At 45.0% G+C, this 52231-nt stretch overlaps 1 pseudogene; it reads right to left on the bottom strand.

The window, feature by feature from the left end:
* Positions 1–9624: 9624 nt before the first annotated feature.
* LOC118621321 lies at positions 9625–13256 on the bottom strand (annotated as a pseudogene).
* Positions 13257–52231: the final 38975 nt, after the last annotated feature.

Here is a 52231-nt window from a genome sequence, read left to right as displayed (position 1 = left end):
TTCTGGGGAGGACATAAAGGAGAGAGAGGCTGAGACTGGGGACTTTGGGTTTAATTGGGCTCTTGTAGGAGGGGCTGGGTTCTTGACCGCCTCTTAAAGGAGTTTAACTTTAACCCAATAAGGAAGAGGGGGTCACTGATGGTGCATGAAAAGGTAAGTGATATGATGGAGTTGTGTGCTACCAAGGCCCCACTTAGGGTGGATGAGGGTGTGAAGGAACTGGGGGAAGGCACAGAGTCAACAGGCTTGGAGGTTTAGGAGAGGGGGACTGGGAGGGGGAGAGTAGTGAGATTGTAGCGGGAAGGCTGTGGGAATGGGTCCTCTAGCCTGTTACACCCTTGGAGCTGCTTCTCAGACTTGGACTGATATTTTTGGCCTCTGTGACTTGTAAAATTTGAACCACTTAGATCACTGTACCTGGGAACACTACATATCCCAGAAGGCCATGGGCTACATATCCTTGCCCTCCCCCATGCTGCATGCTGGGATTTGTAGTTTCTGAGTGGTCAGGGCAGGTATCAGGTGGAGATGAGATAGGGAAAGGAGAGGGTCAAAGCAAGGCTCCACATGCCTCAGAAGGAAGTTCCTGTGTAGTAGGGGTGGTGACCCAGTTTTGTGGTTGTGTTGCCCTATTCCTGCAAGTTTAGTGTGGTCAACAGGGAGTGTCAGGGCCAAATCCTAGCTTCTTCCTGGCCAGTTGTGCAGTACACAGGCCACGATCATGTTTCCCATGCAAACCCGCTAGAGTGAGCAGTCACCTCCGGTGCTTGCACTTAGCTTTCTGTGGTCTTTTTTCTCATCTCCAGGGTAGTTTCATGGGAACTGGCACTGCCAGCAGAGGGGGCTCAGTAGGGAAGACCTGTCCTGGCTGGCCCTTGAATAAAGACCAGAGACTTCCTTAGGGGTCCCTCCTTTAGGGCTACCCCCAAACAGCCGGATGAATCAGACTCAGGGAGAGCCAGCCCACCACACTTTCCCTCAACTGGCCCCACCGTGGCAATCCATTCTGTTTACTTGTCTGGTCTCTTTCTATTAGTAACATCTTGCTTCCAAGCTGAGGTCTTTTATTCCCAAGAAATAGACGACTGGCTTTCCGAAGCATAACAGGTAAAAGCCACGTTGGATACTGTGGCAGCTGGAGCAGATGTTATGTTCCAGATCTCGCCACTTCATCAGTGAGAGCTGGGTTCCACAGAGACTCGGGCCAAAGTATGTGGGTCATGACTCTACATTCCTGCTGTGTGCACGTCTCCACAGGGCTGTGTTACTGGATCAGGTAGTGCGTTCATTCTTCTCACTAAATAGGGCATTTACTTAGATTAATCGAAATAGCCACATGCAGTGGCTTCTGTATTAGCACAGCTCTGAGGCATCTTGCTGTTTAGGGACCCATGGGAATTCGGATCCATTTTTAGTTATTGGATGAAAAGGCCCAAGGTTAGTACAATCTTCAGAGTTCAAACATACCAATTAATTTTTCTTTTTCTTTTTTGAGTCAGGAGTTTCAAAGGTAAAGGCTTTTGCCTGATCTTGGGCAGAATTTTTCTCCCCAAAAACTTACTGAAATTTTTGCACTTTTACGGTCTATTCCCTTTTAATCATAAAAATCAGTAAGGGAAGACAGTTCTGGTGCAACTGCTTTTAAAGAAATCAGGTATGCTGATTAGCTGTATAATTCTATGAGTTTCGACAAACAAACTCACCACAATCATGATAAAGGATATTTCACCCCTCCCCCCAATTTCTTCACGGGACAATTGTTTTCAAGTCACCCCTGGTTAATGTGTCATTAATGTAACGAACAGTTTTAATACTGGAGTTGGATTTAGGTCACCTGTTCAAATCCTGCTTTACTGAATCGTCGCTCAGGGTGGGAGAATTGACTGTGGTGGATGGTAAATGAGACTTGCTGGGGCAGTCAGTGCAAGCAAACCGCTGAGGGTGAACACACTTTATTGACATTGACAAGAATACACCAGTCAGATGGATGCATGCGTGTGTATCAAAGGCTGCTTTTGCAAGATCTTTTACTAAGGAAATGGTATCAGGTACAGTGCTAACCACATTTATTTTTTGTAATTAGATGAGTTAAATACATGTAAAGAACTTAGAACAGTCCCTGGTATTTTGTAAGTCCTACAAGAGCTCTGTTGGTAGGATGAAGTATCTGAAGTTCCTCCAACTAGTTTATCACAATTATTACTTTAAATACTGTCCCAGAGACTTGGCACATGGAAACACGGTAGGTAAGTGACCCACTACTTTCTTTCCTTTTTTTTTTTACTGGACAACTGTGGAAAATTAAAACTGTGAGGTGCTTTTAATTCTTGTGAGAAGTGCTCTAAGGTTTTGAGGGAAAAGCCAGATTACCCATTGCTAAGAACCCAAATTTAAAATGGTGTTCTTTAAAACTGGAGAATATTATCCTGGCCAGTTTGGAATTCCAGAGGTTCAGAGTGAAATCTTTTCAATTTCTCAGAATTACAGTAGCAAATTCAAATAACATACCCAAGGCAAGTGAAATGGCCATAGAAGCTGTTTTGGTTTTCCGGAACCTCGGTAATGTTATCACAATCTATCTCCCAATATTCAAAATAACCTCTTTTATTAGATTAGGTTTTTATAATTACAAGTTGCTTTTGATCCAAATTTCCTAGAATTCTTCAATATCGCCATTGTCCAAGGTGTTTTAATGGAGACTGGAGTGTCCCCAGGCAGGTCTGGAGGGAAGGACATGGGGCTACTGTGTCGTCCTGTGGCAGGACCCGGCTTGATCTCGGGGGCAAAGCTCTTTACACTCAGAGGGTGAATCGGAGGACGAGGCTATTGAAGTGACCCCTTTCTGCAGGTACCGACAGAAATGTGTTCTTCACATTTATAAGCTCCTTGGTGATTTCCTTGGACTTGGTTTAAAACTACATGAGTTGAGGGTTTGCCCAGGTTATTTCTATGGCTGTAGCTGCTGTTATCTGCTAGAACTGGACTATTCTGTATGCTTCCTTAACCTCTTTTGTAATTCTGTTAACTTGCTCGTAGGCCTATTGTGTTTTTCCGGTGTCCCCAGATCTTATGAGCCGTGATCAGGCAAGACACTGTATCTCCATCCTCCCCGGCTTCTCAGTTCCTGCTCATTTTCAGTTCTCTAGCAATTCCTCCTGCAGATGGTTCTGCCTCCATTAGAAGCTACCAAGAGGGCTCTGGCTGATGCGGCACGGTTGGTTAAATGTCTCCCCTGCACCGAAAGGTCACCAGTTCAATTCCCAGTCAGGACACATTGCTGGGTTGCAGGTTCGATCCTGGCGTGGGAGTCAATTGGTTGATGTTTCTTTTGAAACTTTCTCTCCCTTTCCTTCCTCTTTCTCTAAAATCAATAAAAAGCATATTAAAACAAAGCTACCAAGAGGGCCTACACTTTTTCAGAGAAAGATTGTAAACTCCACTCTGCCTGTCTACTATGGTAGGCACTAGTCACATGTGGCTATATTAATTTATTATTTAAAAAAATATTTTTAGTTTTATTTTTTTAATCCTCACCAGAGGATACTTTTCCATTGAGTTTTTTAAGGAGAGTGGAAGGGAAGGAGCGAGGGAGGGAGAGAGAGAGCGAGCAAAAGAGAAACATCAATGCAAGAGAGACACATCGATTGGTTGCCTCCCACAGGACCCTGACAGGGGCCAGGGATCAAGCCTGCACCCTAGGTAGGTGCCCTTGACCGGAATCGAACCTGAGACCCTTCAGTCCATAGGCCGATGCTCTAACTGCTGAGCCAAACCAGCCAGGGCGGCTATAACAATTTAAACAACTTAAAATCAAATGAAGATTTCAGCCCTTAGTTGCACTAGCCACTAGCATTTTCAGTGCTCAAGAGTCGGTCCGGCCAGTGGCGGCTCAGCGGGAGGCTCAGCCGGGGGCATGGGCACCCCGCAGAGGTGGGGCAGCCCCTCCAGGTGCTCTCCGAGCGCTCTCCTTACACACTGGGACTCTGCTAATGTAGACCTTCTTGTCAAAGACAGTAATGTAGACCTTCATCTTCCGAGGCTGACAAGGTAGGCTTTCTTTATATTCAATTATTTAAAAATATAATTAGGGTTTGTTTGGCCACAAAGCAATGATTAGCATATTTTCACGGTTGCTATTAAAGGCATAGCCAAAGCACAGAAACATGGGTTCCCCCAAAGCCTCCGCATTCGCCCCCATTTACTTTGACCCATGTCTTTGTGTATGCCTAACTTTTACTCCAACCTTTTCATTAAGAATGTGGGAGTATTCCCAAGTTGTAGACAAATTCCCTTTTCTTGTTTCAAGTCTAGATTCCACTGTTGGCCTCTAGGTGGAGATAAGATCCTATTTACTATTTTCCAGTCTTTATTTTTTTTAGTTTTGTGTCTTTATTGATTTTTTTAGAGAGAGGAAAGAGACATAGAAACATCGATGGGAGAGAAACATTGGTTGGATGCTTCCTGCTCGAACCCACAAGCTGGGCATGTGCCCTGACTGGGCATCTCAGTCCATGGGATGAAGCTCAATCCACTGAGCCACACTGGCCGCGGGCTAATATTCTCCACTTTTAAAGGACACCATTTTAAATTTGGGTTCTCTGCAATGGGTAATCTGGCTTTCCCCTCAAAGCCTTAGAACACTTCTCACGAGAATTAAAAGCACCCCACAGTTTTAATTCTCCACAGTTGTCCAGTAAAAAAAGGAAAGAGCCGGGCTGGTGTGGCTCAGTGGATTGAGCATTGCCCTGTGGACTGAGAGGTCCCGGCTCGATTCCAAGTCAGGGCGCATGCCCCGGTTTCGGACTTGATCCCCAGTGTGGGACATGTAGGTGGCAGCTGATCACTGTTTCCCTCTCACATCGATGTTTCTGTCTCTCTCTCCGTTCCTCTCTCTCTAAAAAAATCAATAAAAGCATATATATATATAAAGAAAGAAAGAAGTGGTAGGTCATTTACTTACCATGTTTCTGTGTGCCAACCCCCTCCTCTCAAGAGGGCAAGCTTTGAGGCCTGCGTCTGTGGTTTGACTTCAGAGTTAACACACAGCGAATGACTGTGCTCTGGTGACACCCGGGCGGGAGGAATTCTTGACCGAAGAGGAAGCCAGGGAGACCTCCTTCTTCTTATCAAACCTAAGTTAACCTGTTGGTTCTGATTTATAAGCAGAGGGTGAACTGTTTAAGATTCTAAGATAACAGTCACATGGTTTTTAAACTAAGTCCCATTTGATTATTATTCAAGATGATATTAAATAGACTACCATGCTTTATAAACACTGGTTTTTCAGTCCTCTGCTGATAAGGTTGGTTTCTTTCTTCCTTCTCAAAATTCCAAACGCGGAAGCCTGTCTTGTCCTAGGCGCGCAGGGGGAGCCTCAAGCACCGTCCAGGTCGCGGGTGCGAAGCTCTTCGGGCACACGGAGGCCTGCCTCTCTCTGCGGAGGCGCTTGACAGTGGATATCAAATTACAGCTTCTCTTTTTTGTTTGGGGCACTGGGAGGTTGGCTCCTTCTAATCTCCACTAGAAATATCACAGACTAGGAAGCATGTGCAGTTTCTCATGGCTGTGAGCAAATAAGGAGTTCTTACAATGGAATACTTCCATCTGCATCCTTGGTTTGTAACTTCAGGCTTTTCAAAAACTGCTTAAATCTAACAGGATTCATAAAACACTTGTAATCATAATTTCACATAATCATAGCAATGACAAATAATTATATGAATTCAGCTCTGCCTTCTGCGATAATCAATGTTTCCAGAAAACTAGGATGTAAGAGTGCTTTCTGTATCAATATATGACTTTCTTTGATAAAAATGGAATCTCACATTATCCGAAAGTTGTTAACAAAGCGGATGGTTTGCCCTGTGGGGCCAGCACCCTGTGCCTTCTCCCTTTGCTGACTGCGCCTTGTCTCCTTTTGCTCTAATAACTCCCAGCCCCAAGTGCAAACAAGCACGTGATGGGACTGAGTCCTAGTGGGTCCTCTGATCCGGTGGCCTTGGAGACCCCCCGCTTAGCCCCTTATTTGGAACTGGTATCTGAGAACATTTAAAATCACCCAAAACCAACCTCTAGCCACAGTTTATGAACACATTTCATTAGAATGATTTCATGAGCACTGGAAGAAGGCCTTGCTGGTTTTGACAGTCGATCTTAATCTATGAGTACCATAGGGACAAAAGTCTTCTGGTCCCTGTTACGTCGAGTCTGAACTCAGGTGGCACACGAAGTGACTGAAGCAAATATGGCTTCTGTCTTGATCTTAAACATTAATTAAAATGATTTACAAAAATCACAATGGACTGTATTCTAAACCAGGCCTGTCTGAAAAATGGATATACACATATCTCTGACCCCTTTGAAACTGGAGGTGTACTTCCCACCAAGTGACTCGAAGGGCTGGAGGTCAGTGTGGTCTGATGAACACAGAGCTATGGCACGTCTGCCTCTGTAAGGATGCAAACAACAACATAAAAAAGAACCATAATAAGTTATGCCCGTTAATTATAATGCTGAGCTTATGTTGACTGAAATACTTGGGAAGCATACAATCATGCTTAGTAGTTGGCATGCTTTGTCAGTGGCAAAATCAGGCTCAGCCCTGGCCGGTGTGGCTCAGTTGGTTGAGCGTCGTCTGGTGCACTGAAAGGTCCCTGGTTTGATTTGTAGTCAGGGCACATGCCCAGGCTGTGGGTTTGATCCCTGGGTGTATATGGGAGGCAACCAATTGATGTATCTCTCTCACATCAATATTTCTCTCTCTCTCTCCCTCCCATCCTCTCTCTCTAAAAAAATCAATGAAAACATATTTTAAAAAGTATTCAGGCTTGTGGGGAAAAAGGAGAAACATCTATAACAAACATAAATTAATAGCCACTGTAATCAAAACAGCGTGGTACTGGCACAAGAACAGGCACATAAATCAATGGAACAGAATAGAGAACCCAGAAATTGACCCAAGATAATATGCTCAATTAATATTTGACAAAAGTGGCAAGAACATACAGTGGAATCCAGACAGACTCTTCAATAAATGGTGTTGGGAAAATTGGACAGCTACATGCAGAAAAATTAAGCTAGACCACCAACTTACACCAAACACAAGAATAAACTCAAAATGGAAAAAAGACTTAAATGTGATTTGTGAATCCATAAAAATCCTAGAAGAAATGCATGCAACAAAATTTCAGACCTCATATGCAGCAGAATTTTCACTGATACATCACCTAAGGCAATAGAAACAAAGGAGAAAATGAACACATGGGACTACATCAAACTCAAAAGCTTCTGCACAGCAAAAGATACAGTCATCAAGATGGAAAGGAAACTCACTACATGGGAGAGCATAGTTGCCAATGATACATCAGATAAGGGGTTAATTTCCAAAATATATAGAGTACTCACACAACTCAACAAAAGGAAGACAAAGAACCCAATTAAAAAATGGGCAGAGGACCTAAATAGACACCCCCCCAAACAGGACATACAAATGGCCAAGAGACATATGAAGAAATGCTCAATGTCACTAATCATCAGAGAGATGCAAATTAAAACAACAATGAGGTATCACCTCACACCTGTCAGAATGGCCGCCATCAACAAATCATCAAACAACAAGTGCCGGCGAGGGTGTAGAGAAAAGGGGACTCTAATACACTGCTGGTGGGAATGCAGACTGGTGCAGCCACTATGCAAAACACCATGGTGTTACCTCAAAAAATTAAAAATTGAACTTCCATTTGACCCAGTGATCCCACTTCTAGGAATATACCCTAAGAAGCCTGAAACACCAATCAGAAAGAATATATGTACCCCTATGTTCATAGCAGCACTATTTACAATAGCTAAGATCTGGAAACAGCCCAAGTGTCCATCAGTAGACGAGTAGATAAAAAAAGCTGTGGTACATATACACAATGGAGTACTATGCAGCTGTAAGAAAGAAAGATCTCTTATCCTTTGAGATGACATGGAGGGACCTGGAAAGTATTATCCTAAGCAAAACTAGCCAAGGAGAGAAAGACAGATATCACATGATCTCACTTATTTCTGGAATATAATGAACTAAACAAACTGATTAACAAAATAGACCCAGAGCCATAGAAGTAGGGTACAGACTGATAATCCTCAGAAGAGGGGTTTGGGGGAGAGATAAACCACAGAACTCATATGCATGTATGCATAACTGACGGACATGGACAACAAAGCTGGGGACGGGGTGGGGGGGATGGGAAGAAGGGTGTCAATAGGGGAAAAAAGGAGAAACATTTGTAACAAAAATAAATTAATAAAAAAATATTTAGGCTCAGTATTGATTCCACCTGAGTTGACTAGGAGTAATGGTTCCATACCCCACTGGTAAGAGTAGAGTGTGAACTTGGGCATCTACAAGGAAATTAAGCACATTTTAGGAGGTATGCTATCAGTTGGCCTCCTGTTCAATAAGAATGATTGATCATCATTAAGGAATTTACTTCTCCATGCCAGGGTAAAATAACAGTGACATCCCCAGGCTCTTCACTGGACCCACAGGTCACCAAGTCCTTCAGGTATAAGCATGGCTACGTGACCATGTCCTTTTGGTCAAGAACAAGGGAGGACCATAATGTTGGATTTAGGTGGTTTATGTTCACCAGGAAAGGGTGCTCTATAGACTGGAGAACTTGAGAAAGAGGTACATTGAACTAAAAGCAGAGACTCAAAAACTGGTGTCAGGGGCGCGATTCTGTCATAATGTCCTTTGTGGAGGTGGGAGGTTTCTGGGCAACAGAAGTATCAGAATTCCTTGTTCCAAGGCTACAGGTGATGTTTGAGATCAACTTGTGAAGTTCATCCTTCTTCAGCCCTGTGAAGAAGGATGGAAGACAACCAAGGTCAGAGCTACAGTTCCTTCCCTCTGGAGTCCCGGGGCAGGAACATGTTATAGAGGGAGGCTGAGTGTCGGCCTGATGAACAATGGAAGAGTTTCTAGTGTTTCCTTCAGCAATGGGGCAAAGCTCGTTGCTTCTACCCACCCAAAGGTGAACATGGACTAAGAGTTGGGGGCAGTCAGCTCAAACTGAGAAGGAGGGACAGCCTCTGAGGTTTTCTCCCTGTCCCCAGGGCACTTCCTGTGACGCGTCCTGAACACAGAGTACCATTAAATGTTCCCAAACTCATGTTGCAATGAAATAAACTGCACCCTAAAAAGGAATAAGGGGGCCCAAATATTACCTATTGGCTGAGGTCCTTGTTGTCCTAAAATGAAAGTGAAAGGGAAGTTGAATTTAGTAATTGAGAGAGCAAAGAACAACGACATTTTTTAAAGTTATACAAACATTTGCATCCCACACCCACAACACTGGGAATGAACGCAGGGCCCAGTTTGTAGACGTAAGCTGGCCCCAGGCTTGAGAGAACACCCTGCAGCCTAGGGAACTGACCAGCAGCCTCGGGCATGTTGCCGGGCCAAGATCGCAGTCTAGGCAAATTCCTTCCCACCTGGCTGTCACCGTCTGATCAGACTCTGATCTCAGTGGCTTCACTTGCTCTGCCATTTTGCCTTTCTGTTCAACCTCATCACTGAATGAGACAGCGTAAAGGCAGTATCAGCCGCCTTCCAGAGGCTTCTTACCTTGCTGGCCTCTAGAGTGGAGAATGGAGCTCAGCACGAGGGCGGTGAGCACAAGGCCCGACTCCAGCCAGCATCCTGCTCTGGGCACACTCTGACTGAGCCTCTGGGAAGTCTGACCCCAGGGTCAGTCTCACCTGCACCTGCTGCAGTGCCCGGCCCGACCTGGAGTCCGATCTGGTGCACAATGGAGGGCAAGGGAGAGGACAGTGCAAGCTTGGAACCACTGTGGGGACGGAGTGGATGTGGAAAGCACCCCAAAGTTCTGGGTCTCAGGCTGGTGACGTCCACAGGAGGCAAATGCTGGTTTTCGGTCAACCCATTCAATCCAAGCATAGGGATTGAAGGGAGATGGAGGGAGAGGCCGGGTCCCAGTCTGAGGGCCAGTCATGAAGGTAATTGCTCTCCCGACAGGAGAGATTCTTTAGGACCCCCCACGCAGGGGTAAATGCACACCAGAATCACCAGATCCCTGCTGCTCCCAGCCTAGATCACAGTTAGGGGGCCGGTGAGGACACATGGGGTGGTGTGACCCGATGGGTAGTGAGTGGATCCCAGAGCCTGGAGCCCAGAGGGTCATCAGGGAGTAACTCACTCCAGTCTACAGTGACAGGACTGTCCAAACTGGGGTGCTCCACGTGGCAGGTGTAGATGTCTCCTTGCTGGGGGGTCACTTCCAGCACCACCAGGCTCTGGAAGGCCCAGTCTCCATTACGGATCGGGTTGGTGGACACAGCCCTGCTGTTTCCTCCTGTTCGTTCCGGAATCAGCGGACTTGGATGTTGCCTGGGCAGAAATCTGTCACGTGGCAGACAGGCAAGCTGGGGTGCTGCAGGGGCCCCTTCTTGGAGGGAACATGTCCACTTTGGGCTGGACTGGGAGTGGAAAAGAATCTTGTTACGGCCACTGAGACAGTGCGATGCATCCAGCAACCTTTGTGCCAAATTCACTTCTAGACGTTAAAGGTGAACACGTCATCTATAAGTTTTTTGGAGGCAGAAGATGGGGAAGCGCCAGAAAAACAGAACAAAACGTTCCGATGTTCCAGGAACGCCCTAGTCATCCATAATAAAGGAAGCACAGAGGTCCGGAGAGCAGGAATTTGGTACTCCAAGGCACTTTCGCCAGAATCGTAGGAAATGCTGACCAGCTATGCAACTACCCAAATTTACATTTTCCTCTCTTGTTCAAAAGGATGCATAATCCTTCCAAACATTACCTTGGAATCAGAATGTATTCAGTCAATGGCATTCTTTTGATCTATCAATCAGTCTGACAGTCTCATTAAAAAGATGTGAGGAAATGAAGTACCTTGATTCATTCTTCATTGACCTGTATGTCTCCTGGCCATCTCAGCCCAAATGTTTCTAGCAGGATCCACAAACCCAACGTTCTCAGCCCTTCCGTGTTGGATTAACAGGGAGTCTGGCCCTTCCCCCGTGGTCTGGCCTCTAGCCGCTGAAGCTCTGTGGGTTAAGGCCATCCAGCCTGGGATGCACTGGGGCTTGGAGATGGGCGACTTCTCTCCTCTGCTGGCCAAGCCCCCTACTTCCAGGGTCTTTTCTTTCCCACCCGGCCCCCACCTCTGCGCTTCCTGCTGAAACCCTGGTCCAGCTGGTAGTTGGTCTGCACACCGTGTCCACGGCGCACTTCCTCGGCTCCAGGAATTCCCTGTGGAGGTTCCAGTTCCTCGCAGAGACGCGCCCGAGCTCAGCCACAGCCACAGCCACAAACGCCGCCAGGGCGCTGTCAAACTGGACGTACACGGCTCTGTTGTAAATGTATCGCTCCAAGAAGCGGTGCGTCCCGTTGAACTTAGCAGGCGCTCCTCCGCTGGTGCATGCTGGTGCACACTGGTACACGCTGGTGCACGCTGATGCACGCTGGTACACGCTGGTGCACACTGGTACACGCTGGTGCACGCTGATGCACGATGGTTCACGCTGGTACACGCTGGTGCACGCTGATGCACGCTGGTACACGCTGGTGCACGCTGATGCACAATGGTTCACGCTGGTACACGCTGGTGCACGCTGGTGCACACTGGTACACGTAACCTCTGTTAGTGTGAAAGGCAGTGCAACCTGAGCCTGGAGGCCCTGCGCCCCAAGACACACCGCCCGCTGCCCCGTGTGGGCCCTTCACTGTTGAGTGGCCGCAACCAGGGTCACATGTTTCCTGGCTTTGCCTTTTTTCCTGGGTCCCCCTTTTCCTTCCAGCAGAGTGTGCAACTCAGCGGGGTCACTGTGCCCTTGGCACGCCGGCCTAGAGCACGGGGGGTGGGGGGTGGGATGAACACTTTGCACCACTTCTGTGTCTTCTCTTCTTCACTTTGCCTCCAACCTCGTTGTCACTCTCAGTAAATCAACAAGTCAGTGCGGTATGATTTACTACTGTTGTGTAAAGGCATTTTCTGTATTCCTTCCAGGGTGAAATGAGAAAATACACCTTTTCTTACACCCAATCATATGATTTTGGACAAATCATATAATCTCCTTGGCCCAAAGTTTCCTTACCTGATAAATGGGGGATTTAACTAAAGAATCTCTGAAGTCCTTTCCAGCACGAATAATACAGAGCCTTGCCTTAGAGGGACAGTGTGGCCAAAGTGACAGGTGGGTTCTGGGAGGGATGGAGCTGGGCCAGGAGCGCAGGAGCTGTCTGCAGGCTGCCGAGCTGCAGAGGGAGATGTGTAGGGAGCCATGTTCAGGTGGGGTGTAAGAGGAGCAGAGGGGAGAGCGCTCTGGCAGAGATGCCCGGAGACCAGAGGAGCCGCAGGAAACCTGAAGGTGAGTGGCTGGGTGACAGACAGGACAGGCGGGTCGTGGTGCTGCTAGCTGTCTGTGCCGGGGAGTTCAGGGATTTTTCCTGCAGGGAACAGGTGTCATCCGGTCTGTGCAGTAGGAAGATGGTCCTGGAGGGAGTGCGGGCAGTGGAGTGGATGTGTGTACACAGGCATGAAGGGCTGAAGGCGTAGACTGGACTGAAGACAGAGAGACTAGGAAGCAAAGTCTCCGGGGAATAGGGAGAGGAAGAGCTGCCTCCCCCCATACACAGCGCCGAGAGCAGCAAGCGTGATGTTTAAGGTCATGGGCTCTGGGGAGAGCGGGCCTTGCTCCTCTTCTCCCTCAATGACCCCAGTGAGATACAGTGTCCTTGTACTGAAATGGGGACAATGGTGTTTCCCTGACAACACTGTGTTAACTGAGATCGAGACGGTATGCTATCACATCGGCCTCCGACAAAGTGAAGGTTCAGTCGACAGTGGCCGTGATCACATCCAGGCTTCTATTCGCGAGGCTGCAGTAAGGACACAGCATGATGACATTCTTCCAACACCACGTTTGTGCCTGCTGCCGCCCATCACTCACTTTTGTTCACTTTCAAGCCATCTGCCAGGTCCACTTCTTCCCTAATCTTTCCCTCCCCAAACTCACACAATCTAAAGTGTGCACTCCCACCCTCACTGTTCCTGACAAGGGCCGGTGTCTCCTGCCTCTCACGATCCGCCCACAGTCCCCTCAAGTGTTGGTGTGTCCTCACGCTGCGTTCCTGACACACTGGTCATTCTCAGCGAGGGTTATTTCACTCGTATCCTTTCCTAACTATCAGCCATGATACGTAGCTCACATGGGTACACTTCCATCCTGTCCTCTTTTCTGAGTTCTGCACGTCTGTCCACACGCCACCAGGTGTCTCCCCTGGACATCCCACAGGAGCCGCTATACCAGCCCCTGCAGATGAAACCCACGCTCCCTCCCTCACACCTGCTTTTCCTCCCAAGTTCCTGGTGAATGGTGGTGTTAGTCATTCATCCTCTAGCTAAGAATTTTCAGGGTCTGGAGCTCATTCTCTTTCTCACTCACCACTTCTGATCAGATAACAAGACTGTTATTTTGCCTCTTGTCCCTCCTGTCCACTGTGATAGTTAACTCAGATGGTTGTCACTGCCAACCTGATTAATCCAGTGGACACTCAGCCCTTCCCCAGGCCTCAGTGCCTCAGTTTTGCCTCCTCCAGTTTGTCCTTTGATTCAAGTCACACATTACCTCCGTGTGCCGCCCAGTCTTCCAGCACGATGAGCAAGGTGCTGTGTGACCTGAGCCCGCCACCTAACCAGTGCCCTCTGCTGCCCCGCCACCCTTCTATTCAATCCCTCTTATGGTTCTAGCTTTGTGATTTCCCTGCCTTTTTGTGTTGATTATTTCACATTGCATAATATTTGCATTTTAGCCAAATAAAAATACAAAATAAATAATACATTTTGGTTCTAATGCTCAAAGTAAAAATATCTAATTCCACCTTATCCTTCGATATTGAACTGGCTATCAACTTATCTGAGAGATTTTCAATTTTTTCTGCTCCCCACCCATGTCAATGCCTCGTGTGCATGTAACTGTTCTGTGTACCCCCACACCGTGCTTCCCACTCTGTTTACAGACCAAATTCATAATCTGTACTCTCCCCATCGCGCTCGCTCTGTTCAGCGATCCCGGCTGAGTGAACACCACCATCCACCGGCGTCAGCAAACCAGAAATGTGGGAGTTAACTTGAACTCCGTTTCTTTTCCTGGGCGTTCCTATGCCATGACGCCTCCTCCGATATGACCTCTTAGAAAGCCTACATCACAAAATCAGTGGAGTATTGGCACAAAACTTACCAAGAATGAAGTGGAACAGACTGGAGAGCCCAGAGTTTATGAATCTTTGGGATTTAATGCTCAACAAAAGGAGTCCCAGCAGACTTTGAGAGAAGGTTATTTAGGAGCTGGCGTTGGGAAAACTGGCTTAGATAAGGGGGGGAATTCAGATCTGTACCTAACATAAAAACTTGGACCCCAGAAGGATTAAGAACCTAAATATGAATAGTAAACTATAAGGTAAATGTACAAATGTACAGCAGAATATAATTATGAACATGGGGGTGAGGAAACATTTCTTTTTTTTTTTTTTTGGTACATGCCTCTAGTGGGAACCGAACCCAGGTCTCTCTGGTCCACAGGCCAATGCTCCAACCGCTGAGCCAAACTGGCCAGGGCTAGGAAACATTTCTTAAGCAAATATAAGAACACAAGCCAAAAATACAATAAAATGGGTTACATTAAAATTTAATACTTTTGTTAAGCAAAGGGTGGTACTAATAAGTTAGGAGACAGGGAATAGAAATAGACTCACAATATCTAAAATGGATACAAAATTGACATCTAAAATATATGAGCAACTCTTTAATAAACAAGCAAGATAAAGGACTGGAATAGAAAAGCGGATCAAGTGTGGGAATGGGAGTAGGAGAGGAAACTTGCAAGGCCAATTTCAATTCATCTGTGGAAAGAAAACTGCAAATTAAAACAGAAATGAGACTGAGCCCTAGCCAGTTTGCTCAGTGGTTAGAACATCAGCCTGTGGACCAAATGGTCACAGGTTCGATTCCTGGTCAAGGGCACATACCTGGGTTGTAAGTTAGATCCCTGACCCTGGTCAGAGTCATGCAGGAGGCAACCAATCGATATGTCTTTCTCACATTGATGCGTCTCTCACACATCAATGTTTCTCTTTCTCGCTCTCTCCCTCCTTCCCTCCCTTCCACTCTATCTAAAAATCAATGGAAAAAAGATCCTCAGGTGAGGATTAAAACAACAAAACAACAAAACAACAACAACAACAACAACAACAGAAATGAGACTGAGATCTATCAGACTTTGAAAAGTTAGAGAGCTGGGTCATTCCAAGTGCTGGTGGATGAGGGTATGGAGAAACCTCCACATATTGCTGGTGGACCACTGCAGATGGTCAGAGTAGCATGCAGGGGACACCTGGTCAAATTGAGTAGTTGTGTGCTGTGTGACCCAGCACCTCCACAATTTGTTATACATCAGAAATTTTCACGCAGGTCCGTAAAGGGGCAGGTAGGGGATGCTGCTGGCTGTGGCATTATTTTAGAAACTAAAGAGTTGGCAATGATCAATTGATTTGATCACCACTGGGACAGTAAATAGCTAAACTGTTGTTGTTGTGCACAATGGACTATTACACAGCCATTAGGAGAAACCAAATGATTGTGCTCTTTACTACTTGGTCAGATCTTAAAAACATTATCCTGAGAGGGAAAAAAGGGAAAACAACATACTTTACAACATTATGTAGTTACATTAAAAATGCAGGCAAATTAAAAATACATACTTTGAAAAAAATCTTAAAAAATATGTTTTTATTGATTTTTTAGAGAGAGGAAGGGAGAGAGAGATAAAAACACTGATGTAAGAAACATCCATTGGCTGTCTCCTGCATGGCCCCCTACCGGGGGTGGGGCCCACAACCCAGGCATGTGCCCTGGCCAGGAATCAACTGGGACTCTCAGTTCATGGCATGATGCTCAATCCACTGAGCATAGCTCTGGACCGTAGTCCCCAGCTTTAATAGATGTTCCCCCATAGTCACCTGGACTCGTGTTGTGAAATTTTTCCCGCACAAAGTTAAGAACCCACACACTACCAGCGGGTCCTAGGCAGACCTGCCAAGGGCCAGGCCCCCTCTCCAGTACCACAGGGCCGTGTAGGTTGTGTTTCCGTGTTGGCTGTGTGGATAATGTGGGAACGAGCGTGGAAGTGCAGATATCTCTTCAGGATCCCGATTTCCTTTCCTTTGGACATATGCTCAGAAATGGGATTGCTGGATTAGATTGCAGCTCTATTTTTAATTTTTTGAGGAATCTCCATTCTGTTTTCCATAATGGCCTTTCTAATATACATCCCAACAGCATACAAGGGTTCCCTTTCCCCTACATTCTCACCAACCTTTGTTATCGTCTGTCTTTTGACAGTAGCCATTTTAACACGTGTGAAGTGATATCTTATTGTAGTTTTGAATTGCATTTCCATGGTAACTAGTAAAGTTGAGCACCTTTTCATGTACCTGTTGGTCATTTATATTTCTTTGGAAAATGTCTATTTAGGTCCTTTGCCAATTTTTAATCAAAAAAAGAGTTGTATGAAGTCCTTATGTATTTTGGATGTTGTTAACCTTTTATCAGATACATGGTTTGCAAGTATTTTCTCCCGTTCCATAGGTTTTCTTTTCACTATGTTGATGTGTGTGTGTGTGTGTGTGTGTGTGTGTGTGTATGTGTGTGTGCAGAAGCTTTCTAATTTGATGCAATTTCATTTGTCTATTTTTGTTTTTGTTGTCTGTGCTTTTGGTGTCATATCCAAAAAAAAAATCATTGCCCAGTTCAATGTCGAGAAGCTTTTCCTCTATGTTTTCTTCTAGGAGTTTTATGATTTCAGATCTTACATTTAAGTCTTTAATCCATTTTGAGTTGATTTTTGTATATAGTGTGAGATAAGGGTATTATTTCATATTTTTCTGCAGGTAGAGATAGAGACTATCCTTTTCCCATTGTATGTTCTTGGCACTCTTGTTGCATATCAGCTGAGTGTAGATGTGTAGATTATTTATAGGTTCTCTATTTCTTTCTATTGGTCTACATGTCTGCTTTAATGCCTGTACCATACTGTTTTGATTACTGCAGCTTTGTAATATATTTTGAAACCAGGAAGTGTGATACCTCCATCTTTGTTCTTTTTCCTCAAGATGATAGTAGGAGAGACTTGATTATAAATGACTGGCTGCCTGCAATCTAATTGGGCCTGGTCTATTGAAGGAGTCTTAAGTTGCAGCTTCTATATATGACTTAAAAAGTATCATAAGTCGTACTGACCTCTTCCCACAACCACATCAAAACTAAAACTAAACTACAAAACAATCACCATTCAGAACCACCTGAAATTAAGCTGAATGGAAGTCCTACTACTATGAAATTAAGAACCCACATCAAGACCAGTAGGAGGGGTGGAGGGGCAGAGGTGCAAATGGGCTGGGCCCAGATGCACCTGTGGAGGGTAAAAATCAGGAGATACCTTGGCTGTGAAGGTCCTCCCTGACGAGTGAGGGGTCCCTGCACCACACCAGGTGCCCAGCTCAGGGTTTCAGTGCCAGGAAGAGAATCCCCAGAACTTCTGGCTATAAAAAAACAGCAGGAACTGAGGCAGAGGAAGGATGAGGCTTCTGGAGCCCCAGGCAGTTCCTCTTAAATGCTCGTGCATGGACTTACTCGGACTCACTCCCTCTGGGTTCCTGCATGGTGGAGGTAGCTTGAAAGGCACCAGAGACATATGGGGAAGAACTGAGTTGTTTGGTATTAGGGCAAGAGCTGGAGAGGGAGCTTTCTCTCAGACAGACATGCTGGTGGAGGCTGTTGTTCCTTTGGTGAGCCCTTCCCCCACAGGGCAGGCAGACAGAGGGCCGCCATATCTGGGACTCCAGCAACCTGGCTCACACTGTTTGCTCAGCCCTGGTGATTCCTTGAGGCTCTGCTCCACCCAACTTTCGGGCCCACCCAAGCTGTTTCCAGTGATTTTACCATAGGATTGGCCTGTCTTGTCTCCTTCAGATTTTCCTAAATTATCTCAAACAAGTAGCATCTGGCCTCAGCGAGCCCCATACCTCTTGCTAAGTGGTCCCAGGCCTGGCACCAGAAGCAGCCAGCCTTGGTTCACAGCTTGGCTTTGCTTGGGCACCTCCAAGCCCAGTACAAGAAGCAGCCATCTGCAGATCACTTTGTAGCTTATGCCTAGTGGCCCCGGATAGAACACAGACAGTACTTGACCTTGCCTCAGAGCCAGCATGTCCAGTGAACAGCTTCAGACCACATCGAACCACCACCACCCAACCACCTCCACAAGTGACACACTCAAGGAGAGGACTCAGAGGGTACCAGAGCCCTGCTGAAGTAAGTCTTACTCTGTGTTGTGGGCCTCTGCACAGCTGATCCTCCAGGGTAGTCAGAGGTGAGTGGTCATTGGCATAGGCAGTCCCTGCAGCTGATCAGCCTGAGTAAATCCCTCCCATTGACATGCCAACAACAATCAAGACTCAATTACAACAGAATGGTGTAAAGTCCACATCAGGGATGCACCTCAAGAGCCCAGCTGAGGTGATCAGGGAGGCTGTGCCACTGGACCCTGCAGAACACCTACTATAACAGGCAACCCTACCTAGCCAAGGAGACATAGCAGCTCTACCTAACACATATAAACAAACACAGGGAGGCAGCCAAAAGGAGGAGACAAAGAAACGTGTTCCAAATGGAACAGAACAAAACACTAGGAAAAGAACTAAACAAAACAGAGATAAGCAATCAATCAGATGCAGAGTTCCAAACACTAGTTATAAGGTTGCTCAAGGAACTTAGTGAAAACCTCAACAGCATAAAAAAGGACTAGTCAGAAATTAAGAACACACTAATTGAAATAAAGAATAATTTACAGGGAATTAATAGTAGAGTGGGTAAAGCCAAGAAGCAAACCATTGCTTTGGAATATAAGGAAGCAAAAAACACCCAATTAGAACAGCAAGAAGGAAAAATAATTTAAAAAATGAGGATACTGTAAGGAGACTCTGGGGCAACTTTAAGTGTATCAGCATTCACATCATGGGGGTGCCAGAAGGAGAAGAGAGAGAACAAGAGATTGAAAACCTATTTGAAAAATAATAATATAAAACTTCCCTAACTTGGTAAAGGAAACAGACATACAAGTCCAGGAAGCACAGAGAGTCCCAAACAAGATGAACCCAAAGAGGCCCACACCAAGACACATCATCAAAATGCAAAAGGCTAAAGACAAAGAGAAAATCTTAAAAGCAACAAGAGAAAAGCAGTTAGTTACCTACAAGGGAACTCCCATACGACTGTCAGCTGACTTCTCAAAAAGAAACTTTGCAGGCCAGAAGGGTGTGGCAAAAAATATTCAAAGTGATGAAAAGCAAGGACCTCAATTAATGTTACTCTATTCTCCAAAGCTATCATTTAGAATCGATGGGCATATGAAAAGTTTCCCAGACAAGAAAAAGCTAAAGGAGTTCATCACCACCAAAACAGTATTATATGAAATGTTGCAGGGTCTTCTTGAAGAAGAGAAGATAAAAAATATGAACAATAAAATGGCAATAAATACATATCTTTCAAATAAATTGAGCAAGCAGAACAGAAACAGACTTATACAGAGCACTTTTTGTTGGTTGCCAGAGGGGAGGAGGGTTGGGGGAATGGGTGAAAAAGTTGAAGGGATTAAGAAGTACAAATTGGTTGTTAGGCTGAGGAACCTCAAAGGGAAGTGGGGAGGGTGTGCAGGAAGAGATAAACCAAAGAACTTGTATGTATCTATGCAGAACCAATGGACACAGACAATGTTGTGGAGAAGGTAGGAGGGGGACAGGAGCAGGGAGGAGCAGTCAATGGGGGAAACAATGGGGGACATCTGTAATACTTTCAACAATAAAGATAAGTTAAAAAAAAACAATTTACTTTTTCCTCTCTAATGAAATCTTATTTTCAAAGCCGATAAATGTCACACAAGAGTCTCTCAAAACTGCTTTTTTGCGTGCATGTGAAAAACATTACAGAGTTTGTGAAACTCTTGAAAACAACCCAGCTTTCTAGAATAAAGCTTGACAACATCTTCTGTAAAGTAAATCATCTTTCCAGAACGGATCATAATAAGAATATATAACAGTATATAAGGAAGGCAATGTGGGCAGCACAATAAGGATGTCCATAGACCAGCTGTGAGACTTGGGACAAATAAAGTAACCTCTTGAAGTCTCAACCTTTTCACCTATGAAAAAGGAATGAGATGAGTGTATGCATGTGTGCATGTACATATAATTTTGAAGGAGTACAGTTAAAATTAAATAACACGATATAAATAAAAGCTAGAACATAGTGTTTGTCCCACTCACTGGAGGTTAGAGCCCTTCCCCTTGTTGAGCTGTGGTGGGTTAGATTACGCAGAGACAAAGAGAAACCCAGAGGTCAGAGCCCTGGTTGGTTCAGAATGACTCCAAAGGAGCTGTCCTTGGGGCACAGCCTTACTGCTCACAAAGGAAATTTTATTAACTTAATGCTGATAGTTTCTTTGTTTCACCTCTTCTTTTACTGCTCAGATGGAAGTTGAAGAAACCCTGAGGAGTAGGAGGAAAAAGGAAATGGAGGAATCTGTCCAGCCCATTGGAGCCAGAGCCTGGACCCCACATTTCACTCAGCAGTGCGTCCTTTGGGTCTAGACAGCAGAGAGCTCTGGACCCCGCCCCCTCCCCAGCAGACTCGCTCACACGATGAACACTCATCTCAGTCCTCTTACTAATCTGGACCCACTGGCCTCTCTCACCTCCACCCACCACGCTGCTCACTACTTCCCCAAAGAGGCTCCACGCCCTGATTTCAACGAACTCATATCGACACCCACCACTGTCCTGGCTCCCGGAAGAGCTTCTCCTGTACTCCTCTGCAGCACCTCTCCTCTTGCCTCCTGTTGGCCACTGTCGCATCTCACCAGCCGCTCTCATAGTCTGTCTGCTCTCGAGACTCAAGCTCCTCTATTGCTTCCCTCACCTGCAGGCACCAGCCTCACCGCTGAGCTGGCCTGGTCCAGTGCTCTGCCCACCTGATGAGTGTCAGAAAATCTTCTCCTTCCCTCTCCATGAGACCTGGGTAAAATGGGATGGAGTTTGAGCAGGTGAACTTGGGAGTTTTACATGCTATTAATCTGGAAATTGGGAAAAACACCTAAGGGAACCTGATTCTCAGAAAGAGGTGGGGCTGGCTTTACAGGTGGAGGTGGAGAGGCTGGGGATTTTAACATCAACTACTTCACTCTTCTATCGTGCATGGGCTTGGTGGTAAACTGGAACTAAAAGAGGCCATTTCCTGCTTCTCACTTCCGCTCTGGCCCTATCCTGCTATCTCTGACCTGGTCCCTGACGCGGTAGTGTCAGCTGCAGCGGCTGTCCTGTGGGCCTTGCCCCTGCCAGTCCTCACTGCCCTCTGCTCCTCTGGCCGCCACTGGTTCTGGGGAAGGGCCTCCGCCCGGAGCACTGTTGTACGGCATGACCCTGGGATCCAGGCCACTTCAGAGTAACCATGTTTCCCTTTCCAATCTGATGTTGACATGTCATCTTGACCCCTCTGTGAGGCCATGTCGCTCACTCAGGGGGCCTCCCTCCTAAAATATTAGAGTTGATGAGCCAGAACAGCCCCCTACATCCCCTGGGTGTGGCCAGTTTCCAAAAAAGGAACCAATTGGTAGGAATTGTCACTCTCCAGGCAGAGGGGTGGCACAAAGATCCTTCAAGGTGTGAGATTCGCTGAAGACAGTACACGAAAAGAAGTCCTTGTTTGAGTAACTGGGCGAGTCACGGTTACGTTTTCTTTGCTCTGGTGCAGATACCAGGCATGCCATTGCTGCTCCAGGGTGAATGCCATTGCCCTGCAGGACGTGTGCTGGCCCCAAGCAGTGTGCTACAGACCAGGGGGCTGCGCTGTGCCCCACGGAGCTGTGACGTAGTCCTGGGCTGTGCATCCGTCTGTGGGCTCCCCTCAGAGGTTCTATCTGATCTCACAGGTATAAAGACGCAGAATGAGGGGCTCCGCACTTGGTACTGCAGCAGGCATGGAAGTAGGTGTACAACTTTGGGCAGAGTTCTTGTCCTCCTGGGCCACAGTTTCTTAGCTTCAGAGGGGACGGTAGCCCCGCCTTCTCCGCGCTCTGTGAGGATGAAGCGAGAGCACACATATGAACTGCCACACATACGTGAAGATCCGGGAGTTTCCCAATAGACCAATGAAGTTAGCAAGGACCATCCTTTGTTTTGTACCTCAATATATTTTGGGGGGGTAACTTTTTAATGTCAAATAATCCCCAACAAACCAATTTACAGATAGTTCCAGAAATGAGGTAAATAGACTCCCCCTGAACACAAACTTGAGAGAAAATGACAAAAGCATATAATTTCTAACAAGTTTATGAAGTACCTAAATAAAATGTTGGTGCACTGAATAAAAGCATATACAATTATTGAACTTAGGAACAGGATATGATCTAATGACGTGGTCAGACTCAGGGTTAGAGGGAAACTTCCTGGCTGTGAGCCCCGTTTTGCCACTTCCTGGCTTTCTGACCATGGACAAGTTATGAACCGTCTGTGACTTGGTGTCCTCTCATGCTGAATGGACATTACTGTGGAGCCTCTGTCACTGGTCTATTGGGAGGATCAATTGGGATAATCTCTAAAACAGAGGCTTGCATATCGTCAGGTATCAAGAAATGTTAATTATTATAATGCAAAGCTAGTTCAGATCACCAAAAAAACTCTTTATTCAATACATACAACACATTATTTAATCCAATAATAGAAGTCCTATTACTTTAACAATAAATACCAGAGGGACTTCCGGTAGTTTCACTCCCCTTTGCTAGTTTCAAACCTCTCTGCCATAAAACAGAGAATATAAAGGAAAGATACACCATTAGACTTAACTTGAAATGATTAGAGAAATGGTCCTTAAAAATAAGATTTCAAAAAGGTGACTTATACCACCACATTATTGTATGAAGAAGAAATAAAAATAGTAATAATTAGAAATTAAATAATGAAATATTTTTCTTCTCTTTATATGTCTGGAATAATCAAAGAATTCTTCTAAAATTATCAAAGGTATAAAAGAATAAAAATAATAACATTTGATAGCAATCAAACTCATTTCTATATGATACTAAGATTCGACATGAAGTTCTGAAGAAAAATTGTCCATTCAGAAAAGCAAATAAAAAATACTCAAGGCTCAACTTCAACGACACATTTCCAGGCATCCCCCTTGAAGGGACGGCGATCACGTCTCCTTTGGCGTTCCTCCTCTTACCCCCAATCCCACAGGGGCCCTGACAGCTGTGCCCCATCTCCCAGCGGGCCGGCACCTTCTTTCCCACAGAGACGCCCCTTCTGGCCGGCCCACCCTTCTCCCTCCGAGGGGGAGCCCAGTCAGTGCAGGAGGCAGCTGCCCCCTGCCTGCGCTGCCTGGGTCCTCCTCAGTCTGGCTCCTGTGGCCACTGCAGGTGCACCTGAACACAGACAGAGGAGCCAGACCAGAGCCACGATCCTGCTGCCAGCCATCGCCCTGGCTGCCCTGCTGAGTCCCCGTGGACTGGGGCGGCCCGGGGGGGGGGGGGGGGCTACAGGGGTTTTGTGCCCTCAGGCGCTGTTTTCACCCCAGTCTCTTCTCTTTCCTCTTGTCTCTTGCTCTTCTTCCAACAACAGTAAAAGTCTCCATTTATTGAGCACCTACCAATGCCAAGTCCATTTCATTTTCACAACCTTTTTTTTATTTTTTACATTTATCTTCAGATAGAGCGTGAAGGAGAGGGAGGAAGACAGAGAGAAACACCAACGTGAGAGAGACACATCGAGTGGTCGCCACCCACACGACCCCACCTCGGGCCGGGGACGAACTACAACCAATGTACGTGCCTTAGCGGGAATCGAACCCAGGACTCTCCGGTCCGCAGGCCGATGCTCTAACCGCTGAGCCAAACCGGCCAGGGCCATTTCCACAACCTTTTCAGGAAGGCAGTTATTATAGTCATTTTAGCAAGACAGAGGTTCAAAGAGAATAATACAGGTCTCATGAGCCCCATGTCTCGGCACTGACCACCCAAGAGCCACAGCTCTGCACCCTCCTCAGGACAGTCTGTCTGTCTGTCTCTGTCTCTCTCTGACAGTTCCAAGGCAAACTTCTTGAAATAGGAGTCTGCAATGTCTGTTTTTTGCTTTCTCCTGTTTCATTCAGTCCTGAACCCGCTGCACTGTCCCTTTGCCTCCCCGTCGCTGGTGGCCTCTAAGCAAGAAAACCAGTGGTCCCTTCTCTGTGCGTCTTACCTGTGTGATTAGTCATATTTGCAGTGTGACCACTTCCTCCTTCCTGGAACTATTTTCTTGTTCCTTGTCTTATATGAACACACTTCCTCCTTGTTTTCTTCCTACTCTTTTTTCCCCCCAAAGACCCCAAAAAGCTTACTTTGGGAGATTTTATTTTATCTTTTTTTTTTTTTTTTTTGGTACGTGCCCCTAGTGGGAACCGAACCCGGGACTCTCTGGTCTGCAGGCTGACGCCTCCAACCGGCCAGGGCTTTCTTCCTACTCTTGAAGCCTGTCCTCTTTAACCTTTTAAAAAATGTCCACATTTGCCAGGACACAGGACCACACACTCAGACCCTGACTTTCTATACTTTTCTTGAGTGACCCAATCCCAACCTGTAACTGCACCTGCCAGGAGGACTCCTAGCCTGTGTCCCTAGCCCAGTGTAGCCCAAGACACACCCACTTACTTCAGCCACCCTCAAACCCACCATGTTGGTCCCAGGAAATTCAAACTCAGCACGTCCCACACAGAGCATTTTCTCTTCTCTCAGGCACTTCCTTATCCTTCATGATCTGTCCAGATGCCACAATTCTGCTCGTGCCTGGTTCTTCTGGACCATCATAGCCCATAATTTACTGATCCCCATGGCTTGTCATCTCTCTACTGCCATTCGGACGCACCTGCTCTTCTCCTTACCCAGTGTTCCTGCCGCACCTACACCGCATCACTCTCACCTGCCCAAGAGACTGGTCTCGCTTTCACTCTGGCCTCCCCGAGTCCATCTTCCCTCCTGCTGCCGCCTCCCAGGACATCTCGGAGCATGTCGCTCTCTTGATTGACAGCACACGGGGCAGGTCACTGTGCAGCCCCACCCAGGTCTGTCACACTGACCTGGCCCTCCCCAGGCGCTCTCACAGGTCACTCCGGGACAGTCTCAGGCCGGCAACGCCACCCCCTTTCTGTGCTTCCCTGCCCGCTGCCCGCAGGTGGACACAGCTCTGGGAAGCCTCCCTCAGATCTCATTTCGATGTTCTGCTCTCCTTTTGCTCCTAGGAAGCATCTGTGCACCTTGTGACTGCTCAGCAGTGGTCAGACCGTAGTGTGCATAGTGGTTGTTTTCTTTGTCTTTCTCACTCTGGATTCCAAGCAGCTTGAGGACAAGGACCGTCTTCTGAGTTATCTCCCTAGTCCCTGGAGAGCAAAGCTTCACAATAAATGTTGTGTGTGTGTGTGTGTTTTTTTTTTTGACTGAATGAAAATGAACATTTTTGCTTCAAAATGCACAGACCTTCAGTTTTAAGAAATTGTGAAAACAATAAACATGAAATACTCTAAGGTGAGCAAACTACATCCACATTGCTAAGTCTGTACCGTTGCTCTCTCTTCTCTCTTCCAGCTTCTTCTCTGTAGGTGGGTGATTGTCCAGCCACTACATTCATTGAACCCACTCATACCAGTGAATCCTACCGTTACAAGAGTCTAAGGAGAGAACTGTTTTCCATGTGTTGGGGCTGTGAGTGGGAATCTTTAATTAGGGAGTCAGACCATTGAACCCTGCAGTGTCATTTCTCGAGTCTCTCTCCTTTCTCAGCCCCAAACTTTGTCACTTTTATGGGTTTACTGTGATACAAATAGATTTTTTCATTGCCAGCCTTTTGCTGCTTCTTACACATCAGTTAAAACTAAGATACTATCCCATAGGTGTTTTAGAAAAATATGTTTTTATTGATTGTTTAGAGAGAGAGGAAGGGAGAGAGAGATAGAAACATTGATGTGAGAGGAAACATTGATCTGCCACCGCCTCCCGCATGCCCCCCACTGGGGATCAAGCCCACAACCTGGGCATGTGCCCTGTCTGGGAATTAAACCGGGACCTCTCAGTCTATAGAGTGATGCTCGATCCACTGAGTCACACCAGCTGGGCAATGGAAAATACACTTAAAAACATAAATTCAACAAGAAAATTTGTGAATGTTGTGTTAATATTAATACTTTTACATTTAATATGCCTAAAATAAAGGTGTTATTGTTACCGAACAGGGCCCCGGGCAGGTCTGCCGCAGGCTGGCCTGTAGTGTGTGGGTTCTCGACTTTGTAAGAAAGATTTCACCGTGAGGGCACGTTCGTTCAAGCTGGGGCCAGTAAGACAAAGGGAGGACTTAGGGTGGAAGAAACAACAGGGGAGAGGCTGGGCGGGCTCTGCTTTGGCTCCTGGAAACGTCATAGGAAAGCCGTGGCCAGGGCCGGCTGGGTTAGCTCGCGGGGAGTCAGAGAAAAGGGGGCCTTGGAGACAGGATCAGGGAGTCAGCCTGGGACGAGCTGCCACTGCCCGCTGCTCCCCTGGTTGCAAGGCTCATGGGGACCCTTAGGGTTTAGGAGAAAGAAAGCAAGAAGTTCATTCCCGGGAAGGGGCGTGGCATGCTCTAGAGAGCCCCGTCTGCGCTGCCTCGTTTCTCCTGTCTGGCTCCTCTGGCCGCCGCAGGTGCACCTTGAATGGATAAGGAAGAGAAGACAATCATGCCCTGGTCCCAGTGGTGAGGATCGAATGAAGCCAGGCATGTGCTGGTCACAAGAGCCATGGCTGATTTGCCACCTCCCCTGGACGCCCTCACTGTATCACTCCATCCTTTGTACCGACTCCGCTGTACTTACTTCTGGGTCAGTGACACCCCATAGGCACCTTCAGCCTCCATCTCCCTGGCAATGGGGGGAGCGGGTTCCTGAGGCCAGGCATGATTTGGGAGGGGAGCAGGCACTGGGAACTGAGGGGGTGGGGGTGGGAGGAGCTTGGAGAGAGGTCTCAGCTTCCCCCTTGGGAGGTAACACTCTAAAACAGCTATTTTCAACCTTTTTCATCTCATGGCACACATAAACTAATTACTAAAATTCTGCAGCACACCTAAAAATATGTTGTTATTATTATTTTTTTTGCTGATCTGACAAAAATAGGTATAATTTTGATTCATTCACATTGAAGGGCTATTGTGTTGGCTATTGTCATTTTTTTATTTGACAATCTAAGGAAAAAGAGGTCAGTGCCCCTGACTAGATAGGTATTGCGTGTTTTAAAAATCTGGTGGCACCGCGGCTGAAAATCGCCGTCTCAGAAAACTGCTGGACCTGGCCAGGCCCCAGCAACCGCTCCAGCCGGCTCCTGGTCCAAGGTGCTCCCAGTGCCCATGTCTTCAGGGGGGAGGCTCCACACCCAGCCCCCCTCTTCCCCCAGTTCCTTTCAGCCAGGCATTTCTTAGAAAGATTCCCGAGTTGTTTTGCATACTGAGTTCAATCTGTTCTTTCCTTTACACATTTGATATATTTCTCAAGAACATCAGTTCCCTGCCACATGTTTTTCTAAGTTGTCAGCTTGATCCCAGAGTTTGGTGGCCCAGCTCACAGTACAGGGGGCAGAAAGATCCTCCTTCCCGGCAATCGCTTTGCCCCCTCTGCACCTGCCCCCAGCCCCCCCAATCCTCACCCGGGTGTCCTCGCTGCTCCCCCTCCCACCCACTCCTCAGCAAAATGGCCCAAAGAAGCAGCAGCCACAATGTCCACTTAACATTTGAAAATGTAGATTTTCCTTGCTGTTGATTTTTTATCTTACTTTGGGTTTGGGCAGTGAGCGCCCTAGAATCACCTGTAGATTTAGGTCAGTGAGTACAGGTGTGGTTCTCCGTCAAGTACCGCCAACACCATCTTAGATGGTACCAGCCCGACAGTCACCCCTCTCTCCCATCTGGGAACAGCCCTCGGCAACAGCAGGCAGGGGGCCTTCCAGCGGGGCGTGCCCGTTACCCACACAGCAGACACAGATCTTTTCACGGTGAAGTAGGTGTATCCGCACCACCGCCCCACACAACACCGCAGCGTCTCCCTCCTTAGGCAGAACGGCTCCCAGCCCCTCCACTGCCCGCCGGCCCTCAGCGCGGGCCCCTCTGGCCCCCTGGCCTCTGCCCACCACTCTCAGCCCCGCCCACTTCTCTCCGCACGCCGGCCTCTGGACACCCCGCCCCGACTCCCGCCTGCCCCTGCTGTGACTCCCCAGGGCGCCTCCCCCCAGGGACCCACACGGCTGCTCCTCACACCGTTCAGATCTGTGCTCAATGTCCAGTGGCAACTCCTCAGAACCGCCCTGTCCAACAGACCGAGAGACATGCTCTGCCACCCCCACCACCAATCTGCTGGCCAGACTGTTCTCTCCACAGCAATGAATACATTTGGTTTATTGTCAGTGACTATCATTGAAATGTATGCTCCATGAGCAAGGGGTCTTGTCTGTTTCTTCCCCAATGTATCCTCAGCGTTGTCACCAGCTCAGGGTAGGGACTCAATAAATATCTGTTAATGAATGAATGTATCAGCACAGTGATTTAGAGAAGCAATTTGATCATATGCATGAAGAGGAGTAAAAATATTTAAACTCTTTGACCTTATATTGACCATCTGAGTAGTCTATCAATTTTAAAAATCCCTAGAATAGCCCTGGCCGGTTTGGCTCAGCAGTTAGAGCATCGGCCTGCAGTCCAGAGAGACTGGGGTTCAGTTCCCGTTAAGGGCACGTACCTTGGTTGCAGTTTGTCCCCGGCCCTGGTTGGTCGTATGGGTGGCAGCCACTCGATGTGTCCCTTTCACATCGATGTTTCTCTCTCTCTCTCCCACTCTACCTGAACAAAAAATGGAAAAATGTCCTCCAGTGAGGATAAAAACAAAACAAAACCCAAGTACAGAAGAATCTCTATGTACAATGATACTTATCAAATCATTATTTACAAGAAGAGATGAAAGCAGATGGATAGAAATGGGTTTGATTGTGTCCAGTTGTTTTAAATGGTCTGCAGATCCTTTAGGGAGAGTTGTGTGGGACCAATGGATAAATAGCAAAAAGATCTTAATGAGGCGAGAATTAAGACTATTCGGCCAGATACTGAGGGTCCAGCCGACTCTATTTAGCCATAATTTCTATTATTTAAAAGTAGTAAAGCAGTCCCTTTCACCTGTTCTAAAGCAGGTTGTGTACATAGAAAAGGTAACAGGAGAGAGGTTTCAAGAAGGCTTCTCACCCCGGCCAGTGTGGCTCAGTTGGTTGGGCATCAGCCCATACACTGAAAGGTCACTCGTTCAGTCCCAGAACGCGGCCCATGTCCAGGCTGCAGGCTCAATTTCCAGTAGGGGGCGAGCAGGAGGCAGTGGATGGATGTTTCTCTCTCTCCCTCTCCCTTCCTCTCTCTCTAAAATCAATAAAAACATATTTTTTAAAAAGTTCTCTATCTATGAGTCTGTGTGTTCATTTGGTTTGTAAATTCAATTGTTGGTAGATATGTATTTATTGCTGTTTATTGTTCATATTTTTTCCTCCTCTGCCTCCTCCTCTTCCTTCTTCTTCAGGAAGATCCTTTAACAGTTCATATAATAATGGTTTGGTGATGATGGACTCCTTTAACTTTTTCTTGTCTGGGAAACTGATGGCTTTGCAGGATAGAGTAATCTTGGTTGTAGGTCCTTGCTTTTCCATCACTTTGGATATTTCTTGCCACTCTCTTCTGGCCTGAAAAGCTTCTTTTGAAAAATCAGCTGACAGTCTGATGGGCCTTTCCTTGTAGGTGACTAACTGCTATTCTTTTGCTGCTTTTAAGATTCTCTCTTTGTCTTGAACCTTTTGCATTTTCATTATGATGTGTCTTGTTGTGGGCCTCTTTGGGTTCGTCTTGTTTGGGACTCTCTGTGCTTCTTGGACTTGTATGTCTGTTTCCTTCACCAAGTTAGGGAAGTTTTCTGTCATTATTGTTTCAAACAGGTTTCAAATTTCTTGATCTCTCTTTTCTCCTTCTGGCACGTCCATGATGTGAATGTTGGCTCATGAAGTTGTCCCAGAGTCTCCTTACACTATCCTTACTTTTTTGGATTTTTTTCCCCCTCTTTTGCTGTTCTGACTGGGTGTTTTTTACTTCCTTATATTCTGAATCGATGGTTTGCTTCTCAGCTTCACCTACTCTACTATTGATTCCCTGTAAATAATTCTTGATTTCAGTTAGCACATCCTTTATTCAGACTGCTCCTTTATTATGCTGTTGAGGCCCTCACTAAGTTCCTTGGGCATCCTTATAACCAGTGTTTGGAACTCTGTATCTGTTGAATTGCTTACCTCTGTTTTGTTCAGTTCTTTCCTGGAGTTTTGTTCTGTTCTTTATTTGGGACATGTTTCTTTGTCGCCTCATTTTGGCTGCTTTCCTTTGTTTGTTTCTATGTATTACATAGAGCTGCTATGTCTCCTAGGCTTGGTAGGGTGGCCTATTGTAGTAGGTATCCTGTAGGGTCCAATGGCACAGCCTCTCTGATCACCCCAGCTGGACACTTGAAATGCATCCTTTGTGTGAACTGTACACCTTCCTGTTATAATTGAGTCTTGATTGCTGTTAGCACATCAATGGGAGGGATTTACTGAGGCTGATTAGATGTAAGGACTGGCTGTGCCCACTGACCACTGACCTCTGATGACCTTGAATAATCAGCTGTGCAGGGCCCATCACACAGAGCAAGACTTAATTCAGCAGGGCTCTGGTACCTACTGAGTCCACCCCTTGAGTGTGTTGCTTATGGAGGTGGTTGGGTGGTGGTGCTTTAACGAGGTCTGAAGCTGTCCACTGGGTGTGCTGGCTCTGGGGCAAGGTCAGCCACTGCCTGTGTTCTTCCTGGGGCCACCAGGCATAAGCTACAAAGTGATCTGCAGATGGTGCTTCTTGTGTTGAGCTTGAAGGTGTCCAGGCAAGACCAAGCTGTGAACCAAGGCTGGCTGCTTCTAGTGCCAAGCCTGAGGCCACTTAGTGAGAGGTATGGGGCTCACTGAGGCCAGATTCTGCTTTTTTGAGAGATTTTAGGAAAATTCAGGGCATGAGCCCAGAAGGCTTTTGCTATGGTAAAGGCACTGGAAACAACTTGGTGAAACCAAGAGTTGGGTGGGGCAGGGCCTCAGGGAATCACCAGGGTGGGGCAAACAGTTGTGAGCCAGGTTGCTGGAGTCCCAGATATTGTGCCTGTCTGCTGGCCCCATGGGGAAGGGCTCACCAAACGAATAATGGCCTCCATCAACTTGTCTGTCTGGGAGATAGCTGCCTCTTCAGCCCTCACCCCATGCCAAACAACTCAATTCTTCCCTGTATGTATCTGGTGCCTTTCAAGCTGCTTCCCTGTGCTGAAGCCCAGAGGGAGCAAGTCCAAGTAAGTCCCTGTGTGGGCCCTTTAAGAGGAGCTGCCTGGGACTCTAGAAACTTCAGCATCCCTTAGTTCCAGATGGTTTTTACAGCCAGAAGTTATGGGGAATTTTCTTCTTGGCACGAGATCCCTAAGCTGGGGGACTCGGTGTGGGACTGGGAACCATTGCTCCCCATGGAGGACCTTCATTGCCGAGGGGTCTTCCTGATTTTTATCCATCACATGTGGGTGTGAAACCAGCTCTTCCACATCTCCAACCCTCCCACCAGTCTTGATGTGGCTTCTTTAATTTCATAGTTGCAAGACTTCTATCCAACTCAATTTCAGGTGGTTCTGAATGATGGTGTTCTGTATGTAGTTTAATTGTAATTTTGATGTGATTGTGATAGGAGGCAAGTACCGTGTTTCCCTGCACTGCCATCTTGACCAGAAGTATACCACAGCTTTTTTATCCACACATTTACTGATGGACACCGAGGCTGTTTCCAAATCTTAGCTATTGTAAATAGTGCTGCTGTGAACATAGGGGTGCATGTGTTCTTTCTGATTGGTGTTTCAGGATTCTAGGATATATTCCTAGAAGTGGATTCACTGGGTCAAATGGCAGTTTCATTTTTAATTTTTTGAGGAAACATCATACTGTTTTTCATATTGGCTGTACTAGTCTGCATTCCCACCAGCAGTGTACTAGAGTAACCTCCACATCCTCACCAGCATTTCTTATTTGTTGATGGTAGCCATATGGCAGGTGTAATGTGATAACTCATAGTCATTTTAATTTGCATCTCTCAGATGATTAGTAATGTTGAGCATTTTTTTTCATATGTCGCTTGGCCATTTGTATGTTCTCTTTGGAGAAGTGTCTATTCAGGTCCTCTGCCCATTTTTGAATTGGATTGTCTTTCTTTTGTTGAGTTGTATATATTTTGGAAATTAACCCCTTATCTGATGTATCATTGGCAAATATGTATTCCCATACAATGGATTCCTTTTCATTTTGAAGGTGGTTTCTTTTGCTGTGCAGAAGCTTTTTAGTTTGATGTAGTCTCATATTTTTTCCCTTTATTTATTTTGCCTTAGGAGATGTACTGGTAAAAATTCTGCTATGTGAGATGCTTGAGATTTTGCTGCCTACATTTTCTTCTAGAATCTTTGTGGTTTCATGACTTACATTTAAGTCTTTTATTCATTTTTAGTTTATTCTTGTGTATAGTGTAAGCTGGTGGTCTAGTTTCATTTTTTTTTCACGTGTCTGTTCACCTTTCCCAATACCACTTATTTATTTATTTATTTATTTTTTTATCCTCACCCGAGGACATTTTTCCATTTTTTGTTCAGACAGAGTGGGAGGGAGAGAGAGGAAGAGAGAGAGAGAGAAACATCAACACGAAAGGGACACATCGAGTGGCTGCCACCTGCATGACCAACCAGGACCGGGGACAACCCACAACCGAGGTACATGCCCTTAGCAGGAACCGAACCCGGGTCTCTCTGGACTGCAGGCCGACTCTCTAACCGCTGAGACAAACTGGCCAGGGCCCAACATCATTTATTGAAGAGACTGTCTTTGCTCCATTATATGCTCTTGCCTTCTTTGTCAAGTATTAATTGAGAATAATGGCTTGGGTTGATTTCTGGTTTCTCCACTATGTTCCATTGATCTACATGACTGTTCTTGTGCCAGTGCCAGGCCACTCTGATTACACTGGCATTTTAGTATAACTTGATAGTCAGTATTGTTCTCTTTTCAAGATAGCTGAGGCTATTTGGCGTCTTTTTTGGTTCCATATAAACTTTTGGAGTATTTATTCTAGATTTGTGAAATATGTCATTGATATTTTAAAAGGGTTGCACTGAATCTACAGATTACTTTGGGTAGTAAGGATTTTTTTTTTTTTTTGTATGTGCCCCTAGCGGGAACCAAACCCGGGACTCTCTGGTCTGCAGGCTGATGCTACAATCGCTGAGCCAAACCAGCCAGGGCAGGTAGTAAGGATTTTTTAATTATTTTGATTTTCTTCCAATCCATGAACATAATATGTGCTTCCACCCTTTTTATATATTTCTCTATTTCTTTCTTCAATGTCCTGTAGTTTTCTGGAAACAGGTCTTTTACCTCCTTGGTTAAGTTTATTCCTAGGTGTCTTAGTTTTTTTGTTGCAATGGTAAATGGGATTTTTTTTAGTTTCTCTTTCTGAGTGTTCATTATTGGTGTTTAAGTATGCCATTGATTTCTGGATGTTAACTTTGTATCCCACTACTTTGTCAAATTCATTTATTAAATCTAGTAGTTTTTTTGGTGGAGTCTTTATGATTTTCTATGTACGATATCATGTTATCTGTGAATGATGACAGTTTTATTCTTCCTTTCCTACTTGGATGCTTTTTATTTTTTCTTCTCTTCTGATAGCTGTAGCTAAGACTTCCAGTACTACGTTGAATAAGAATTGTGAAGGCAGACATCCTTGTCTTGTTCCTATTCTTAAGAAAAACACTTAGGTTTTGCCCATTGAGTATAATGTTGACTGTAGGTTTGTCATTTGTGGCCTTAAATATACTGAGGTATGATCCTTCCATACCCACTTTGCTGAGAGTTTTTGTCAAAAATGGGTGCCAGATTTTGTCAAATGCCTTTTCTGTTTCTCTTGATAAGATCATAAGATTTTCTTGTCTTTTTTGTTAATCCTACCAAGGATATTCTTCCATTGATTTTTTTTTTTTAGATAGAGTGGAAGGGTCGGGGGAGAGAGAGAGAAACATCAATGAGAGAAAGACACAGCAACTGGTTGCCTCCAGCGCAACCCCCACCAGATCCAGGAATCAAAACTGCAACCCAGGTACGTGCCCTTGACTAGAATCAAACCCATGATCCTTGGGTCCACAGGCCAATGCTCTAACCGCTGAGCCAAACCAGCTAGGGCTGATCATATAATTTTTATCTTTCATTTTGTTTTTATGATATATCACATTTATTCATTTGCTAATATTGTACCAGACTTGCATACCTGGGGAAAATCCCAGTTTGTCATGGTGACTAATTTTTTAAATATGTCACTGGATCCAATTTGCTAATATTTTGTTGAAAATTTTGGTATCTATATTCATCAGGGATAGTGGCTTATAATATTCTGTCTTTGTGGTGTCTTTATCTGGTTTTGGAATTAGGATAATGTTGGCATCATAAAAATAACTTGGAAGCTTTCCTTCCTCTTGAATATTTTGGAATAGATTGAGGAGGATAGGTGTTAGTTCTTCCTTGTATATTTAGTAAAACTCTTCTGTGAAGCCATCTGGATCAGGGCCTTTTTCTTTTCTTTTCTTTTCTTTTCTTTTCTTTTCTTTTCTTTTCTTTTCTTTTCTTTTCTTTTCTTTTCTTTGAGTTTATTGTATATAGCTTCAATTTCATTAGTTGTTATTGGTCTGTTCAAGTTTTCTGACTTTTTCTGGTTGAGTTTTGGAAGACTATGATTCTAGGAATTTGTCCATTTTGCCTAGGTTGTCCAATTTGTTGGCATATAATTGTTCACAATATTTTCTTACATTCCTTTGTATTTGGTCAATTATTATTTCACCTCTTTCATTTCTGATTTTATTTGGATTAGATCTCTTTGTTTCTTGGTGAGTCTGGCTAAAGGATCATCAGTCTTGTTTATCTTTTCAGATAACTAGCTCTTGGTTTCATTGATCTTCTGTAGTGTTTTTTATAGTCTCTATGTCTTTTATTTTTGCTCTGATCTTATATTATTTCCTTATTTCTAGTTCTGGACTTTCCTTGTTATTATCTTTCTAATTCTTTAATTTGTAGGGTTAGATAGCTTATTAGCTGTTTTTTTAAATTATTTTTTTAGGTAGGCCTGTAGTGCTATGAACTTCCCTCTCAGGATTGCTTTGGTTGTGTCCCATAGATCTTGTGCTGTGTGTTCATTTTCATTTGTTTCCAGGAATTTAAAAATTTCTTCCTTGATCTCATTAGTAACCCATTCACTCTTTAATAATATGCTATTTAGTCTCCATGTATTTGAATGTTGTTGTTTTTTTACAGATGTTTCTCCTTCTCCCCCCATTGACACCCTCCTCCCCATCACCCCCACCCCGTCCCCAACTTTGTTGTCTATGTACATCAGTTATGCATACATGCATATAAATTCTGTGGTTTATCTCTTTCCTCCTCACCCCACCCCCTCTTCTGAGGATTGTCAGTCTGTACCCTACTTCTATGACTCTGAGCCTATTTTGTTCATCAGTTTGTTTAGTTAATTATATTCCAGAAATAAGTGAGATCATGTGATATTTATCTTTCTCTGCTTGCTAGTTTCACTTAGGATAATACTTTCCAGGTCCCTCTATGTTGTCTCAAAGGATAAGAGATCTTTCTCTCTTACAGCTGCATAGTACTTCATTGTGTATATGTACCACAGCTTTTTTATCCACTCATCTACTGATGGATACTTGGGCTGTTTCCAGATCTTAGCTATTGTAAATAGTGCTGCTATGAACATAGGGGTACATAAATGTTTTTGAGTGTTTTTATTGTAGTTGATTTCTAGTTTCATGCCATTGTGATCTGAGAAAATGCTTGATATGATTTCAATCTTCTTGTACCTGTAGTGATAGTTTGTGTCCTAACGTGTGGTTTATCTTTGAGAATGTCCCATGTGCATTTGAGAAGAATAGATATTCTGCAGCTTTGGGGTGAAATGTTCTGTAATTATCAATGAATTTAATCTCATCTAGTGTGTAATTTAGGGTCTTTTTTTTCCTTGTTGATTTCATTTATTTTTTCCCTCACCTGAGAATATTTTCCCATTGCTTCTTAAATAGAATGGAAGATGGAAGGGAGGGCAGGGGAGAGAGAGAGAGAGAGAGAGAGAGAGAGAGAGAGAGAGAGAGAGGAGAGAAACATCAATATGAGAGAGACACATTGATTGGTTGCCTCCCGCATGACCACAACCAGGTAGGGGGATCAAACCTGCAACCCAGTTATGTGCCCTTAAACCAGGAATGAAACCCATGACTCTTTGATTCATGGGCCAGTGCTCTAACCATTAAGTCAAACTGGCCAGGGCCCTTGTTGGTTTTTGTTGTTGTTCTTAATCCTTACCTGAGGATATTTTTCCATTGAGTTTTCATCATTGTTGATTTTTTTCTAGAAGATCAATCCAGTGATGTCTGTGTTGTGTTAAAATCCCCTGCCATGATTGTATTGCTGTTGATCTCTCAAAGTTCTCCAGAAGTTTTTAAACATATATTTTGGTGCTTGTATATTGGGTGCATATATGTTACTAGGGTTATTATACTCTTGTTGGATTAATACTTCTAGTATTATGTAGTGACCTTCTTTGTCTCTTGTTATGGCCTTAATTTTTAAGTCTATTTTTAAAAAAATTATATATGAGTATTGCTACCCCAGCTTTTTTTGTTTGTTTGTTTCCATTTGCATGGAAAAAATCTTTCCATCCCTTCACTTTCATCCTGTAATTCTTTTGTTTTGAGGTCAGACTTTTGTAGACAGCATATATATCAGTCATGCTTTCTTATTTATTTAGTTACACGGTGTCTTTTGATTAGAGCATTCAATCCATTTACATTTAAGGTTATTATTGATAGGTATTTATTTATTGTAATTTTTATTCATTATGCCTATGTTTCTCTCTCTGTTTTTTCTCCTTACAGCAGTTCCTTTAACATTTCTTGCAATGCTGGTTAGATGGTAGTGAATTCCTTTAGCGTTTTATTATCTGGGAAGCTCTATATTTCACCTTCTATTTTGAATGTTAACCTTGCTTGATAGAGTGGTTTTGGTTTCAGATCTTTGTTTTTCATTGCCTTGAATACTTCTAGCCATTCCCTTCTGGCCTGTAGTGTTTCTGTCAAGAAATTGGTTGACAGCCATATGGGAGCTCCTTTGTAGGTAAGATGTTGCTTTTCTCTTGCTGCCTTTAAGATTCTCTCTTTGTCTTTAATATTTGGCATTTCAGTTATGGTGTGTCTTCTTGTGGGCCTCTTTGGGTCCTTTTTGCTTGGGACTCTTTGTGCTTCCTGATCTTGTATGACTTGTTTTTGCCATTATTTCTTCAAATAGATTCTCTAACCCTTGCTCACTTTATTCTTCTTCTGGTACTCTTATGATATGGATGTTGTTATGTTTCCTGTTGTCCCACCGCTCCCTTAAACTGTCCTCCTGTTTTTTAATTTTTTTTTTCTTTTTGGTTCTCTGATTGAGTGATTTTTCTACCCTGTCTTCTAATTTACCGATCTTCTCTTCACCTTCCTCGAATCTGCTGTTTATTCCTTCCATGCATTCTTTATTTTTGCTATGCCATTCTTTATTTCCAACTGGTTGATTTTCATAGTTTCTATATCTTTTCTCATGCTGTTGAGCATCCTTATAATCATTGCTTTGAACTCTATATCTGACAAATTCCTCATCTCCCTTTTATTTAGCTCTTCTGGAGAATTCTCTTGTTCTTTCATTTGGGTCTTGTTTCTTTGTTTCTTCATTTTGGCTTTCTGTTTTTTTTTCTTTCTTTCTATGTATTAAATAAATCTGCCATGACTCCCAATCTAGGTAGAGTAGACATATGTAGTAGGTGACTTGTGGGACCCAGTGGCTCAGTCTCACTGATTACCAGACATGGGTGCTCTAATAATATCCCTTTGTACTTTGTGTAGGTCCTCCTGTTGTAATGGAGTCTTGATTGCTATTGGTCCCTTCATGCATGGGCTTGGCCCACAGGTTGGCTAACAATGATGCTCAACCCACAACACAGCATACAGCCTTCTCTGCAATGCTTATCACATGAAGCACAATTAACCTCCTTAGGCTTTGGAGCCTGCCAAAATTTCCCTGTGGATATACTGCTTGTGAAACTTATTGGGAATTGCTCTGTTGTTGGCTGATTCTGGACAATGTCACAGTTTTTATGAGTGGCCCTGAGTATCCTCTATTTGGAGCTAACAGTGATCTGTAGATTGTGGCTCCCTCTGCTGGGGCAGGGTGTGTATGGACTGGCCTAAGCTGAACACCAAGGTCTGGTTTTATTAGCCCGGGGCAGAGGAGCAGGTCTGCCTCCAGCACCCAGAGGTCTGCCTCTGCCTCCAGGCTGACTGTTAGTCTTACTCATTTATGAGCCTCAGGTTGTAGTCCTCAGCCAGGCATAAACTCCACAGGTTGGGCAGTTGCTTCCCTCAGGGCTAAAGCTATTTTGATGGGAAAACTCTGCCTGTGAAAGATGGCTTCTGCAGCATGGGGGAATGAATCAGCACAAGGATCCTGGCAGCTGCCTTCCCAGCTCTCTCCCCAGAGTCACCAATTCTAGACTCTCCTCATGCAGCTCTAGTTCACTCTACCCTCCCTCTGCTGGAGTCGAAGGTGAGTGGCTGCAAACAAAATTTAGTGCGTTGGCTTATTAAGAGAGTGCCTGTGTTTCTAGCTGTCTCTTCCTGCCAGACAGAACCTCCAGTGCTTTTCAAAGCCATGTGTTATGTGGGCACCTTTCCTAGTTCCGTTACTCTGGGCTGGGGAGTCAAGCTTGGGGTTTAGACCCCAGCCTTCTCAGAGGGAACCCCTCACAGCTGAGATATCCCTCCAGAACTTCAGCTGCTGCTCATGGGAGCCCAGTCTTCCCTCTCTCACCTCTGCACTTCCTACCAGTCTCAATGTGGGCTCCTCTTTACATCCTTGGTTATAATAAGGGTTCTTTACAGCTAGTCTTCAGCTGGTTATTCAGGATGCTTTTTCTATATTTTAGCTGCAATTCTAGTTTGATCCTGGGAGAAGGTCAGTGTAGCTTCCACTTAATCTGCTGCCCTTTTGGAATCTATGAGTTTATTTCTTTTGTTTTTTAGATTCCATATAGTATAAGTGAAATAATTTGGCAGTTGTCTTTCTCTGTCTGACTTATTTCACTTAGCACAGTAACCTCTAGGTCCATCCATGGTACTGCAGATGGCAAGATTTTATTTTATTTTTTAAAGGCTCAGTCAGTTCTATTATATATGTACACTCTTTCTTCTTTATTCATTCATTGATGGACATCTAGGTTGCTTCCTTATCTTGGCTATTGTCAATAATGCTGCAATGAACATATGAATGCAGATATCTTTTTGAATCAGTGTTTTGTGCTTCTTCAGATAAATATCCAGAAATGGAATTGCTCAGTCCTTCTTTGTCTCTTGTTATAGCCTTTGTTTTAAAGACTATTTTGTCTGGTATAATTATTGCTACAACAGCTTTATAAAAAATTTTTTGTTTTCATGAAATATCTTTTTCTATCTCTTTACTTTCAGTCTGTGTGTGTCTTTTGATCTGAAGTGAGTCTTTTGTAGACAGCATATATATGGGTCTTGGTTCCTTATCCATTCAGCTACCATATTTCTTTTTACTGAAGCATTTAATCGGTTTACATTTCAAGAGATTATTTATAAGTACATAGTTATTGACATTTTATTATTCATACTTATATTCCTTTTTCTTCCTTCTTCTTAAAGAAGTACCTTTGCCATTTCTTATAATACTAGTTTGATGATGATGAACACCGTTAACAATTTCTTATCTGGGAAGTGCTTTATCTGTCCTTCAATTCTAATGATAGCAGTCTTGGTTGTAGATCTTTGCTCTTTATCACTTTGAATATTTTGTGTCAATTCTTTCTGGCCTGCAAGGTTAATGTTGAAAAACCAGCTGACATACCAAACATTCAAAAAAGAACTAACACCCATTCTCCTCAAACTATTTCAAAAAATTCAAGAAGAAGGAAGACTTCCAAACACGTTCTATGAGGCCAGCATAATTCTAATCCCAAAACCAGAAAAAGACACTACGAAGAAAGAAAACTACAGGCCAATATCCCTGATGAACATAGATGCCAAAATCCTGAACAAAATATTAGCAAATCGGATTCAGAAATACATCAAAAAAATTATTCACCATGACCAAGTGGGATTCATTCCAGGGATGCAAGGCTAGTACAATTTTCACAAATCAATAAATGTGATACACCACATAAACAAAATGAAGAATAAAAACCACATGATCATATCAATAGATGCTGAAAAGGCATTCGACAAAATCCAGCATCCATTTCTGATAAAAACCTCAGCAGTGTGGGAATAGAGGGATCATATCTCGACATAATAAAGGCTATATATGAAAGACCTACAGCCAACATCATACTCAATGGACAGAAACTAAAAACATTTCCATTAAGAACAGGAACAAGACAGGGATGTCCACTTTCGCCACTCTTATTTAACATTGTACTGGAAGTCTTAGCCACAGCAATCAGACATGAAGAAAAAATAAAAGGGGTCCAAATTGGGAAGGAGGAAGTGAAACTGTCATTATTCGCAGATGACATGATATACATAGAAAACCCTAAAGACTCCATCAAAAATCTACTAGACTTAATAAACGAATTTGGCAAAGTAGCAGGATACAAAATTAACGTCAAGAAATCGACGGCATTCTTGTACACCAATGATGAACTCACAGAAAGAGAAACTGAAAAAACAATCCCATTTACCATCGCGCCAAAAAAATTAAGATACCTAGGAATAAACTTAACCAAAGAAGTAAAGGACCTATTTGCAGAAAACTACAGGTCATTGAAAAAAAAAAAATAGAGGAAGATATAAAAAAGTGGAAGCACATATCCTGTTCATGGATTGGAAGAATTAACATCATTAAAATGTCCATACTACCCCAAGCAATCTATAGATTCAATACAATCCCCATCAAAATACCAACGACATATTTCATAGAACTAGAACAAATACTTCAAAAGTTCATATGGAACCAAAAAAGACCCAGAATAGCCACAGCAATCTTAAAAAAGAAGAACAAAGTAGGTGGGATCACAATACCAGATATCAGGTTATACTACAAAGTGACTGTAACCAAAACAGCCTGGTACTGGCACAAGAACAGGCATATAGACCAGTGGAACAGAACTGAAAACCCAGAAATGGACCCAAAGCAATATGCTCAATTAATATTTGACAAAGGTGGCAAGAGCATACAGTGGAGTAAAGACATCCTCTTTAATAAATGGTGCTGGGAAAATTGGACAGCTACATGCAAAAAAATGAAACTAGACCATCAGCTACACCATACACAAAAATAAACTCAAAATGGATAAAAGACTTAAATGTGACCCGTGAATCCATAAAAATTCTAGAAGAAAATGTAGGCAACAAAATTTCGGACATCATACGGAGCAGAATTTTCACTGATACATCACCTAAGGCAACAGAAACAAAGGAAAAAATGAACACATGGGACTACATCAAACTAAAAAGCTTCTTCACAGCAAAAGAAACAATCATCAAAATGGAAAGGAAACCCACTGTATGGGAGAACATCATTGCCAATGATGTATCAGATAAGGGGTTAATTTCCAATATATATAGAGTGCTCATACAACTCGACAAAAGGAAGACAAAGAACCCAATTAAAAAATGGGCAGAGGACCTGAATAGACACCTCTCCAAACAGGACATACAAATGGCCAAGAGACATATGAAGAAATGCTCAACATCACTAATCATCAGAGAGATGCAAATTAAAACAACAATGAGGTATCACCTCACACCTGTCAGAATGGCTGCCATCAACAAATCATCAAACAACAAGTGTTGGCGAGGGTGTGGAGAAAAGGGGACTCTAATACACTGCTGGTGGGAATGCAGACTGGTGCAGCTGCTGTGGAAAACAATATGGTGTTACCTCAAAAAATTAAAAATTGAACTTCCATTTGACCCAGTGATCCCACTTCTAGGAATATACCCTAAGAAGCCTGAAACACCAATCAGGAAGAATATATGTACCCCCATGTTCATAGCAGCACTATTTACAATAGTTAAGATCTGGAAACAGCCCAAGTGTCCATCAGTAGATGAATGGATAAAAAACTTGTGGTACATGTACACAATGGAGTACTATGCAGCGGTAAGAAAGAAAGAGCTCCTATCCTTTGAGACGACATGGAGGGACCTGGAAAGTATTATCCTAAGTGAAAGAAGCCAAGCAGAAAAAGACAGGTACCACATGATCTCACTTATATACGGAATATAATGAACATAACAGTCTGAGGAATACAGTAGACCCAGAAACATGGAGGTGGGGCACAGACTGACATCCCTTGGAAGAGGGGGTGGGGTGGGGTGGGAAGAAATAAACCATAGAACTTATATGCATGTATGCATAATCAATGGACTTGGACAACTAAGCCGGGGATGGGGTGGGGCGGGGGTGTGGAGGGGGGTGCCAATGGGGTAAAAAAGGTAAAATATCTGTATCAAAAAAATAAATAAAAAATTAAAAAAAAATAAATAAATATAATAAAATAAAATAAAAAAATATATAGTTGAAAATGTAAAAAATAAAAAAAATAAAAAAAAATAAAATGATTGCTTTAAAAAAAAAAAAAAGAAAAACCAGCTGACAGTCTTATGGATATTTCCTTGTAGGTAACAAACTGCTTTTCTCTTGCTGCTTTTAAGATTCTCTAACCCAGTGGTTCTAAACCTTCCTAATGCTGTGACCCTTTAATACAGTTTCTCATGTTGTGGTGACCCCCAACCATAAAATTATTTTCGCTGCTACTTCATAACTGTAATTTTGCTACTGTTATGTCTTAGGCGACCCCTGTGAAAGGGTTGTTTGACCTCCAAAGGGGTCGTGACCCACAGGTTGAGAACCACTGCTTGACATTTTATTTATTTATTTATTTATTTATTTATTTATTTATTTATTTATTTTTGTTAATCCGCACTGGAGGATATTTTTTCATTGATATTTTTAGATCGAGTGGGAGGGAGAGAGAGAAACATCGATGTGAAAGAGACACACCAATTGGTTGCCTCCCACATGACTCTGACCAGGACTAGTGATTGAACCTGCAACCCAGGTACATGCCCTTGACTGGGAATCAAACCCATGACCCTTTGGTCCAAGGGCTGATGCTCTAACTGCTGAGCATAACTGGCCAGGGCAACCTTTGGCATTTGAATTGTGATGTATCTAGGTGTGGGTCTCTTTGGGTTCATATCGTTTGAGACTCTGTGCTTACTGGACTTTTATATCTATTTCCTTCACCAGGTAAGGAAAATTTTCTGTCATAATTTTTTCAAATATGTCTTCAATGCCTTGCTCTCTCTCTCTGCTCCTTCTAGTACCTCTATGAAGTTAATGTTGCTATGATTGATGTTGTCCCAGAGGTCCCTTACACTATGCTCATTTTCATTTTTATCCTCAGCTGAGGACATTTTTTCCACTTTTTGTTCAAATAGAATGGGAGGGAGAAAGAGAGGGAAGAGAGAGAGAGAGAGAGAGAGAGAGAGAGAGAGAGAGAGAGAGATGTGAAAGGGACACATCGAGTGGCTGCCACCCACACAACCCCAACCAAGGCTGGGGACAAACTGCAACTGAGGTAGGCGCCCTTAGTGGGAACTGAACCCAGGTCTCTCTGGACCGCAGGCCGACACTCTAACCACTGAGCCAAACCAGCCAGGGCAAACTATGCTCATTTTTTAAAAATATCTTGTTATTTTTTTCTGCTAAGTTGTATTAAAAATTGCTGATTTGATTCTCTGCTTCATCTAGTCTGCTGTTGATTCTATCTAATGTATTCTTTATTTCACTTATTGTATTTTTCATTTCTGACTAGATCTTTGTTATGGTTTCTCTTGTATAAGTTCTGAGTTCATCTATTCTTTCTGTAAGTTCATTGAGCATTTTTATAACCAATGTTTGGAACTCTGCATCTGGTAGATTGCTTGTCTTCATTTTATTTAGTTATTTTTCTGACTTTGATCTGTTCTTTCACTTGAGACATGTTTCTTTGTCTCCTCACTTTAGCTGCCTTCCTGTGTTTGTTTCTATGTATTAGGTAGAGCTGCTATGTCTCTCAATATTGGTAAAATGACCTTATATAGTAGGTGTCCTGTAGGGCCCAGTGGCACCATCACCATTGTCACCTGAGCCAGTTGCTCCAGATGTGTTCTTGTCTGTATTGTGTGCACCCTCCTGTTGTAATTGAGACTTGATTGCTAATGGCATGTCAATGGGAGGAATTAACCTTCAGGCTGATTGGTTATGAGAACTGCCTTTGGCAACATTGGTGGAGTTGCTATATAGGGGTTGAACCTATAAAGCAGGATATTTGCTTTAGCAGAACTCTAGGACCACCAAAACTGCCCTTCAAGTTTGTCATTTGTGGAAGTGGTTGGGTGGTGCTCTGGTACGGTTTGAAGCAGGCCACCATGTGTGTTGGCTTTGGGTCTCTTGGGAGGTGTACACCAAAGTCAGCTGTTGCCTGTGCCCTGCATAGAGCCACCTGATATGAGCTACAAAGTGATTTTCAGATAGTTGCCACTTGTGCTGAAATTAGAGGTGACTGGGAGAGGCTAAGCTATGCACTGAGGCTGGCTGCTTGGGGATGGTGCCAGGCTTGGGGCTGCTTAGCAAGAGGTACATAACCCACCAAAGCCAGATGCTACTTGTTTCATGTTTGTGAACCTTTGAAAGATTTTAAAAATTTCCACAGCATGAGCCAAGATAGGCAATTTGTTGAAAATGCACCAGAAACAGCTTGGGTGGGTCTGAAAGTTGGGTGGGGTGGGGTCAACAATGTTAGCCAGTTTAACGGAGACTTAGATAAGATGCCCACCTGTGCCTTTGGTGGGGGGTGGGGAGGGCTCAGCAAAGGAACAATGGCTTTTGTCAGCACTTCTGTCTGGAAGAAAGCTGCCCCTCCAGCTCTCACCCTGGAGCCAGACAATTCAATTCCTTCCTCTATGCCCCTGGTGCCTTTTGAGCTGCTGCTCCAGAACTGGTGTTCAGAGTGAGTCCATCAGCAAATAAAAGGATCACCTGGGACCCCAGAAGCCCTCTATTTCACTCAGCCACAATCTTCACTGGTTTCACAGCCAGAAGTTTATGGAGACTTCTCTTCCTGGCACTAGAACCCTGGGTTGGGAAACCTGATGTGGGGCTGAACCCCTCACTCCTCAGGAAGAACCTCCCCAGCCAAGTATCCCTTTTAATTCTCAACCCCCACACATCAGTGTGGGAGCAATCCATCCATGTTCTCTCCTACTAGTTTTGATGTGGCTGCTTCTTTATATACTTAGTTATAGGACTTCTGTCCTGTTGGAGTTCAGGCTGTTGTCAAATGGTTTTGTTCTGCAGTTTAGTTGTAATTTTGATGTGATTGTGCAAGGAGGTGTATTGAGCATTTACCTACTCTGCTATTTTCACTAGAAGTCTCGGTTTTCTTTCTGAAAGATACTTTTGCCAGATATAGACTTTTTAGTTGAGTTTTATCAACTTTAATTTGTCATCCCACTGCCTGCTGGAATCCATAGTTTCTGCAGTGAAATTTGCTGTTAATATTACTGAGGTTCCCTTATACATGACTACTTACTTCTGTCTTGCTGCTTTCAAGATTCCTTGTTTTTGGGTTTTGACAGTTTAATTAGCATATGTCTCAGTGTGATTTTTTTTTTTTTTTTACATAGTTCTGCTATAGTTTTCTGAGCTTATTGGATGAATACCAAGTTCCTTGAAATTCTCACTAAGTTCATTGAGCATTCCTATAACCGATATTTTGAACTTTGCATCTGTTAGATTGCTTATCTCTGTTTTGTTTAGTTCTTTTCCTGAAGTTTTGTTCTGTAGATTCATGAATTTTATTAGATTTGGAGGGTTTTAGCCATTGTTTCTTCAAATAATCTTCTTAATACTTTCTCCTCTTCTTTGGGGGCTCCCATGGTATGTGTGTTAGTATGTTTGATGATACCTCATAGATTTCTAAGGCTTTGTGCATAACTTCACTCAACCCTGAGGTGGGGGACTGTGCTCACACCAGGTCTCAGTGTGGCACCTGCTGTTGGAGGTGTGACTTTCAGGGCAACAGGTATGACCCTGCACTGGGACCCCTCTTCTGTCCTGTTGAGGGGACAGAAGGCCCAGGGAAGCTGTGCTTTTAATCCCAATAGTCCCAATGTGCCTAGCCACACCATGGAAGATTATGTAGACATAGAGATGTTGCCAAATAAGAGATGATTTTGGTTCAAAAGTGAGTTTCAAAAACAGATAGGGAGTTGAAGAAAAGGTTTCTACTTTTCAGGTTTTTATGGTGTTGTCCTCAAGGAGATGGGGAGAGGGGGTCCTGGGAGCAGATGGGAACCTTAGAGACTGTACAAGGGTTCCTGAGCACTCTTCTTCTCCAAATGAAAGACATTTGCAGGATAATACAGAGAATTTTATATCACTTTGACATTTTATATTAGGAAATTATAGGTTTTTTTTTTCAGTGTAATAACACTGTTTAAAGAAAAAGGTTATTTTTAAGAGATGACTACTGAGATATTTATGGGTGAGGGTCATGATGTTGGCAGTTGATTTTCAAATATTTTAGCAAAAATTATAGAACTATATTACATAAAGAAAGTATGGCAAAATATTAAAATGATTAACTCTAGGGTGACCATTATGTTCTTCTTTCAGACTTTAGGTATCTTTAAAATTTTCACAATAATTTGGAGAAAAAAAAAAAAATAATGCATGACATGGGAAACATTCACTACATAATGTTGAATGAAAATTAGGTTTTAATTGCATGTGTGTGAGAGAATGTCAGTGTGTGTGTATGAGAATGTCAGTGTGTGTTAGTATGTGTGTATGTGTGAGAATGTGTTAGTGTGTGAGAATGTGTTAGTGTGTGTGTATGTGTCCTTGTGGGTGAAGTGTCTGCACTGGTGTGTAGCAGTGTGTCTGAGAATGTGTGTTAGTATGTGTCAGTGTGTGTGAGGATGTATGTTAGAGTGTGTGTGAGGATGTGTGTTAGTGTATGTGGATGTGTCCCTGTGGGTGCAGTATCTGCATCAGTGTGTAGCAGTGTGTGTGGCAGTCTGAGTGTGTGTTCACTCACCCATTCATTCAAAAGATGTTTTGAAATGAACAACCAGGCCCCTTTAAGGCAGTGGACATGCAGCTGTGAACGTCAAATCCCTGCCCTGTCCCCATAAAGCTCATCATCTCAAGGAGGGACAGAGCATCAACACATACATATGTCACACATGTGCTAGGGAGCCGGGTGTGAAGGAAAGCAAAGCAGGGGGGCGGTCAGAGAGAGGCTGGAGGTGCCGGCCAGGGGCAGTGCAGGGAGGACCTCTAGAGAGGACATTTGGGGGACTGTCAGGGAGGGAGGTGCTGCCTGGGTGACAGGTTGTCAGGCCCTGAGGTGTGAGCAGCTGGGCGCCCGTGCTGGAGGGACACAGGGAGGACCTGGATGGGGCCCATCGTGCGGCCACAGCTGTGTCCGCGGGGCCTGAACTGGAAAGGGCCTTGCAAATGGAACACATCTGGAAAAGCTCATTCCGCATATTCCAAGGAGCTGAAGTGGGAAATGATCCTCCCTCCCCAGACCCCAGGCACCCAGGTTCCCTGCTGGAGATGAGCATGTTACCAATCTTCCATGTACCCTTCCCGAGAAAAGCTTACACAGATTGGTGCTTACTGGTGCTACGTCAAGAAAGTACTGTAAAAACAGCGTAGAAGAAAATGTTTCTTTTCAGTCTTCCCAGGTGCTGTCATCAGGGCCCGGAGAGAGGGCAGCAGTGCAGAGGTGGAAACCTGAGATGGCACGAGGCCCCTGAGCGCTCCTCCCCGCAGTCCCCCCGTGGAGCCCAGGATTGCTCCGAAGCTTCATCTCCCCGCGGATGCCCAGCCTTCAGGTCAGCCACCTCCGACCAACTTAGAGCCCAGACCCGCCCGGTGCGCGGCGCCCCCGTGTGGCCGCAGGGCTGAGGACAGAGGACCCCGCTCCCCTTTCTGCTGCCCAGCCAGGACCTCCCCGGGGTCTCCCTCTGCTCCCAGCACCAGGCAGGGCTTTGGACGCTAGAGGGCGCCCCCGTCCTGTGTCAGGTTCGGGTGCAAAGTGTTTCCCCAAATCCGCACAGACATAGACGTTTCCTCCCCATTGAGTCACCGTGAGGCCTCCGGGCGGGGGTAACGGCTGGCCCCAGGTCCAGGAAGGACCCCACACACAAACTGAGTGCCCTGAGTCTCCCGTTGGAACCGTGGCCACCCAAGTCCGTCACTTGTTCCCGCTGCTGCTCTGGAGCTGAGCCTCGTCCACTGGGTCCGTCCAGCGCGGCTCAGAGCACGGGCTGCGGGCGGGCTGGGTGTCAGGTCTGGGAAGTCGGGGTCGGGCGGACGTGAGCACATCCGAGGACAGAGGTCTCCCGGGGGAGAGGAGCAGCATGGGGAGGACCGGCCATGGGGACACTCGTTTGTGTTTGGAGAGGGTCCTACGGGTCATAGACAGAAAGGGCTGTGCTACTCCTGTTGGGACGAGCCCTGGTCCCAAATTCCTGGGCTTTCCAGGGTCCCACTCACTGCACCAGGGCCTCCCTGCCATGTCTGAGCCAGCTCCTTGCAGCAGGTTGTCATGGCTTCAGTCGTCCCTTCCTCCCCTGTGACAGGACAAGCCCTCGGGCCAGGCCGAGGGGCCCCTGCGGACTAGGTGTGAAGGTGCGGTGTGGGCTGCACAACACTGGGGGCTACAAGGACCTCAGCGACAGGGCCCAGGCTACCCGTTTCCCAGCAGCGGTCCTTACACCACCGCAGCTGCTGCCCGAGGACGCTGGGATCCCATCTCTTTCCTCTGGGTGACTCAGCACCTGCATCCTCAGACTGGACCCAGGTCCTGCTCTCTGCTACCCCCTCCCTGAAGTAGGAACTCTGCAGCCTCAGCCCTAAATTTCATTTCTACCCTGACAGCTGACCCAGGACCCTGGGCGCGCTATAGCCTGAATGTCTGTCCCGTCAAAATTCATAGTCTAATCCCCAATGTGATGGTATTTGGATGTGGGCCTTTAAGAGGTGATTAGGTCATGAGGGTGGAGCCCTTAATAAAAGACTCTAGTTTATTTATTTTATTTCTGTTAATCCTCACTCGAGAATATTTTTCTATTAATTTTTAGATAGAGTAGAAGGGCAGAGAGGGGAGAGAGACAGAAACATCAATGTGAAGGAAACACATTGATTGGCTGCCTCCCACATGACCCTAACCAGGGCTGGGGATTGAACCTGCAACCCAGATATGTGCTCTTGACCAGGAATCAAACCTGTGACCCTTGGGTCTGCAGGCCAGAGAGAGAAAGACTCCAGAGAGCTCCCTCGCCCTGTCGGCCATGTGGGGGCGCAGTGAGAAGACAGACATCTGAACAGGAAGTGGGCCCTCCCCAGACACTGAGTCTGCTGGCACCTTGATCTTGGGCTTCTCCGCCTCTAGAAATAAACTGAGAAGTAAACTGTTATTTATAAGCCAGTCTACGGTACTGTTTTAGCAGCCCGAACAAACAGGGGTTCTGCAAGCTAGGGGAGGGTTCCCCAGAGCCCCATGTGGCAGCTGAGCCCCAGCTGCAATCTGAGCATCGTCACCCAGGACCCTGCAGCCTAGAGAGACCCTAGCCACAGCCCACAGACGTCACAGGCAGTTGGTGGCCAGGTGCCACCTGCCTACTGTGCTTTGTGGTGAGACCAGAGTCTGGGGAGGTGCTGAGCATCACGCTTGGTGAGGGGCTCAGGAAACAGAGACCAGTCTGTAGGTAGCAAACACACACATCATAGGAGACCCCTGTTATGGACTGAGTTGTGTCCCCCCAAATTCGAATGTTGAAGCACCAATCCCCAATGTGATTGTATTTAGAGCCTTTAAGGAGAGTATTAAGGTTAAGTGAGGTCATGGGGTGGGCTCTACTCTGACAGGACAGTGGGTATAAGAGAAAGAGACCATGTAACCCTTCCCTTCCCCTCTCTCCCCCTCCACACACAGAGGAAAGGCCCTGTAAAGACGCAGGGAAGACAGCCCTCTACAAACCAGGGAGGGGCCTTAACCAGGAACCACATTTCCTGGCACCGCGATCTTGGACTTCTAGCCTCCAGAACGGTGAGAAAATGAACTTCTATCGTTTCATCCACCGCTCCAGTGATATGTGGTTATGGCAGCCTGAGCAGACAGACAGCCTCCAAAACCAAACACCAGCCGACCCTCCTTCTGGTCCCAGATCAGCTGTAAGGAACCTGGTCCCAACACTTACTCATCCATCCGTCACTAATATTCAGTGAGGGCCTCTGTGCCAGGCCTCATGTTAGGCCTGGTAAACATTTAATGAAAACAGACAAAATACCATTCTTCTGATACTTACAGTCTGACAGGAAAGACAAACAATCATGAGAACACACAGATAGTGGTGAATTATATGATCTGTGTTCCCATTATTTGCTGCTGGGTAACAAGCAATCCCACAGTAAAACAACCTTGTTCTTCTCCCACTCTGTGGGTTGACGGGGCTCAGGCGGCAGCTAGTTCTTCTGCTCTGTGTGACGGGGCTGCGGCTGCAGTCACTGGAGGCTTGACTGGTCGAGAACATTCAAAGGGTCCCTGACAGGGCTGCAGCTGGTGCGGGCTGTTGGCTGGGAGCTCACTGGGTGGTCTAGGGCACCTCCCACCTGCTTCTCCACTTGGTTTGGCTGTGGCAGATCGGCACCTGCTTCCAGAAAGGTATGTTCCAAGTGCACAAGTCAGAAACTATATCAAGCATCTTCTCTGACCAAAATGATAATGGATAAAGATGTGCTTAGGGAGGAAAAATGGTGGTAGAGTGAATGGAAGCTACACTGACCATCTCTCAGGATCAAACTGAAATTGCAACTAAAATAAAGAAAAGTCCTTGTTAAGTGGCCCCAGGCCTGGCACTAGAAGCAGATAGCCTTGGTTCACAACTTGGCTTTCCCTGGGCACCACCAAGCCCAGCACAAGAAGCAGCCATCTGCAGAGCATGTTGTAGCTTATGCTGGGTGGCCCCGGATAGAACACAGGCAGTGGCTGAACTTGCCCCAGAGCCAGCACACCCAGCAGACAGCTTCAGACAACATCGAAACACCACCACCCAACCACTTCCACAAGTGACACACTTGGAGATTCCAAAATGGCAGCAGCGTGAATGAAAGCTACAAAGACCATCTTCCAGGATCAAACTGGAATTACAACTAAAATAAAGACAAATTATCAGGAAAACAGCAACAGAAAAGCAGCTGGAGAGGACCCATATAACCAGGGACAGAAAAAAAGAACACTGAATTAAGCCTGGTAGGATCTTTAGAGTCATGAGAGGGTGGGCTGGAGCCCTCAGACAGCAGCGTTTTTTAGCTGTGAACAGCTAACTCGGGGTTAAAATCTCAAACTGGCTGCACAGCACAGAGGACCGGGACAGAGCACTAAATTAGCTACAACCACTTACCTTGGGCTCTGGCAGAGGAAGGGTGGACTGGACTGGAACTGTGTGGACACTCAGGAGCTTGGAGAGCTTGGAGGGTACTGGGAGTTTTGTGCTGAATAACTCCCTCACAGGACAGCAGCCATATTACTCAAAGACCCCTTCCCAGAGCCCTAGGGAGAAGCAACAGCCCCTCCATCAAACATTTGCTGGGCCAGAGAAATGCAAATTGAGGATTTTTAACAGTCAGCATCTGCCCCACTCTCTGGAAATCCTCTTACCCTGAACATCTGAGGGACTTTTTGCATTCAGCTGAGGGCTACAACAGCAAGGCTTATCAAGTAACTGAGACTAATAGCCTCCAGGCAAAAAGC

Source organism: Molossus molossus, unplaced genomic scaffold (genome assembly GCF_014108415.1).
Source record: "Molossus molossus isolate mMolMol1 unplaced genomic scaffold, mMolMol1.p scaffold_m16_p_8, whole genome shotgun sequence".
Taxonomy (NCBI): Eukaryota; Metazoa; Chordata; class Mammalia; order Chiroptera; family Molossidae; genus Molossus; species Molossus molossus.
Note: the sequence above shows the minus strand (reverse complement) of the source record. Positions and strands in the feature narration are given on the sequence as shown.